Source organism: Mus musculus, chromosome 14 (genome assembly GCF_000001635.26).
Source record: "Mus musculus strain C57BL/6J chromosome 14, GRCm38.p6 C57BL/6J".
Taxonomy (NCBI): domain Eukaryota; kingdom Metazoa; phylum Chordata; class Mammalia; order Rodentia; family Muridae; genus Mus; species Mus musculus.
Genome location: NC_000080.6, coordinates 34173858 through 34243580, shown reverse-complemented (window position 1 = coordinate 34243580; position 69723 = coordinate 34173858). Strand labels below are relative to the sequence as shown.

Here is a 69723-nt window from a genome sequence, read left to right as displayed (position 1 = left end):
CAACCCCCACTGGGAGCACAGGTTTCAGACTTTCACATGGTCTCCCGTCTCAGCCCAGACATGGCCCTTGGCCTGGGCCAGGACCTCACCACAGCCTTCTCGTATCCTCCTGTTCCTCACTGCCAGGGCCATCGAGTCTCCAGTCCCACCTTTCTCCACAGAGTACAAACCCCTCAGCTTCTCCTCTCTTCTATCTCTTCACTGAGGACTTCCTCTTTCCCATCTCTCCATCACACATTCTCCCATCATAGTGGCGCCTGCTGCTGGCACATGGATGTCTTTCTTCTGGCTTCCCCATTTGAAACCTAGAATTAGACTTAAAAATAGAAATAAACAATCTCACAGAAGTCAACAAAATAGAACACAGGACCCCAGTGATCAATGGCAGCAAAGAGACAGTGTCACTAGCTTGGGGATGACACCAAGCACTGTGAATATGCTTGGAAATTTTAGGGATGTGCTTTCCATGTGGTACCAAAGCTGTACTGTTGTAGCCAGTCTGTGATAGGTTGCATTCAAAAAGCCCCTAAGCTTAGCTCTTTTCACTATCTTATGGTCAACTACAAGGATGGAACTCATAGTTTCTGTCATTGTTTGTTTTAAATAGGAAAATGGAAAGAGAACATGCAGGAACAAATAACTCTTCCTACTCTGTTGCTATTATGATTATTATTATTATTTAAGTTAAATAAGGGCAAGAGAAAGGGGCTATCACACTAGGGAGAGTTCCCAAAAGGGTCTGCTTGGTGACAAAAGCTGGAGAAGGGTGGCTCTTGTAAAGAGCTGAAGATGCTCAGTCTCTCCTATAAGAAGCATAATTTGAGTGCCTAGAATTCTAGATTGCCCCTGAAACCAAAGTCCATTTTAGAATGGCCTCTTTTGAAAGAAGTATCCAAATATCTAAAATGACAGAATTATATGGACAGTCTTCTGAAATAATTGCACTTCTCATTAATTTTGTGTGTTATTGAACGTATCTGTGGAAAAGGGCAGTGTTGTGTCTGCTATAGCTTATGAAATATGTGACCACTTATTAAATACCCATTCCCACTAAGCCATGTAGAAATGTGTGCCTGAGTAGAAGAAATGATGAAAGCATCCTAGTCAAGACTAAGGCAAATGGAAGACATCAAGGAGAGTCGCCACTGTTGAACTCCTAAAGAGATGGTCAGAAAATAGAACCCGGGCTAACAGGATGCAGCCTTGCCTATCCTTTGTAAGAGGACCATGACGGCTACTCTTGGTTGCTGACTTGTTTGGATTAAAAAGGAAATTAGTGAAGTGCAACTCTTCATGAGTCTGCGGGGTATTTCCAAAGACAATAAACTAAGGGGGAGGCCTGTTCCGAGTGTGGTGGCAGCTTTGCATAGATTGGGGTCCCAGAGGGTAGAAAAGGGAAGGGAAAACTCCAGCTAGCCCCAGCCCCCTCTCTGCCTCCTGGCTGCTGTGATGAAAACTGCCTTGCTGTGCTGTCCCTTCTACCATGGCTACCCTGACACCTCTGAAACCAGGAGCCCAAATATATCGCTCTGCTTTTATTATGTTATGCCAAAATCTTTGTTTTAGTGACAAAAAGCTGGTTAACAAAAGAGCAAAGAATAAATCTGAAGGCTTAAAGAAACCTTAAATGAGTATGGAGAGGAGAGTCATATTCAGATAGATTCGTAGGCTTTGTTAGTATGCAGAAAGGCAAAAGTAAGGTAGGATCAAAGATCATAGTAGATGTTGTAGATACTCAATATATGTTTAGTAGATGAATACATTGTTAGTTAACATGCTTGAGGTTACAGTTAATGACAAAAGAAACCACATCCGCCACCTTGCTCTTAATTCCTTTTTGAATGGGAACCCAGAACTCACTCAGCTGCAGGCAAGTCCTCCATTATATTCTTTATGGAAGCTGTAAGTAAGTTGAGATCCTGTAGGCAGGGATGAATTCCAAGAGCAAGACCTTGGTGCAGCTTATCGTGTGACTGTAAATGAACCATATTGCTAGCTGTGTTTGTCAGTTAAAGTTATTGTTGAATCAAATAATTATATTATCTCTCTCTTTTTTTTAATGTAGGAGTGGTTCTGATTAAAGCCAAGGTTTCAGAGCTGGTGTTTTCTGCTGCAGCAGCTCAGAAGATAGCTTTGAATGCTCGCAGCACTCTGCAGAGCATCTTCTCCTCTCTTCCCAGTATTGTGTATGCTGGCTGTGCACACTGTGGGTCAGAACTAGAGACAGATGAGAACAGGATCTACAGACAGTGTCTGAGCTGCCTGCCATTTGTTGGGAAAAAAATATTCTATAGGTAAGATGTAAAGAATGATATTTCGTTGGTCTGATAGAAACTACCTATTGCATAAAACAGGACATGACTAAGAACATAGATACCAACCCTTTATAATATAACTAACCAAGAACTTAAGAGGAGAATAAAATTTCCCTAAGTGACAAATAACTATTTATGAAACCAAGAATTGCCAGTAATGAGTCAGACTATTTTAAAGAATTAACTAGATCTTAATTTCTTTGAACAACCATCCTGAGGACTGTTTACTTGTAACCAACATCTGACAGTTTATCCAGAACTCATTTCCCCATCTTGGTATATAACGACAATGTAAAGGTTAAAGTGTTGTGTGATCTCTCCCGGGTTGTTTGCGGAGGCTGGGAAATGTTTGTTTAGCCTTCAGTGCTTCCGTTTCCACCTTTACTTTAGAAGTGAATGATAAGCTGGTCAGTGTATGTTCTCTGGTGAAAGTGTTAACCAGCTCACTCCGTGAAGAGCACGCTGCTTTCAGATCAGTGTTCAGAGTCTTGAATAATTGGTTTTTAGAATCATAAAATTGCAGTCCTTTACAAAGGACTGGAAGTGACTCATGTTTTATGTCCTTTCCTATTATTTATAAATATTTAAATGTCTCAAGAGGAAGCACATGTGTATTCAGTATTTTTGTTTTATCTATTTATTTTTGTGTTGTTTTAGACGAGGTCTTGTTAGGCAGCCCAGGCCGGTCTCAAACTAATAGTCCTATGTCAGCCTGATGTTCACGCACCTCCACGTCCGTCTGCATTCAGCAGTTCATTTGTTGTGGCACACATACAGACGATGCAGAGAGGCAAGGACAGGAAACCTGTATGTGGTGCAGATACTGCGTTTGTTAGAGATAAGGGAGTGAAGCTGGGCCTGGTGCTGCTTGTGGGCCGCCCCAGTACCAGGAGGCTAAAGTAAGACCTCAAGCTCGGGGCCAGCCAGGAGACGTAGCAAGACCTTGTAACTACAACAGAATGAGTAAAGTAAACAAATAAAAACAAGGGAGTAAAGCTTACCTTTTTTCTTAGTTTTCAATCCAGATGATTGAATGTAAGGCCTTATTCTAGGCAAATGCTCTATGTAATTCTTGTTTTTACCTTTTGTGTTGAGACAAGGTCTCACTAAATTACCCAGGTTGGCCTCCTTGAACTTACTTTGTAGCTCAAGCTGGCCTTAAAGTTTGATCTTCCTGTGTCAGCCTCTCAATGAACCAAAGGCCTGCGCCACCAGGCCTGATCAGAAGTTCACTATTGCTTTGTGGATTGCTGAAGATTGAATTAAGGTTCATGGTATACAACAAACATAATGAAATGGACTTGTTAGTAGTTAAAGACCTTCAAAATGAAGTATTGATTCATTTTATGTAACATATTTAGGGGTGATGGGACAAGGTCTTGCTATGTAGCCCAGGCAGGCCTCAGATACATGCCTTGCAATTTGTAGTTAATTGTACACTATCTTTTAAAAACATTATTGAGCAATAAGTCCTGTGCCATCATATTAACTCACACATAGTATGTGCACACATGTCCTCCATACACACACACAATAAAATATTTAAGAATTTTAACTATAGGGCTGGTGAGATGGCTCAGTGGTTAAGAGCACCGACTGCTCTTCCGAAGGTTCTGAGTTCAAATCCCAGCAACCACATGGTGGCTCACAACCATCCGTAACAAGATCTGACACCCTCTTCTGGAGTGTCTGAAGACAGCTACAGTGTACTCACATATAATAAAATAAAAAAAAAGAATTTTAACTATATAATTCAATGATTATATGTATATATATATTCTAATCTTGGAGTTAGATGTAAAGATCAGTGGTGCAGCATTTGACCAACACACATGAGCTCTTGAATTGGATCCCTAGCACCAAACCAAAAAAAAAAATCCCAACCAGCCAGCCAACTAGCCAACCAACCAACCAACCAGCTAGAACAGTAGCAACAACAAAATAAAACAAAACATGCACACACACACACACACACACACGCGCGCAAACAAACCAACAGACAAAACCCCCTTTCCTATCAGGTTCCCAAGTTCCATGGATGGAAGAACCAGATTTTTCTTGTCATGAGTGTACAACAGCATTAGCATATAATAGAGACTCAGTTTGTATTTGTTCAAATAAAGAGTGGAAGAGAGCAAGAGAGAGAATAAGAGCAGATGAGAGACAGACACAGAGGCAGAGGTGGACAGAAAGAGACTGGGGTCTAGGGTAAGAGAGCCTGGAGTTATGTGGGTGAAGGTGTGATGTCTGTAGTCACATTTTGTCTTTACTACTTATGAGTCTGATTCTAAGTTTTGTTGTTTATTTTGTAGGCCGGCTTTAATGACCATAGTTGATGGAAGATATAATACTTGTGTCCATGTTGGGTCAAAGATGATGGAGCAGATTCTTCTCAACATTTCTCCAGATTGCCTCAACAGAGTAATAGGTAAAACAGCAACACCATCCATTGGTGTTCTATGAAACCATTCGCAGGAGCAGTCGGAGCACCAAGAGTACAGTGCTGTACATAAAGCTGTTCCCCGTCAGTATAAAAGTGGGAAGTTGAGTTTGAGTGAGACATACAAGCTTACATAAGTTAGAAGGTGAGAGCTCACTACATCTGTCTCATACATGAATAAAGTAAGCACCTGATCTCTTTAGCCTAAATTCCTAATTGGTCAGCAAAGATACAGGATTCTAGTCTCATCATAGTTAAAAAGAAACAAAGAAGTGTGTAGCTCCATGCATTGAAATGAATTTATGACTGGATTTTTTAAGATCTTCAACTGTGATGCCAGGGCCAGTCAGGGCCAGAAGAAGGCAGACGGATCCCACCTCTCAGATGGTCATGCTGCATGTGTGTCCTCGTTAGCCCCAGACTCCTTACGTGGACAAGCTAATCTCGGTCTTTTGTTTGCTTAGCTTCATAATAGTGGGTAGCTTTTTGTGTTAATTAAAAGTTGAGCATCTAATCCAGAAATAGGAAACAATGATGTTTATATTTGAGTCTTATCCCTAAGATACCTTATTTTGTATATACAAATGTTTGGGGTATTTGTTTTTTGTTTATTTTTAAATCTAACATCCCAAAACATTCCATTTGCAAGACCCTCAGCTCAGACATACTCAGTTTATATATGCACCACTATGATTAAAACTGTAAAGCAGTAAGTATGAGGCCCTCTTTAATATGGACATGCAATTTTTAAAATTTATTTTTATATTTATTTTATGTGTTTGAGTGTTGAATTGAGTGTAAACAGTCAAACACCAGAAGAGGTTCAAAGAGGGCATTAGATTCCCTAGAACTGGAGTTAGGAATGGCTGTGAGCTGCCATGTGGGTGCAGAAAATTAAATCCAGGTCCTGCAAGAACACGTGTTCCTGATTGCTCCCAAGACACGGCCGCCTTACTTCAGGCGGGAGCAGACCTCAGTTCCTCAGGTATTTGGGAGCTGATGGCTGGGGCTGCTGTCAGTCTGGGTGTCGCTTGTGCTTGCTTTCGTGCTCAGTGGGAAACACACCATCTTCCTAGACTCCCTTCAACAATTGGACGCTGGAAAGAGAGGGGTAGAACAAGAACTGAAAGATGTAAGTCTGTGAAGCTTGAGGAACCAAGAGAGACAGGAAACCTTCAGAATGTGTTTCTGTGCAGCTAGTGGGGTCCTGAGTGTCGTGTGTGCTTTGTTCTTCCTCAGTGCCTTCCTCAGAGGTCACCTACGGCATGGTCGCCTCAGACCTGCTCCATTCCTTGTTGGCTGTCAGTGCTGAGCCTTGTGTGCTGAAGATCCAGAGCCTTTTCGAGTTGGATGAGAACAGCTACCCACTGCAACAGGATTTCTCCCTACTCGATTTCTGCCCTGACTCACGTAAGCTGTGGAGCCCAGGACTTTCTCTAAGGGCAGAGGGCACAGGAGGCATTCCTGGGAAGGAGTGATGAAACAATCTGTCTTTTGAAGATGCATTTATTTTTATTATATGTATGTAAATGTTTTGCCTGTGTATGTCTGTGTACCATGTATGTACCTGGCACCCACAGAGGCCAGGAGAGGGTGTTAGATCCCGAGACTAGAGTAATAGATGGTTGTGAGCCGCCGTGTAGATTTTGAGAAAATGCTCTTAACTGCTGAGCCATCCAACCCTATGATCTATCTTTTGAAATGAAATGACAGGGATTTTGCTTAGAGTTTTTAAAATAGGTAATTTATTAGCATAATATAATTGTGCTAAATACATAATTTTTTAAAGAAAATTCTGTGAAGCTTTTATTATTTGTTTTTCTGTTGGTATTCTCCCCAGCACTGACTTTCTGCTATAAACTGAATTGCTTTCCTTCATTATAACTGTGTCTACTGGGCTAGGGATGCAGTGCTGTTGCTATGGCCTCAGGCGTGGTCGTATCCATCCTTGCCTGCCACTGACACTTTACTGTGGGGCTCTTGGCCCCTGGTCTGTCCTGTAAGTTGTCAGCACTGTGTGGAGTTTCCTTCTGGGAGACAAGCTTCCTCTTAGACTAGGGTACCACCTTTTCATCTTTAGCAGGAGACTTCAGGAGAGATTCCAATTCCTTGGCACCGATTGTCTCAGTATAGCCAAAGGGAGGGGCACAAATGCTTCTATTTAGAGTACTGGGACTCCTGCCATGATATTTAAGTTAATTGACTGAATTAGTATCATGAAAATGGCTGTAGCCCTGAAAGCAAGCTACAATATTCAATGTAGTTCTTAGCACAATCCCAGTGAGTTTCTTCTCAGAAATAGAAAAAACAATCCTCAAATTCCTGTGGAACAAAAGCACCCTTGAGCAGAGCCTCCCCTGAGGACAGAGAGCACAGCGTCTGATTTCAGACACTTTCACAGAGCCACAATGACAATAACAGACAGACGTGTGGATGAAGGGAATGAAATAGAGGGTGCAGAACTCACCCCTGGCAGGTATGATGGAGCAGTGCCAGGCCATACACCAGTGTGTGTGGCATTCGTGTCAACAAGTGGTCCTGGGAAAACCACGTGAGAATTCTCTCATCCACTACAGAAGGCATTCAAAATGGATCAATACTTCTAAGATCTGAAACTTTGACACTACTACCAGAAAACACAAGGAAAATACTTCTAAGATAGAGACACAAGCAAGGACTTCCTGGCACCTTCGGACTGGTGTGGCTGTAGAAGGCAGAGCCTCATGGAAAGGACTCCAGTAGCTCAGGAAATAAGATCAAGAACTGGCAAATGGAACTGCAGATAACTTTAAAACTTCTGCGAAGCACAGAGAAAAGAGACAGCATACAGGTCAGGAGAGAAACCGTCAGCTGTGTTTTACTATCTAGAACAGAGAACAACAAACAAAATCAACAAATGACAAGCAGTTCTCAAAAGGAGTACAAGTGAGCTGGGGGTGGGGGTGGCCCTTGCCTTTAATCTCAGTACTCAGAAGGCAGAGGCAGGAGGATCTCTGTGAGTTCGAGGCCAGCCTGGTCTAGAGTTCCAGGACATCCAAGTAGTTTCTAAGTCTATGAAGAAAATATCCAACATCTCTAGCCCTCAGGGACAGGCAAATAAAAACTATACTCAAAGTCCTCCATCCCAACCAAAGGAGACAAACTGCAAATATTGGTGAGAATGTAGGGAAAGAGGAATCCTTACACACCAGGTAACAGCTCCAAACTACAGAGTCCACAAGCAGTAAATGGATAACAGACAGCACCATGCCATTCACAGGAGGGTGTGTAGCCCTGACACACAAGAAGAGTCATGCTCAAAGGACAGTATGAAGAGGGCAAACAAACTAGCATACACCTTTTCTCATTCCTTAGCTAATGTGTAATGCTGTACATTGTACATCACAGATATTTAGATGGTATGCGCCTATAGATTATATAGTGCTTGATCAGGTGTAGCAATCAGAGAGGAAGAGGTGGTGCTTGGGAAGGGCCACCCCGGATATTGGCTTTTGTGGCCTGCTGGCTCTAGATCTAACCTTCCCCACTTGCTCTGAGGTAACAGCCATTCTAGTGAGTGGCCATAGCGTGGCCACCATGATGCTAAACACTAGAGGGCAGTGGAGACATACCACAGAAGGCCGGGCTGCTATCCTAGGTTGAGCTGGAAGCCACACCTCTGAGTCACGTGTCTACTCCCTCCTGCCCTGGACACAGTGCGCTAGGCTGGGTCCCTTGGCAGACCACCTTTGCTCGCTCACTCCTGCCTGAAAGATTGTCAGTCAGCAAACTAATGCAAGCTCAAACCGAGAGAGCCAAGGTGGTTATTTGCCTGATTTCACTCCTCCTCATTACTGACAAATGGTTAATTTACACAGAAACATGGGAGGGATGGAGAAGTTTAAGGAGGAAGAAGGGAAGATTTTATTTTCCACGCACCCTGACTGCAAAGTACCACAGTTCTGCGCTCTGATGAGAGGGAATACCGACAGCATCTCGGACCCCTGGAGTCTGATTCCAGCTCCAGAGCTGCTCTCTTGCTGCGGGGGACTGGGAGGCAGCGTGTCCTCCTTCCTGCTCTGCTAATGGGAGGGATCTCTCCTGGGCTCGGGTGCTGCCTTATCCCGCTGATGTACAAAACCTTATTCAATTCCCAAGAGATTGTTCCTTCCTCCTTTCCGCAGTGAAGCACAATTCCTTAAAGCAAACAGTGATTCAGGCAAACCATTCCTTCCATAGAAAGTATTAGTGGAGTATAATGGTCAAGTATTACAGTCTGGTTTTAAAATTGCATGCTAAACTCAATTAAGAGATTTGTCAATTATGTTGAAGGAGCTGAGCTTATGGAATCTAATCAGTGAATTATTTCATTATATTTTTCTAATTAACTCTTCAGACTCTCTTATCAGGTTGCTAGCTTCTCCCTGCTCCTTGGATTAAAAACTTAGAACAAGTGCCATGACTTCTTTCCCTCCCCTCCCCTCCCCTCCCCTTCCCTCCCCTCCCCTTCCCTCCCCTCCCCTTCCCTCCCCTCCCCTTCCCTCCCCTCCCCTCCTCTCCTCTCCCCTTCCCTTTCCTCTTTTCTCAGTATTGTGACTGCTTTGATCACCATGAGCAGTAAGTAAATTAAGTAGAATTCCTCTAGTAGTGTCTGGTTCCACAGGTAGACTGTCCACACTTCCAGCATTCAGCTATAGCTAACTCACTGCCTGGGTCCTATTGCTCCGTCTTGTGCTTCTGTCCATCCTTCCCCTCCCCCACCTCCCCCCACCACACCCCTTTCTCAGGTGCTTGGTCACCCCAGCCGGAGCCTGAATGTGGCAAGGAGGAAGATCTCCTGAGGGGCAGGAACCTCGAGCTGCAGAACTTCCAGGACCTCCCTTTAGTGAGGTCTCCCCACCACTCCATGACCGACCTTGGTTTGCTACAGTGTTTGTTGCAGCAACACCATTCAAATCCCTTACAGCAGGGGATTGCCTTTGTCTGGAAAAGGAAGTCAGTTTTGAAAATTTATTCCTCCAACTCTTTTTAAAATTAATTTATTATTATAATTAAGTACACTGTAGCTGTCTTCAGACACACCAGAAGAGGGTGTCAGATCTCATTATGGGTGGTTGTGAGCCACCATATAGTTGCCAGGAATTGAACTCAGGACGTTCGGAAGAGCAGTCAGGGCTCTTACCCGCTGAGCCATTTTGCCAACCCAGTTTTTCCAACTCTTATGAACAGAATTCTGGGTAAATTCCAATTGTGAAGTGCTCAAGGGAGACCAGAAAGTAGCAAGAAAGTGAAAAATAATCTCCCTTCCTCTGCTAATTATCCTCTGACAGTGATGAGCACAGGCTGCTCATGGCTCTTGAAGTAATTTGGGCAGACATTCCACACAGAAAAGTAAGAAAAGCATAATTGACAAATGACTGCACAAATTACAACACATCATTATGGGATGCCAAATTGGCAGCCATGACACCAAGGCCAGTAGGCAGCTTCAGGAAGTGCTCTCCCCCAGAGATGCTCCTTCAGGAGAGCACAGGCCCCTGGGGCTGCCTCACATCGCCCCTCAAATTCTTCACCCCTCCCTGGAGCTGTGCCCACTGTTGTGTAGCTTTGCCAAAAAGGCACGTCTACTTCTCTGACCCTGGATTTTCAGCTTGGCCATATGGCTTGCTTTGGCCCAGGGATATCTAGGGGCACCATACAAGCAGAAGACAAAAAACATGCTCTCCTATGCTTCTGCCTCCATCTCGACAGGCGCTGTCCCTGGGTAGCTGGTGGTCAGTGTGAACAGTCATGGCACTGCTCTGGTAAGGATCCCCCAGCCCATCCAGACCCACGGCGTGAGAACAAGTTACCTCACCTGGGGTAACTCCTGCTCGGCCAACCCACAGATGCAGAGGATAAAAATGTTGATGCTGCATCCACTGAGAACCCGTGGTCATTTGCTATGCACAGAGTCAAGTGAAGACAGCAGCTCACCCACTGTCTTTGACTGGCTGTCCTTGAATCCTGGTTCTCCTGGCTCTACCTACCAAGTTGCTGCCATTCTGCCACCTCCCCACCCTCCACCAAGCTGGGCCTTCTTTTTCTGGGAAAGGACTTCTTTTTCCGCTAGAGGCAGATAGATGTTCACATTAACAACAAGGGGGAAAGCTGGATGAAGCACAGACCTTTTTAAAAAGAGCCCCTGAGTCAGAAGCAAAGCACAGGGATGAAAGAGTTTCTGAGAACCACTTTGCTCTCCGGGAACTTTCTGGGTTTGACCGAGAGGCTAAGCAGGTGGGCAGAGTCTCGGTTCAGGGCAGCAAAGGCTGCAGCTGCAGCTGCAGCTGCAGCGTCTCTGCAGCTTGGGAACTGAGAAGCTGGAGACTAACGCTACCAAGGCAGCCGGGCAAAGACAGCCCCAGGGGCCTTCCCCCCTGGAAACATTTGTTGAATTGTCGAACTTTCATTGCTAACTATGAAAGCAGTTTGAGGAAAATGTCTTAATTCTTTTAGAAATTGGAGTCAGGACCCACAGAGGAAGAGCTCTTGGTTGGATTCTCTGAAGAAGGACATTCAGGACTCTTCAAAACCTGACCATTGGCTTGCCATGCTTAGTTTAAATAATGACCATATCCATTCATGCTTCCTCATACGGTATTTCCACGCGTGCCATAGTCATGGGACACTCCCTTTCCTGCTGTCTTGTAGATTAGAATTTTTTTCTTTGTTTTCTTGACTTTGGGGAAAGCAGAATACTGATGTTATATTCTTATGATGACCAGTAGTTGCTCACCCTTAAAGAATTCTGCCCTCTAAACTCCTTTATGAAAGTTAATTACATCAGTTGATAATTAAGTTTAATACTGCCCCAGTATAACCCGATTGTTATTTTTTTTGCAAGCTGTCAGGAACAGCAGTTTGGAGTATTGGGCTTCACTGTAGGGCTCAAGGTGGGTGGTGAAGGCTGCCAGTGGTGGACACTGCTCCATGGGCCATGTTCTTAGAAACCAGGGTTTTACTGGCTTCGCAATCCCTATTGCACTGTCTGCTTAAAAGCAGCTTTATGAACATACAGAAAACCTGCTTCTTTTTGTTTAAGATGACTACTAATGGCTTCTCTACCAAAAATGTATGAATCTAAATTTCAAGGGCTTGAAGGGAAAATGTTTTTATGATAAGGATTCGAACCCCTCCCTCATCTTCTTTTTAATAGGGACTCATTATGTAGTCTGGCTTTAAAGCTGAAACTCTTCTGCCTCAGCCTTCTGCATGATGGGATTATAAGGGGTGTGTCACTATGCCAGCATGGGAATTTGGATTTTGATAATCTCTTTAAAATCCATACTGATGGAGCTGAAGCGATGGCTCATAGCAGTTAGGAACACTTGCTGCTCTTCGGGAGGATCTGGGTTCAGTTCCCAGCACCCACATTAGGTAACTCCATTCCTAGGAGCTCTGGTGCCCTCTTTTGGCCTTCTTGGGCACCTGCATACATATGGTGTACACACAAGACAAGCAGCCACCCACACATACACAGAAGTTTAAGGTTTTTAACTTAAAAATTATTATAATAGCTGTTTTTTATTATTTCATGATTTTTAAAAAAGATTTATTTATTTGAAAGAGTTATTGTATATACAGTGTTCTGCCTGAATGTAGGCCTGCAGGCCAGAAGAGGACACCAGATCTCATTACAGATGACTGTGAGCCACCATGTGGTTGCTGGGAATTGAACTCAGGACCTCTGGAAAAACCTTTGAGCCATCTCTCTAGCCCTATTTCATTTTAAAAAGTATCTTCTTCAGAAAATAAAAGCCTATCTAAGAAGAATATATGGTTTTTAATTCTTTTTTTATAGTTAATTGCCCTCACAGCTAACATTTCTTATAGTTTGTGTTTTATATGTTTGATTACTATCTGTAAGATGCTTTATCAAGTTTATAGCAGGATGTTCTTTCAGAGATTTGTATAGTAATTATAAAGCTTATTTCCACATGGGTTCACACATGGGTTGTCTTTGTACTATGCTGATGTGCACAGAGCTATATTCTGAAGCCCCACAGTGGAGCTATGATGCGGGTCAAAAGAAACAGACAAGATCCTTGTGTTTCACAGAGCTTCAATTATTTTTTACAATTAAGATCGCACATACAGTAAACATCAAAGATGTTTAGAAAAATATTTTTCCTGTGCATTATGAAAATTCAAAATTTAAAACTAGAATGTAAATAAACTCTTAACCAGGACATGGTGGTGCATGCCTTTAATTTCAACTTGGGAAGCAGATGTAGGTGGATCTTTTATGAGGTTGGGGCCAGCCTGGTCTACATAGTGAGCCCCAGGCCAGCCAAAGATTTAAATAGAAGGCACTGCCTCAAACAGCCAAGCAAACAAATAACAGCAGCAACAACAAAAAACCTCAAACCTCTCTCTTTTTTTTATTAATTAATTTATTTACTTTATATCTGACAGTTTTCTCCTTTCCTCTCTTCCCAGTCCCCTCCCCGACTCCCTTCCCACTCACTCCTCCTCAGTTTCTCTTCAGAAAAGGGGAGGTTTCCCACGGAAGCCTGGCATATCAAGTTGTAGCAGGTCTGCGTGCATCCTCTCCTGTTGAGGCCAGACAAGACAGCCCAGTGGGAGGAAAGGGACCAAAAGGCAGGCAACAGAGTCAGAGACAGCACCTGCCCCTGCTGTCCACTTAAGGACCCAGTTACACAGCTATACCATATCATATGTGCAGAGGCCTTAGGCTAGACCCATGTAGGCTTTCTGGTTGGTAGTTCACCCTCTGTGAGCCCTTATGGGCCCAACTTAGTTGATTCTGTAAGTTTTCTTGTCGTGCCCTTGACCCCTCTGTCTCCTACAAATCCCCAAACCCTCTTATTAAAAGTAAAACAAGTGGCCGGGCGGTGGTGACGCACGTCTTTAATCCCAGCACTTGGGAGGCAGAGGCAGGCAGATTTCTGAGTTCAAGGCCAGCCTGGTCTACAAAGTGAGTTTCAGGACAGCCAGGGCTATACAGAGAAACCCTGTCTCAAAAAACAAACAAACAAAAAACCAAAAAAGTAAAACAAGTGGATAAACATATCATGCTAACGGATTGAAAGTTGAATAACCTACATTTGTCAGAGGGTTCTCATATTAGTATGTGTTAAATAAAATTGGATCAAATTGTATACTTTTCTGAGAAACTGATCACCTTATTTTAAGATATTCTGTGGGACTGTAAAACTTTCTTCTAGAGTCACAGGATCTGAGACAGCCCCTGCGAGCTCACACTGGCCCACGAAAACCTGCATGCCTCTTTGCCATTCTAAGTCTACACATGTCCCTACAATATGGCTGCTCCTCCTGTCACTCCTCAGAGCACACTGCCTGCTGATTTCTTGCCATTACAGTTTCTCAGAGGCCTGTCAGATGTACCAGTCCGCCAACTTTCCCTGGTCATCCAGGGAAAAACCACTGCAAATCACGAGTCTCACGCTGGACTATGAGTGTGGTGGCATCCATGGCCTCCAGGTTCCAGATGAAACACTGTAGTTCTATTTCAAGAATCTCCGTGTGTGTGTGTGTGTGTGTGTGTGTGTGTGTGTGTGTGTGTGTGTAGCTATTGGAAGCCACTGCAGTGTGAGTCACTCTGAAAGTATGTACATGAAGTAAGAGAGAAAGAAACAAATAAGATGGTGTGTTCTTTTGGACCAGTCAGGCAGAACTGATATTTGCGTACTGATAGCCATTAGAAGTGGACCTAAAGAGGCACAGATAACGCTCCCGTCACTTCACTGCAGACGACAAGAGAGATACAGGCAGGGAGTTCAGCTTTAAGTATAGTGCATGGTCTTGTCTGCCTGTCTGCAGCTTAGGGTACAGACACACAGAGAAATAACAGGCACAGTGGCTGCTCACTAGATCAACTAATGGGCATTTGGTGACAGCGACTTTGATTCTGGGGACCACTGACCTAATGAAGTTTATACCTCTTGTCACAGTCATCGATCTTGTGCACAATACCATGGTCCCATGGATTCACCTGTCCAAAGTAAGAGTTAGGAAATGAATGCCCAAATTCTGATAACCAGGTAACCATGAAACCCAGCAAGAGATCACCTGGAGTGGGGCTTGAGGTGTGGCATCCTGAAGAGGATGGCTGTGCTCAAGATGTCATGCAAATTTGGCTGCATTGGGTTATATGGCTCCAGGGAGTAGATATGTGGCAAGCTGTGCCGACCACCTCGTTGACCTCCTGGTATGTGGTTGGGCTGCTCAGTAGGGCTCTCCCTGTAGTGGCCCACAGTTCACTCTACTGGGTGGAAGACAGAATGCCCAGCTTGAAAAACAGTGCAGCAGTGGACTCAACCCACCACCAGCTTTCCAAGGTGGCGAGACTTAGCTGGTGCTGTGCTCCCATTCATGTGCAGCTGTGCTCCACCAAACATATCAGTTCTCAATCTCTGAGATCCTGTTTGAGGTCATGACCTTGATGATCAGGAGCCCTGCAGATCCGGAGGGGTTAGGTGGGTTGGGAGAGGCTCCTGGTCAGATACTGGCTGAAACTGGGTTGTATCCCTTTTCCTTCCTGCACATGAACACCCATGAGCTCAGGCTAGCCCCACAGTGCACCACTGAATGTTAGAGATGTCCACGGTGTGGTGTCGCACATCCTGATGGGGACACAATGGCTCAGGGCTCCGTGGGGCGGCAGAGTGCGTGCCAGCGCTTCACCAGCTCCTTCGGCTTGCGAAGCATCTCCCCCCAGTGTTCCAGCTCTTTGCCACGGGTGTACATGTAGGGGCCCACTACCACGCGGCCCAGGGGGGAGCTCTCTGCAGGGGAGGGAAAGCTTTGTCACATCCTTAAATACAGAAGCTGTACTCTCATCCTAAGGTCTGCACAGACTTTTGTTTCCTATCCCCTGCTCTCTGGGAGGAAGTAGCAAGCCCCTCCTCCCTGAGCCTGAGCCTGAGCCACCCAGCACTGTTCCCTCCCCCAGGGACCTTAGAGAAGAAGATGAGGTGAGAGCTTGCATTGCAGCCCTGTCCCCCACTGCCCCGACCCCTGCCCCGGGTCACATGAAACCCAGACATGTTGAATTGCTATGGGAGAAAGCATTTTTTTTTTTGTAGGAGGAAGGTCTCTTCCATTGCTTCCTTGCACACCGGGCAAGAGCATGAGGCAGTAATGTCCACCCATCATCTACCACTGGGGAGAAAGGTCCCAAATCGGGCACAAGAACAGCCATGGCCCAGTGGCTTTGCTTCGTAGTTAGTGACGGTGAATTCTAGTGGATGGGTTGTGCAGGACCACTGGCAAGGATAACCCATCCAGGACCTTGAACAGCCATCTCGGAAGGCACGAGGAAAGGCAGAGAACACAATACTCACGACAGGAAACCAACTGCCTGACATCTCTGACAATTCACCCAGAACGAGGAAGAAGCAACTACCCTTGAACCTCTTTCTAGGGTACTACAGACAAAGTCCAACTGGACTAAGGCTGGCCACGAGCCCCAGGCTACCTAACGGCAAGCTCCGTGGCCGTGGGCAAGTGTCCCAGCCTCTCTGAGAGCTAGTTTCTTTAATCAGAGGCAGGAACAACTCCACTTGAGGGTAGCCATTGAGTCCTGCCTACAATTGAGTGGCCCCAACACCATGTCCCCTGCTTCCCATTCCCCAGGCCTTACTGTTCCCTTCTGTGGTCTGCAGCACCACCAGGCTAAGGCTGGCGGTGTCCAGCTCATTGGTGTCAACCTTGAAGCTGAAGGTTTCATTGTACACAGGGTTGACGGAGCCCAGTACAGCCGAAGTCCTCTTGCACTTGACGAATTTGTTGTGATTCATCAGAGACACCTTGACAAACACACCTGTGGAGCAGTGCACATACACTAGTGGGCAGGAGAAGTGGGCACAAGCCCAGTTCCTAAAGTGGGCTCTCTGGCTAGGAGGCACGCGCCCCCTCTGAATCACCAGATCCCCATCACTTTCTGGTCCCTGCTGCCCAGGCTGGCGGATGTGGCTGGAGCAAACAATGTGATGTTTTATGACCCAGGGAAACCTGGCTTCCTTTTCCTTCCTCTGGCACTGGAGGCTCTCACGCTCAGCTGGCCCAGTTTACTGGAACCTGGCACCATAGCCCAGCCTCCCTGCTGGGAAGGCATTGCCTGTTGGGAACTCAGGCTTTGGGCCTTCTCAAACCCCTGCTTATTCAGAAGCTGGGGTCTTCAGGGTGGGGTACAGATGAGCTCAGATGCTCTGAACTCCAGCAGCTAGCAGGCTGGGCATCATCAAGTGAGCAGGATTAGTGCCTGGTTCCAGTTTTCTGGAAGGCCAGGAAGCATAGCACTATTAGGGTACCAGTCCCCCCCAAGGAGTAGGAGCCTTTCCTTAGGCATGGGGAAGCGTGGGGCTGAACCTGCAGACACTGGAACCATTCAGCAAAGGGACAGGCCAGGTAGGCAAGGCAGTTTGAAGAACCAAGACACTGCACTGAGGAACAAGAGGGGCAGGGCAAGGTCTCCGGTCAAGGCAGAGCCCTTGGCACCTACTGTTGCCTTAGAAAAGGCTTTTGATACCAAAGGTATCCGCAGAGGGAGGACAGAGCAGAGGAAGTGCTGGGTGCTTGCTCTTAGGCACGGGAAGCACAATTTGGATGCCTGGTAGGGAGGTCAGACTCTGCCTAGCCCTGGCTAGGCTCACTAGGAGGAACCTTCTTCAGGATCGGGGGTGACTCACTGACAACACTTCTGTCCTCCTGGAGCTGGAGACCCTTGGCTCGGAGCACGACCACAGTCAGGCGGCTCAGGTAGTCGTTGTAGCTGAGGCAGAACTGGATATCACCAAACTCCGAGGGGGGCTAGGAAGGCAGAGACAGAAGTGGCCAGAAGAGGACTTTGGGCACTTTCCTCTATCACTCTCTGCCTCTGTCACTTATTGCTTGAGACATGGTCTCTTATGGAACCGGAAGTCCTCTGTGTTAGACTGACTGGCCAGCAAGCTCCCAGACTCCATCCATGCCCAGTGACAGGGTTATAAGACTGCATGCCAGACTTTCATATGGTGCTAGAGATGTGAATTCAGGTTCTCTCTCTTTTTTTTTCCAGTGAGTACTCTTACCCACTGTGCCATTTCTCTACCTCTGCTGAAAGTTAGTTAAAATACTGTGTAAAGTTATATCTGCACATTGCAATTAATGTGCATATAATGTACATTGAATTGGACTTTAGTCCCCTCCCCAAGATAGCTCATTAAGTATATGTAAATATTGCAAAAATCTTTAAAAAAAATCTAAAACCTTCCCAGTCCTAAGCATTTTGGATAAGAGATCCTAACCTGTAGTAATGGACCAGAGCCTAATCTCTGGATTTTAAAGCCTGGTTGGGCTCACATGGGTCCTCCCTGAGGAATTGGAAATGAGAGATAAACATTTCCCTGGACCTAGGCATTCCCATTTGGTGTGTCCCCTTTCACAGCCTTCTGACCTGTGTGGGAATCAAATGTGCATGTCTTTGTGAGATAGAGGCTCACTTCCATAGCCCAAGCTGGCTTCCAATTTGTGGTACAGGCTAGAGGCTCAGCAGGTTAAGCCTGACTAAGCTCAGTCTCCAAGGGCTGTGTGGTGGAAGGAGAATTAGTCCTGCAAGCTGTCCTCTAATCCTTCCTTACAAGTCTGATACGGCATCCCCCCCCCCCCCACCTCCCGAAGGGAAGGTGCTGGCCAGGTGGTGCCAGGGGGCCCTGTGCATATCTTGGTTACCCACAGTATGCCGATACCAAGTGTACCATCTCACCTCCAGGTTCTTAGCTTCCAGGTCTCTCCAGATGATACGGTGGTGGTCCCCTGCCAGAGTCTCATTCTTCAATGGGAATAGCACCTGTCCCAGGAGCTGGTGCTTCCTCTTCTTGTTTACATGGTACACGGAGAACTTCAGCACTCTCTGGGTGACACTTTTGCTGGATACCTAAGGAAGGAGAGGACCCAGGCCAGGGTCAGGTCTGGGAGTAGGGACCAGGTGGAAAATATAACATGTTGGAGACAGGATATACATCCAAACCCAGGCTTCCTTGGGGAACCTCTCAGCAGCAAGGCCCCATCCTGGGGCAGTGCATATATAGGCTTGGGCCTCATCATACAGTGTTTTGAGAGGACTTGTACCCATTGCTGCCTGGGGCTCCTTGGTACCCTAGTAACCAGAATCTGCCCTTGCAACGTGTTTACTTGTAGAAAAGGTGTGCCAGAAATCATGACCCGGTTTTGTGGAGATGGGCTCTCTTTTCTCAGAGCTGTGGCTTCACAACTGTGAGATGGGGTCATGATTCTTCTTGTCTTGATGGTAAAGCCCCAATCTCTGTTTCTGGCCTACAGCAGATGGCCAAACAGTACTGATTTGTATCTTCAGATCCGTCTTCCCAGAGCACGGAGGCCAGGCTCACGTTGGGGCGCGCTAACTGGTCAAACTTCAGATAATAAGAGACAGAGTGCTTATCCCTGAATGAAACATCCTTTTCAGCCCTCACCCCATCCGAGGCGCAGGAGACATCTCAGAGAAATGGAGGACTGTAAGAACCTGGTGTAGGTGACTGCCTTGGATTCCAGGACTTGGGAGGCAGAAGCAGTAGGATCTCTGTGAGTTCAAGAGAGACACAAACATGGACTGTGCTGTGGGTATTTGGATGGAGGTACTTGGAGCAGCAACGGGGAGAATCTGATCAGGTTTTATTGGAAGCACATATATGAAATTCTCAAGAATAAAGAAAAAATTAATACTAAAAAGTTAATATTAAAATACCCTATGGCAAGGGCCTAGCATCAAGCTGTAATGAAAAAGGAGAAGGAGGGGGAGGGGGAGGAGGAGGGAGAGGAGGAGAAGGAGGAAGAGGAGAAGGGAAGGAAGAAAGAAAAAAAAGAAAGAAGGAAAGAAAGAAAAAAAATCAATTTTGAATAAATAATTAAGATAATCCCTTAAAACAAAACAGAAAAAGAAACAAACAAACAAACAAACAAGAAAGCCTTTGGGTGTGAGAGCCTGAGGAAATGATAAGAGCAGGGCAGGCACCCTCTGTAGGCTTCCCAGCGCTCGCTCCTGCAGGAGGGCCTCCTCTGGCTGGGCCACACCTCTTCCCAGCTCTCAGCCTCCTGCAGAAGGCCTGAACCATACTCTAGCCCCCTGTGATCACATACTTCTGGAAGTGGACTGGCCTCTCCTCCCCTCGGGCCATTGTGTTGCACAGCTCTTGAGAATGTTTGTCCAAGACCTCTTGGCAGGTCCTTCTAAGAGGCCGGACACCTGCTGTGGTTCCCAGACTGCTGTAAGCACGGGGCACAGGCTTCCTACCCAACCTTAGACTCAGGGTAAGGCAAAGGCACCAAAGGGTGCAGCCATGACTCCTGTCCCTGACACTTCCACCAGGACAAGCAGTTTCTGCCCCAACTCAAATAGGCCTGAGGGTCTTCCTTGGATGACCTTGCCTATAAGGCCCAGGTCATTGGGTCACTTGCAACAGCTCCTGAGACCAGAGCCTAGCATTGAGTAGACATTTCAAAATGTGCTTTCACTTTCTTCTTTCTCCAAGACAGCCAGGACAGGAGGAACCCAGTGTCTGACCACCTATCTCTAAGCCTCATCAATAAACAAGACAAACCAAACCCCTTACTGGAAAGCCCTTACTGTAGGAAGCCAGCTTATCCTGCACAATGCTCCCTCCCAGGGAGCTGTGCTCCAGAAGTACCTGGAAGATGAAGTTCTCATCAAACTGTGGGTTACAAATTTTGTGTTTGGTCTTGGACTGGAGGAAGCGCCGTTCATCAGGCAGCAGGTGGAGCTTCACCAAGGTGCTGCAGGTCTCAGAGGGGACTTGCAGTTGCTGGGCCTTGATCAGGCCCACCAGCAGCCTCTCAGACTCCTGTTGGTACTCCACCGAGAACCACAGCCGGCCCAGGCAGCCATCAGGGAAGCCTGTCTCACTCGTGTCCTCCGGGGACTTGTACAGCTCTGGGTTGATGCTCCCCATCTCACATGCATCTCCTACAACAGAAAGGGAGGGAGGTCTGGCAGGCCAGAGAAAGACAGGGACACTGGGGACAGTGGCCAGGTCTTGGTGCACCCACAGCATGGCCAGGCAGCTCATTATATGCCAGAGCCATTCTACCTGTCCCTGATTGTCCCCACAATCCTGGAGAGCAGGGCGTGTTTCCTGATGCATCATCCCCTGCACCTGGCCGGACTCCTCTCTACAGTGTCTAGGGGAGGATACAGAGTGAGGAAATGTTGCCTTTCTTCTTACTCTTCAACTTCAAATGGATACTGGAATGCACCCCGGAGATCTTCAGAGGAAAGAGGTGACTGCTAAGCTCTGCGATCACTCCCTATCCTTCTGCCCTCTCAGTTGGCCAATCAATCCATCAGCCTGGGGCAGGACCTAGTCCAGTTCTGTTCCAGGGCATGCACGGTTCCAATTCTATACTGAACCCTTTACATTTTTTGTTTTTTTTTCTTTTTTCTTTTTCTTTTTTGTGAGTATGTTTATATGTATGTATGCATGCACGCATACACACACACACATATAATGTGTGTGTGTATATGGGCATGCACATGACATCATGGTTGTGTGTGTGTGTTTGTGTGTCAGAGGATAACCCTGTGGAGCCCATTCTTGAACTTCACTTTACATGGGATTCTGGGGATCACATGTAAGCAGTCAAGTTTATGTGGCATGTGCTTTTTACCCGCAAAGCCTTCTCATGGGCTCCTATGTCAAATTCCTGCTGCCTCTGTATCCTTGGGCAAAGCACTGATGATGCCCAGCTTCAGTTACAAATGAGGTCGTGGTTCCCTCCCCTTCAGAGGGAGGAACACAGTGAGGTCTAACTCCACAACAGCATATGAGTATGGAGTGAAGCAGGCACTTGGTGAACAAAGTACCAGAGACACGTGGTAACTCTGGTACCCTTGGGCTGGCCACAGGAGTGGAAGCAGATGGTCAGATCTAGCCAGATCAGCCCCTGCCTGAGTCCTGGGACGACTTACCAGGTTTGGCACTGGAGGTGCAGGCCATGTGCTCTGGGACAGGGCAGGGGTCCTGTGGGGCCACAGCCCAATCACCACCATGTAGGGGCACCCAGTCTCGACCTTGGTGAGAAGGGGGTACCACAAATGGTACACTTGGTAGCCTGTCCAAAAGAAGGGAAACCACATGTAGATGGCAAATGAGTTATGTGACCCCAATGCTCAGCCAAGAGGCTGAGTGCCAGAGGCTGGAGAAAGAAAAGCCAGGGAGAGCCAAGAGCATCTCTTCTGGGGCTATATTAGGACGGGGACACACACACACACACACACACACACACACACACACACACACACACACAGTCTGTCTACCCATAATAGTGTGATGTGGGAATTAGAGCATAGCCTGACAGCAGTCTGTCTGGCTTATAATTCCTAGTTGTGGTATCTGGGCTTGTTTTTTATATCCTCGGAATCAGTTTTGCCAGCAGGAAAATGGGGTTACAGCGCCTGCCTCCAGCTTGTTGTGAGGTTTCTGGGGTTTCTTGGCATAGTTTCCAGCATGCTGACAGCCTGAGAGAGGCACCCCACAACAAAACTTTGCTTTGCCACCTTGTCCTGTCCCACTAGCAAAAATCTGAGCAAAGCCTTAGAGAAAGAAAGGCCCAGAACATTACCTGCCAGGTGGGGTCCCAGAATACTGGTAGAGCCTGTCCTCTTTTCTGCTGAAGTAAGAGATGGTGGCCGGGTCTGACGTCTCTGGCAGTTCCTCATAGGTGAAGGTGGCGCAAAACCTCCTCCACAGACAGCAGCTCACTCCGATCAGCAGAAGCAGCCCTCCAATGATGCCTCCTATCAGGAAGGCCAGCTGCTCTGAGGCAGAGACCACCAGTGCAGGCTGTGAGCCGGGTGAGGAAAGCCACCCACCAACTCACACAACTCTGTCCTTGGGAGTGAGCAGAGTTAGACAGTGCCCCAACCCAGGAACGGCACATAAGTAAAATGTTTGCTGGTCTCAGCCCAAAAGATTTCCCCTGGGAACAGTTGGCCCTGCACTTGGTGGCGGCTGTGCTCCAGAGTAGAAAGCAAACCTTCCCAGGGTTCCTGCTAGGGTTTGGATGTGAACTTGGGTGTGGGTGCCATGCACTTAAGTCCAGGAAGGAATTGCTATCCCGTGGCTTGGCAGAGCTCAGTTTTGGGGGTTGGTGGTGGTGGGGAGACCTGGAATCAGATGGGAGTCCCCACACACTCCAAGATCTGTAGTCAGTGTCCAGTCAGTCTCTTCCCCGACCCTGCCCTCTATCAAGGGAACCCATGCTTTCGGTGGGAGGTGGCAGGCAGTGAAGCCTATTGTAACCCGTTAGGCTGATTTAAAAAAAAATGGAGATCCTTGGACTCCCACATTTTCAGGGACTTTGGAGGCTATGCCTGGAGCTATCAACAAAGCTTAGAGGCTTGGTCTCACTTGCAGAGACCGGCGGGTGTGGGTTTTCCCAGGTTCAGGGTTCTAGATAGATGCTTGAGAAGGCGGGACCCATACACATCATAACGGTAACTGTCTGAGAAGAGCTAGCTACACCTTTTACTCCATTTCCGAGGTTGGCAGGGTCGAGACAAGTATTTGAACTGTTGGCAGAGAGTAGACTCCACGCCCTAAGACAGGGATAGGAGGTGAGGTCACTTACCTGCCATCCGGTAGCTCCTGGGCGGCGCGGCTCCCGTGCTCTAAGACTTAGGCTGCTGCCTGGACAGCGCGGCGCGGGGCCCGGGCAGGCGGGCGCCGAGAGTCTCCGCACTGCAGCCTCCAGAAAGTGAAGACTGATGCGGGGTGGCCGGGAGGCAGGGCTCCAGCGCCCCAGGTCACAGCGACGCCCCGCCCTGGTGCTGGCCCTGGCCCGGGAGGGGCTCGGAGGCGCTGCTGCAAGTCCGGAAAGCGGGAGGGGTAGGTCCTAGGGGCCCTTGCCAGAGGCACGAGCAGCTTCCTGCGGCCCCTGCCAGGTACGGAGTCACTCCCATCACTGAGGGTAGAGCAGAGCCTTCTTCACCAGCGTCTGGCAGTGGACAAGGTGGCTCTGGCATGCGCGGAGCCTGCGGTCAGGGTCTTCCACTGATGTCCTTCGAGAGCTGAGTTGCACCTCCTTCTAGACCCCAACCCGGTTTGGCTCCTGTGCACAGACCTACCGGTCTAGTTGTCCCAGCAGCTGTGTGGAACTCAGGTTCCACAAGGCCAGATGTCCAGGTTTCCAACCCGATCTGTCACTCCCAATTTCTTGCCCAAGCCGTTCTCACTTAGGTTAGCACTAACACCTCAAGAGCATTCAAGTGAACATCAGAGGCTCTCACCACCTTGACAGTCTTAGCGGTGACTTAAAAAGTGTGTAAGGGATGGCCGCTACCAAGGTGACAATCTGACCCAGGTGATCATTAACTGGATCTTCTCTATATAGGGTTGTCATGGTGATTTTTATCTGGCTGTTTTGATGATGAGAGGCTTCCCCTAGGGGCTCTGCAGGGATCTCCAAGGATTCCTACCTGTGAGTTCACACCCTCAGCGAGCACCCTTTCTCCACTCCTGTAGAACTTCCCTGGGAAGGTGTGTAAAGTTCAAGTCTTAGGCCCAGTGGCATCTGTAAGAGGGGAGCCTAAGGAAATGGGGAAGGGATGGTCCGTCTTGTGATTTACAATCATAGACGTAACACCCAAAGATGAAACTTTACTGCTGGGTGTCCAGAGGTGCTGGTGTGGTGTCTGCCGAAGGGTGGAAGGCCGCATAGGTAGGTGGGTTGGTGGGAAGGCTCTACTGAGGCAAGGCAGGGTGAGTTGTGAACCTTTACCTCCTGGGGACAGAGGTCCCAGAGCTGCAGTCTGCTGTCCCTAATTAGTGACATTCTGGAACCTCTCCTAGTATACTGGACCTCCAGGTCGGGACTACCACGAAGGCACACCTCAGCCTCTGACCTTGGCACTGCTGTCATTGCAGCAGTAGGAACTAACACATACGGATGTCTAACGCACAGCTGGGAGGAAAGGTGAGGGGCTTGGAGAAGCCTCAGCATCTCCTTGATCATTCTGAGCCCTGGACTCTCCAATCTCACTGTGTTGCCAGGACAGTTGCTGAGAGGAAGGGGAGTAGAAAGGCCAGGGTGGAATTAAGTTTAACAGTTCCAGTTCACTCAGCTTTGCTCTACCATCCTAGATGACTGCTATGTTCAACATAGAGCCTTCTTTGAGCGACGCCAATGTTCACTTAAGAGATCAGGCATAAAAGCACAAGGCTGGATGGATTACAAAAACTGTTAAACTGAGAAGTTTTTTTTAAAAATCTTTTTGACCAAGAGTCAGTGATCAAAATCAATTACATTCCCCATCCACCACTCATACTAGACATGCTAGACATCCCTCCCATGCCATTCACGCCCATAGATGCTCGGCTTCCATTATTACTGTAGTAGCTGCTGCTCACTGCTCCCTGGCTACCTATGCAATGTTTGATTGGAAATCACTGGAGTTTTCCTGTAAAACTTGATCATATCTGCTCATGCTGCTCTGGCCACCATCGCCACTTCCATAACCACCACTCAGCTGCTGTCTGGCTGGGTCACCGTAACTGGACTGGTTTGACAAGCCCATGCCTTCCATCATTTGGCTACCATAAGCACCACCGCTTGCTCCTGCTGTAGAATTGAAGAAGAGTTCTACATACCCGTGTTGCATATTTGCTTTATCTTTTGACATAGCTGCAACAGCATCTTCATGGGTTGCAAACGCAACATCTGCTGCACCAGTTACTCTGGTGCTGGCTAATTTTTATATCAGCTTGACACAGGCTAGAGAAATCAGAGAGGAGGGAACCTCAACTGAGAAGATGCCCCCAGAAGACTGGGCTGTAGGCAAGCCTGTGGAACATTTTCTTAATTAGTGCTTGATGAAGACCATGTGAATCAGTCCGTCCTGGGATGGTGGTCCTGGGTTCTAGAAGAAAGCAGGCTGAGCGAGCCACGAGGAGTCAGCTAGTTGGCAGCGCTCCTCCATGGCCTCTACATCGGCTCCTGCCTCTTGGCTCCTTCCCTGTGTGAACTCTTGTCTTCACTGCTTCGGATGATGACCTATTCTATGGAACTGTGTGTGGAATAAACCCTTTCCTCCCCAAGTTGCTTTTGGTCATGGCATTTCATCACAACAACAGTAATCCTGACTAAGACAGGTGTGGACAACTTTGGGACAGTCATTGGGTTGATCATAGATAGCATCTATGCATCCCTTGGACTTGGGACAGGGGTGGTTCACATTCTTCTTCCTGCTACCTGGATCTTTCGGTGTGTCCCAGGGCTGCTTCAGGCATCCAGAAAGGCCCTTCCTTCCTTCCTTCCTTCCTTCCTTCCTTCCTTCCTTCCTTCCTTCCTTCCTTCCTTCCTTCCTCCCTCCCTTCCTTCCTTCCTTCCTTCCTTCCAAGCAGGATTTGTCTGTTTAGCTTTGGCTGTGCCCTTCCTGGTGACCCTGTCCATAACGAGGCATGATACTCTATTTGTACTTGCCGCCTTCACTACTGGGTCTGAATTGTACTGGGTTTAAATCTGGGTATTGAGTAGAGACTGGTATGGCCCTAGCCCCATGTTCTGCCTTCCCAGTGCAAGCCTCTTCCTCTTTGGCCTCCTCTTCGGCCACCAACATCCAAGCTAGTGTTTTCCTCTGTTTATTTTCATCATCTCCAGAACCCTGTTCCAGGCCTCGATCACTAACAGTACTGCAGGGGCTTTCTCTGGGCGTCTCCCATTTGATCAAGTATCTCTCCTACCTCATCCCTTTCAAGCTCTTTCCATCCCTTTGCCTCTTAGTGTCTGGCCTGATGCAGATACTCTCAAGGATCTGCCAACACACCGGCTTCTTTTCAGTATACCCAAAATACTCAACCCCCTCCCACCTGCCTCCAACAGGCTCCTCCTGCTGGATGAACCTCTGGCACCTTCTTCACGAAGCGGTCATCATTGGCTCCTTGTTCTCTCGTAGTTCTTGCAGCTGCCATGATGACTAAGGGATTCCACCTCTGTGGCTGTCATCTGCCCTACCCTCTCCAGCAGATTAGCTCCTTCGTGGAGGCCGAGCTCTGTCTTATTCAGCTCCATGCCTCTCAGGCCAAGGCTGTGATGACCGTGGCCTGTGTCAACACTGGCCACATATCACACGCACTTGAAGCTCCTCAGGAGCCCCTCATCCCGGGCACCAGCTGCTGGGACTCATGCTCACGCTTTGAGCTCTTCTGTAAGCATCTTCCACATCTGGCCAGCTCACATAGCTTGGGACTTTTCTCACTAGAAGAGAGGCAGGAGGCAGAGGGGAGCTCATTCCTTTTTGTGGCTCGAAGTGCTCTGGGCATTGTGATTCTGGCCCACTTTATAACATCCCACTGAACTTCATATCAGCCTTGAGGGTCAGAGCCAGCCTTTCAGATGAGGAAACTAAAGAGGCATCATGGGGGCTGGAGAGATGGCGCAATGGTTAAGAGCATTGGCTGCTCTTCCAGAGGTCCTGAGTTCAATTCCCAGCAACCACATGGTGGCTCACAGCCATCTGTAATGGGATCTGATGCCCTCTTCTGGTGTGTCTGAAGACAATGACACTGTAATCACATAAAGTAAATAAATCTTAAAAAAAAAAAAAAAAGAAAAAAGAAAAGAAAAGAAAAGAAAAGGAAAGAAAAAAAAAAGAAAAGAAAAGAAAAAGAGGCTTCGTGGCTCTTCCAGAAGGCAGTGGAACTAGATCCTTTACTTGGATGGGTCCGTGGGTCCACATAAGTCCCCAGGAGACGTGTTGCTTGGTGTTGCCCATGAACTAGGCCAGAGTCAAGGGTACTATGGAGTTTCCCCTCTGTACTGTGAGTGCTCCGAGACCAGGCTGGCTTAGGGCCAACTTTACATAATGGAAGTGCCTCCCAGGGCTGGGAGCAGCCATGGCCCCATTTCCTGTTTTCAGATCTGGCTGATAGCTGGGTCTCTGGTGTTGGAAAACCTGGAAACAGCAGCAGACATAGTTTTTTCCTTCCATAGTCAAAAGGAAATTGGCAAGTGCATTTCCAAGGAGATTTGCTCGAAGTCCAAGAGTTTCAAGGTCTTCAGATGCCTGCTGGTGATAAATAATTCAGTGTGGGAGATGATTCATGAGAAAGGCCACTTTCAATTAACCTTAAGAATCAGCCCCCATCTAAGGAAGTGTCGCCTCTCATCACATAGGAACAGAGAAGCCAGGGCAGGATAAAGGCCACACTGAGAGACATGGACAAGACTGTGCCTCACATCTTTGTGAACATCTCCCTGGTTAGCTAAGGTCCTTATTAATGAGAGTCCCTCCGCCCAAGTATTATTCTGTTTTCACCTTCAGCTACAATTCTAGTTTCCTTCCTTCCTTCCTTCCTTCCTTCCTTCCTTCCTTCCTTCCTTCCTCCCTTCCTTCCAAGCAGGATTTGTCTGTTTAGCTTTGGCTGTCCTGGAACTTGCTCTGTAGACCAGGCTGGCCTTGAACTCACAGAGATCCACCTACCTCTGCCTCCTGAGTGCTAGGATTAAAGACATGTGTGCTGCTGTCTAGCTAGACTTAGTTTCTTACAGTCCTATTATAGTTCGGCTCATATACTTATCTCAAAGGCATACATGTTGAGAGTTGGTTCCCAGCCTGTGGTACCACTACTATAAGGTGGTGGACTCTTCAGCATGTGGGGCCTAGTGGAAGGACAATAGCCACTGGGGGTGTGCCTTTAAAGGGGACCCTGAAAATCATGAGAGAAATGACCAGTTCCACAGTTTTAGAGCTGACTTTGAAGCAAGTTTTAAACCAGGACGATGGGGTCTGGCCAGGTCTACATCCCTGGGTTCCCAGAAAATGGCTACCAGTCGCGTTTTGCAGAGGCTTAAAATTGCAAAATCACAGGGCCACTGTATTTCTCATCAGGTCAATCAGGGGCAAGCATATATCCTGATGTATTTCCTGCAAATCAGGTGCCATTCTGCCCCACCCCCATATCCTCACCATAGTTTTGGGGCTTTGCACGTGACCTAGTCATGGCTGATCTATGTGTTTCATTGGCCACAAAGCTAGTGACACAGTCTAGGGTCTTAACTGGGTTCATTTCTCTGCCAAAGAATTAAGAGGCAGGAGAAGTCTGGAGTGCAACAGGTGGCATGGAGAGCTCTCCCACACTGCAGACAGCGGCGGGCAGAACCAGCATCTGAGAAAGGCATTTTTATCTGGGGGAGGAAGAATACACGCATGAGCAGACACACAGCGATAAAGACACTCTGCAAAGCAAAGCAGGGACTCAGAAAGCCCCCAAATCCAGCGTCTTCTCAGGCTGGGGTTCTTAAAGTTTCTGAAGAATTTTCTTCCCCTAATTTGGGGTTGGTCAGTTTGAAAAAAGACAGTGTGGTTGACAGGCCCACAACTGTTGTGTAACATGTCTTGGTCCAGTCCATCAGCAGGGGTCTGCTGGTGGGAGGAAAATCCCACAAGGCCCTTGTCTTAAGCTTTTGTCTTGAGTCAGGAGGGTGAGCAAGAAGACAGCCATCTTAGAAATTTGCCCCTTTTATTACCCAGCCCCTCTCCCTGTCTGTTTGTTCACTGAAGAGTCAGCCTAACTCCCAGAGTCTCAGTATGTTTAGAGATGGGTCCGTGACCTCTAATGGGATAATGACAACCCTGGAAATTTCTGTGGCTTCTGCTGAAGAAGAGACGCCTCTTTTTGAATTAGGGTTGTTGAGCTGAAGGAGATGTCTGGGCTAATGGAAACCCGCCATGGAGGACTAGGTAAGGCAGAGTTGGTACAGGAGCGTGAGGCAGAAGTGCGGGTCCAAGGGGTCTGCAGCCCTATAGGTGGAACAACAATATGAACTAATCAGTACCCCAGAGCTCGTGTCTCTAGCTGCATATGTATCAGAAGATGGCCTAGTCGGCCATCACTGGGAAGAGAGGCCCCTTGGTCTAGCAAACTTTATATGCCCCAGTACAGGGGAATGCCAGGGCCAAGAAGTGGGAGTGGGTGGGTAGGGGAGCAGGGCGGAGGGAGGGTATAGGGAACTTTCAGGATAGCATTTGAAATGTAAATAAAGAAAATATCTAATAGAAAAATGGAGGCAGGGAAAAAAAAGAAAAAAAAGAAAAAAAAAAAAAAGAAGAAGTGCAGGTCAAGAGAGAAAGAGATCCAGGATGCTGTTGGAATCCTGCCTGTGTTGTGCTGCAGCTGCCTCTCTCTGGATGTCTGTTTCTGTTCCAGTTCCAGAAATCATCCTTTCTTGTGCTGTAACAGTCACGGGGTACAGCAATCTTCTCCCCACTGATCTGTGGTTACATTTTCTGAGATTTTAGGCATAAGGTTAACTATGTTTTGAAAATATTTTTTTAAAGATTTATTTATTTTATGTATATGAGTATACTATAGCTGTCTTCAGACACACCAGAAGAGGGCATCTGGTCCCATTACAGGTGGTTGGGAGTCACCCTGTGGTTGCTGGGACTTGAACTCAGGACCTCTGGAAGAGCATTCAGTGCTCTTAACTGCTAAGCCATCTCTCCATCCCTAAAAATACTATATAGTGTATTATTCTTCTGTTGCTGTGATAAAATGTTATGACCAAGACAATATATGGAAGAAAGAGTTGATTTAGGCTTACAGTGCCAGAGGGATAGGAGTCCAACGTGGCAGGGCAGAGGCGGGGCAGCAAGCAGCAGGGAGGGCAGCAGGCACAGGAAGCAGAGAGTAAACCTGAATTAGGGAGAGAACATATACTCTCAAAGCCCACCCACAGTGGCATAATTTCTCCAGCAAAACTGCATCCCCTAAACCTCTCCAAATAGCACCCCCAATTGGTTGTTCAAATGTCAGAGCCTGTGGAGGTCAGTTCTTATCCAAACCACCACAAATAGACAACCCAGAAACAAGCTGCTCATAACATTTTCAGTTATGGGAATGTTGTGAACATCAGTCCATTCCTTCCTACCTGAGACTTAAATCAACTCCATGTTTCAATGTATCCATCTCTATGCTGTCCCCCAACTAGTCACAGTAGCACTCTTGTTTATCAGGTCAACTGTTGCAGTCTCGCTCTGCCTGTGTTCACAAGTAGCATTTACATTGCAGCGTAGCACTATTAAATCATGTCTGTATCATTTGCGTCATTTTATCGCATCACATGGGCATTGTAAATTCTCATAGCATCACAAAAGAAGGGTAATTATAGTATAATAAGATTGATAGAGAGACCACATTCACAAAATTTTTATCATGTGTTCTACTATATTGTTCGTTACTGCTGTTAATCTCTAATTGTGCCAAACATAAACTTAGACTACTCCAGGTAGGGATGGATAAGAAACAGCATAGCACATGTAGAGCAGATGCACAGCACATGAAGGGTTTGACACGACTGTGCTTTCAGGCACCCACAGGGAATGTTGCAACGTGTCCTTATGGATGAAAAGATTTTGCTGTAGTGTTTAGTTAGCAAAACTGAGGGTGAGTGGGGTTTGCAGGTAACTTTTATTTTACAGTGGGGAAGCAAGTGGCTGAGGTGAGAGGCAGCTGGGAAGGACCTAGTCTCCGTCTGCCAGCAGCTAGCTGTTCCAGGTGCTCTCTTGACCACTGTGCTGGGTTGAGTAAAAAAATCCCTCATAGGCTCAACTATTTGAGCACTTGGTCCTCAATTGGTGGCACTGTTTGGCAAATTTTGGGATCTTTAGGGGTGTGGCCCTAGTGGAGGAAGCACACTTTATTTAAAAAGAGACTTTACATAATATTATCAATGATTATTGGGAATTTTACATCATTTACCCCGATCACACTCACTTCTCAGTTCTCCCAGGTCTACGCTCCAACCCTTGTGATCTCCTTCTGAAGAAGAAGAAGAGGAAGAGGAGGAGGGAGAGGAGGAGGAGAAGGATGAAGAGAAGGAGGAAGAAGGAGGAGAAGAAGAAAGAAAGAAAGAAAGAGAGAGAGAGAGAGAGAGGGAGGAAGGAAGGAAGGAAGGAAGGAAGGAAGGAAGAAAGAAAGAAAGAAAGAAAGAAAGAAAGAAAGAAAGAAAGAAAGACAGAAAGAAAGTCATCCAATTTGTGTTACCCCTATACTCACCAAAGCATGATTAAACTCCTGGTGGCCAGCCCCTTAAAAAAAAACTGAGTCCTTCCCCATCACACCCCTGCCAGAAGCCATCAGTTGTGGAGAGCTACACTTCAGCATCCATATCACAATTTTACAGAGTTCTCATTGATAGCTTTTTGTCTAGGCTGTTACGTTGGGGGCGGTAAGGGTAGGAGTTGTCACAGAAGCCCTCTATCCCTCTGTCAGCTGTGAATCTGCAGTCATTGACACCATGCGAAAGTAGCTTCCTTGCTCTTTACAGTCAGTTGCAGCACAGATCATGGACTTACACATGGTTTCTGGTGACAGCAAGAGACCATGGACATCCGCATGGTCCCTGGCATCAGCATGTGCCACAGACCGCAGCATGGTCCCCAGTGGCAGCACAGACCATGGACATTAACACAACCCTCTTTCTCAGCACAGGCAAGAGATACGACCACAGCCCTAGGTCAACACAGCCTCTGGGCAACATGGGCCATAGACACCAATATAGTCTCTAGTGGCAGCCTGGCTCATGGACACCAACATGGGCTCATGCAACAGCGTAGACTACAAACATCCACATGGCCTTTGGCACCAGTGTGGGCCACCGATATCAACATGACTCCTGTCTGCAGCAGGACCACAGACCCCAACGTGGCCTTTGATGGCAGCAGAGACCATGGACATCCATCCACATGGCCTCAGGTGGCTACAGAGGCCACCCAGGAAACATATCTTGAGTTTTATCCCTCATTGTTTTTGGCCAGACCACTCACAACTCTGCTAGATTTAGGGGAGACCAGGAAAATGAGCGACTGATCTTTTTTGTCTTAAAGTCAGGAACTGGTCAAGGGAAAAAGGACTCTGGAAATGGCTATGTGCTATTGCTGGTTTTTAAATTTTCCATATTAAAAAAATATCATAAGAAAATCAAGACTTCAAAAGTTTAGGTGCTCCCACACTCCCCAAAAAGCCCTAGGAATTTCTAAGCCCAGATTTATAGCAGGTGTGGTGAGGCCTAGAGGTCTTTCTATTGCACCATGAATCATCTGTACATTAAAGACTAAACACGAACAAATTTCAAGCATAGCAAAAATTAACAATAAGGAATGAGTTTGGATGGAACAAAAAACTATCAAATAGATATGGGTGCATTGTTCTTCCCAACGAGCAAGCCGATTAGACTGTTAGTCCAGAGCACTACAGCCGTTTAAGTGTTTTATCAAAGCCGCAGGCTCCCTCATCTCTTTCCCTCAGGTTTTAGCTTCTGATTTTGCTGCTAGTTTTATGTCAGTTTGACAGAAGCTACAGTCGTCTGGGAGGAGGTGTCTTAGATAGGGATTCCACTTCGATAAAGAGACATCACGACCAAGGCAACATCTTTTAAAGGACAACATTTAATTGGGGCTGGCTTACAGGTTCTGAGGTTCAGTCCATTACCATCATGGTGAGAAGCATGGCAGCATGCAGGCAGACACGGTGCTGGAGGAGCTGAGAGTTCTACATTGTTCCAAAGGCAAACAGGAGAAGTCTGGCTCCCAGGCAGCTTAGAGAAGGGTCTCAAAGTCCACCCTCACAGTGACATACTTCCTTCAACAAGGCCACACCTACTCTAACAAGGCCATACCTATTCTAACAAGGCCACGCCTACTCAAACAAGACCACACCTCCTAATAGTGCTATTCCCTGGGCCAAGCATATTCAAACCACCACAGGAGGGAACAAACAGACAGGCTTGTGGGGCATTTCTCCGCCCTTTGTGGATGGTGACATGCTGGACAAGACTATCAGGAATAAGGAAGGGGAATCGCAGATGGAATAGTGGTCAGTGTTAGTTGGCAAAAATCCCCCTTTAGAATCAGGAATGGACATGTGATTTATTTGTGCCAATGAGAGTAGAAGCAATGTTTGCCACTTCCCAATGGAAGCTTCTAGAGCAGATGTGTAATTTATCATGGTCCGTTGTTTGTTTTTTTGCATAGAGGTTATAAAAACAGGTGTCAAGAAGCCACCACGAGGCTTTCCTACCTGTGATGGGACTAAGATCACTAAATAAGCTTTTGTTTTGTTAGTCTGCTGATAATTTCATACAGTATATGTTACTGACTCTTGTCCTTGTCTATATCGATACAGGCCGACTGTTAGCAGAATGCACATGCGCACGGTCATCAGCAAGATAACAATCAGACTAGAAAGACTCTAAAATCTAGAACCCAACAGGCACACACAGTGTCCATTTCTCCCAAGTGAAGATTGTGTTCATGTTCACTTTTCCAAGAACTGCCTACAGGGCCAAGGATTGGGGCAAGCTTCCTAACTAGAGCTGCCATTGGCGTGAACCCTGGGATCCACCTGCTCACATCCCATCTGCCTCTTCAGTGCTGTCCTCGTCTCTATCACAGAATAAGCAGGCACAGCATCCTTGTCTCCTTCTTAGTGCAACAGAAGCCATGTAAGGCACAGCTTGAGACTCAACAGCTGTGACAGGTGTGGGAGAAGGCTACAGCCGACAGAGGGACAGGCTGTTTCCCAGAGGGGTTGGCAGATGGTGTTTCTGTTGTCCTTAATTTTTATTTTCACTTTTATTTTCGATTGTGATGCATGATGGGAAATTCCCAAAGAATCAATAGAAATATTATGTTGGAAAGAAAAGAAAAAAAAGAAAGGAAAAAGGGAGGAAGGAAGGAGAGAAGAAAGGAAGGAAGAGAGGGAGGGAGAGAGAGAGAAGGGAGGGAGGGAGGAAGGAAGGAAGGAAGGAAGGAAGGAAGGAAGGAAGGAAGAAAGAAAGAAAGAAAGAAAGAAAGAAAGAAAGAAAGAAAGAAAGAAAGAAAGAAGCCATTGGCTTGACATCTAAAGTGCAAAGCAATAGACATTCTGTCAGTAGAGGGCGCACTCTGGTTGAGAGAACAGCATGGGGCAAAGGCAGGAGAAAGCCAGACTAGGAAGCCCCTAGAAGGAAGGGCTGGAACTATTTTTGGCTCTGTGTATTCAATCCTGAGGACTTTCTAGTTCTATTTCAAGTCCATGTTCTTCCTTAGAACAACTGATTTTTGCTCCTGAGCAAGCTTTTTGTGGTCTCCGACTTACAGTTCAAGTCTGAAGTTATGTCTGGTTCAGGATGCCTGTGCAATCCTCCCAAGGCTGCTGATTAGCGTGCCTTTAATGCCCTTTGGAAACAAGGGATAAAAATCTACCCCAAAAGGTTTAAATAAAAAGGCAATGCAACTTGTTTCCATAATTGAGGTATGGAGGGAAGAGTTAGGTCTTGGTCCTCCCTGAACGGAAAGCTCCAGTGTAGACTGGGGCGTTCCCCGAGCCTCTCCTCTGTTGGCCTTGTATAAAATGGTTGTAGCATGATCAGTGCTTGTACACCCTTAGGGAAAAGAGTATCTTCCCAAGGATCCGCCAAAGAATTCATATTACTGATTCTAAACGGGATATATGTTTGTCTTGGAATAGTCTCTATAGCCAGGCTAAGGTGGCATAGGGATTGGCTTTTGTCTAGTCACACCCCTTTCCTCTGAGGCCCTCCTACAGCACCTGGGTGGAGAGGAGTGGAAAGGGTGACTAATCTTTGAAATATAGGTCGAACAGCTGGAAGAGAGGCTTCGTCTCAGACAAGCTTAAGCAAGAGAGAAGTTTCTCCATCCCCTGTGGGCACGTAAGCAGCCTGGAAACTCAGGTGTTTTTCTGGTTGTGCTTCACTATTCTGGGTAGTGTTTATCTCGGTGGGTTAAGACATTTCCCCAACATCTCTACTGCCCCCTCAGTAGCAATAGGAAGAAAGGGCTGTTGGGACAATTGCTCCTCTGGTTAAAGGATTGGCTCTCTTCACTTCAGACCTGCTGTTCAGTGACTTGCCCAAACATAGCTTCTGGAAGATGTGCAAATATATTTTGCTATTATTCTCAGAGATAAAACTTCTCTTTAAATATAGAAAGAGATGAAGGCAATTGGGGAGTAATTAACAGTTTCAGCCCGGGTGTCCCTCAAGCCAGCCAAATGTCTGTGTGCTCTGTCCTTCTCAATATGAAGTGTGTCCTGCCCCTGGGAGAGAGAACCCTGAACTTCCATTCAGGCTCACATCTAGCTCCAAGCCTGGTTGCTGGGCAGAGCTAGCCTGCACCATTAGGTTTGCATGTGCTCCTGTATGATACAGTTATGGCTCCATTCATTTAGTGACGTTTCCAACCATCTCTCTTAGAGCCAAAGGTGACTTTTTAAGCACTGTAGAGAATGGCAAGTCAGGTACTGTGGAATGGTGCAACAGCAGCTTCCAGATGTCTAGCCTGCCTCACACATATATCTAGAAACTGCTTTGTCTTAGTATTTCTATTGATGTGATGAAACACATGAGCAAAATCAACTTGGGTAAGAAAGGCTTTATTCAGCCTATAGTTCCACATCAAAGTCCATCACTGAGGGAAGTCAGGACGGGAACTCAAACAGGACAGAAAACTGGAGGCAGGAACTGATGCAGAGGCCAGGGAGGAGTGCTTCTTACTGGCCTGTCTTGGTCAATCAAATAATGGCTGATATGGGGTAAAGGTCATATAGCATTTTTATAGAAGCCAGGACTTGTCAGGGGTGGTTCTGTTGCTCTGATTGGGAATCTGCGTGGAAATGCTGAAGGTCCTGTTCCCCAACTGGTTCTTCATCAATCAATAAAGATGCTAGTGGCCAATAGCTGGAAGGAAGAGGCGGAACTTCTAGGTTCCCGAAGGAAGGCTAGCAGACACAAGAGGAGGAAAGAGGATTGTCCATGTTTTGAGGAGAGAGAGCTACCAGCCATGTGAGATTGCGGGTGGAGTGGCCATTGGCCACTTCCCTGACTGGGCCCCAGGTAGCAGGCGAGAGATTAGAAAAGTAACTAAGTTGAGGGCAGATTTAGAGGTGCAGAGCTGGGAGTGAAAGGAAGGGCACATTAGCCGAGGAAGGCTTAAAAGAGTCCAACCATTGAGCTAAAAGCACATTAAAAATAAGCTAATGTGTATGTCTTTCATCCATGGATCCAAGGGAACTTGGGTGGGGCTGGTAGCACGGTCCACCTGGAGCTTAAAGTGAGCTAGTAGAAACTACACACTACACAGGACCACCTGTCCACAGGTGACACTTCTGACAACGGCCTGGGACTTCCTACATTAATCATCAGTCAAACAAATGCTCGACAGGCTTGCCCACAGGCCAGTCTGGTTGGGATATTTTCTCATTTGGGGTTCTTTCTTCCCAATGACTCCGTGTCAAAATGACATAAAAGTAGCCAGCACAAGGTTTGTGCCTCTTCCAGGTATACATTCTGCATTTATTAGTATACAGGCTTTCCTTCTGGAAGACAGTCCCCATTCCAAATAACGGCTGATATGGGGCAAAGGTCAACTTCTCTTTCATGTAAAATCTGGTCACGAGTAGTCTAGAACTGATAAGCCACCCCTTTGTTGGGGCATAGGCTCTGACATCTCTAGGGTCTTGCTTTCATTGGAATGGAGTAAACAACCTTCATATCACGTTTCCATTGTGCTTGTGGGAGAGGGGAGGTATAAGCCTATTGCTTCTGAAGAGCATAAGCAAGGAGCTGCTATATAGGTTTTGCTCACCTCTCGTGGGGCAGAACACATGCCTGTAGTTTGTTTCATGGTACTTGGGATGTAGTTAGTGTTCTGGACAGTGCTCTTGACTAGAGGATTTCCCACAGGTGGGAAGAGAGTAGACTAGGGTTGATCTGCAGTGTCTGTCCTGGGGAGCCGGAGAGCATGCCATTAGAGGCCATCCTCTGTGTGCCCTGGACCTCTGTTTCCTTCCATTACTGTGACCCAGTTGTTCTTTTGTGCATCTGCCATCAGTCTCCCTGAACACCTACCTCATAATGCTGGCCTTGGGGCGAAGACATCTAGAAATCAGTCTAGTCTGTATTTCAGGCTCACAATCTGGGACTTCTAACTATTTGGAATTCAGGAAAATGTAGAGTTGAACTAAGGTGGAATTCTTGGATAAACTATCATCCACCCATCCACACATCCACCTACCCACCCATCTATACACCTGTCCATCCATCCATCCATCTATCCATCCATCCATCCATCCATCCACCCACCCACCCACCCATCCATCTGTCTGCTCATCACCTATTGCATACCTGGGGAGTCACTGTCTTTTTATTCATAGAGTTAACGGCTATAGGAGTCTCTTGCATTGTGGGGATATTTTTGTTAGAAAAACAGATACAATTTGACATAGCTGAAGCTTTCTCCTCCTCAGCCATCAGCACATTGCTACATTCCAACTCAGCATCTCTTCTAAAACTACAGAGGATGCCATGCGCTGCTCCACCCTGCAGATGAAGAACTCCTTCATCTGCCCCAGGCTTGTCAAACAGGCTCAGGAAGATATTAGTATCTGAGCGTTTTAGATACCAAGATTTTTAGGTCAGGGTTACCAGGAGGAAAGAGATTGAAGCCCTTGCTATTGTCATAATATTTCTTCTTGCTGCTGTTACATTAAAAACGATACATGCCCCTTCTCCTCTTTAGCTCACCTTGGATCTCAGCTCTTTGAAGACTTCACACAGCAGTTCTATCTTCTGCTTTCCTGTACTCTTTCTCTCTATGTGGGTCTACTCCCTTGAAGTTGAGCATGCTCAATTCAGCACATGCATACTACCCTGTCTGTTTTTGGCCACCCTGTCTCCATTCCTCCTTTGAGGTAAAGAATGGTGTGTGTGTGTGTGTGTGTGTGTGTTCTCAATGGGTCAATGGGGATCCCGGAGAGGCATTCTTACAGAGGAGCAATGATAGTTAGTGTTAATTGTTAATGTGACAGAATCTAGAACCACCTGGGTTGATATGAGTCTCTGGAAATACCTATGAGAGATTATCTTGATCAAGTTCATTGATGTGAGAAGATCAGTCTTAATTATGGATGGGACAATTCCCTGGGCAGAGGAGCCCTGTCTGAATGAACTGGAGAAAGTGAGCTGAGTATTAGCACAAGCCTGTTGCTCTCTGCTTCCAGGCTGGGAACACACTGCCTCAAGCTCCCAGGGCCTTGACTTCACTGCCCCAGTGGACTATGTCCTAGAACTGTGAGCTAGAATAAACCACTTCTCTTCCAAGTTGCTTTCATCAGAGTATTTTATCACGGAAACAGGAAAAGAAACGAAGACAGGCGCCATGTGCTTCCTACCAAGGCAGTAGCAGTGTGTGACATCAAGGAGTGTTGTGTCGCCTGGCTCCTGCCTTGCAGAGGCAAGCCAGTTTTTCAGTGTCAGCTTCCATTGGTGCTCCATGCAGTCTCCTGCACACTGACCTTTTGCTTAGCTTAAGCAGAATTAACGAGGCAAGATATGGCATATTAAAAAACCAATCAAAGGGAACAAAACCAACTAAAATAAAAACAGCTTTCTTGACCCCCATCTTTCTTTCCAGTGATATCTATCTTCTCCCCTTTGTGGCCATGCTTCAGTTGACTAGGTACATACCTTGTCAGTGTCTCCTCTCCAAACCATTCCTCTGCCCACCCCGGAGTGTCTGTCTCCAGCACTTCTCTGAAGAATATACTCTAGCTGCCCCCGGTCACTTTTCTTCTATGCTGTCTAGTTTCCAGTCCTTGCCACTTGGTTTCTTGTAGCTGGGCCCCTAAGCCCTCCTCTCACTCATCTCTTCTCTGAAGATCAGACCCCTGAGTCCCCTGTGTGTCTGTGATGCTCACACCTCCCAAGAAACTCCTGCTACTCTTCTGAGTGATGCCAATGTGCTTACCATGCCCACTATGAGCTTCTGACAACATCCCATGACTGCTCCTCTCAGCAAATAGCACGTGGGCCATATGATATCAAGCCAGATATACCTCTCCTTACCATAGTGCTCTGCAAAGTCCAATTTGTTCCTTACTCCTAACAGCCATAGCTTGTACCTTTAGAGTCTAGCACGGGGGAGAGTGGTGGGGGATGGTGGGATGGTGGTGGTTGGCAAACAAGTGATCATGTGATCACCAGAGTGACAGTGGCAAGAATACTGCACAGAACCCTTTCACAACTGTGACCTCCCCACAGCCCAGAAGATAGGGAGGTAATTACCATTGATTATCAGATGAAGAAACCGATTCCCAGAGAGATGAAAAGTCCTGCCTGGGTGTGGGATCACAGGGTAAATGAGTATGTTGGAAGTTAGATAGGAATTGTTATCTAAGTTCCTCCTATCCCAGGCTCTCCCTGAGTCACTACTATAGCCAGGAGAGCCTCTTGCCAAGTCATAGGACCAGTTTGCCAAGAGGTCATAGCCAAGTGCTGTTCAGAGGTCCTGGTGCCATGGTCCCGTCAGATCACGCCTGTGTGTATCCAGTAGGGCAGACATCCATTGACATCTAATCCTGAGTAGGCTTCCTTGGCACATACATGGCAAAGTTCTGTTCAGGATGCCCTGGAAGCTAGGAGCTATGGGCTTGGGCTCTGAGTCTCCTCTCAGTGTAGTCACATTTACCTCATCCCTTCTTGGGATGTAAGTGACTTCTGTGGGAAGGGACTATGAGGATGAGAAGAGTGGCAATTTCTGGGAGGGACAGGAGTTGGTTAGTGTCCCTGGTGCAGAAATCTTCTATAGACTCTTTGGACAGGATCCTTCAGGCCGGCTGTGAGTAGCAAGGAAGCAAGAACCCTCGGCCCCTACTTGTATACCCAGTAAGCGCTGCAGCGAGCTGCACCGTGGCTGGTTAGACCCAACTAGTGTAGCTCGGGCTCCATCTTAAAGCCTGGACACCTGTGGCTGTAGAAGCAGAGCTTCCACAGGCCTGTGCAGCCCTGTCAGGGTGCTTAGCTCTTCCAGGATGGCTGTTTTCCCAAACTGGAGAGAATGCTTTGAGGACCTGCTGGGAAGGGGTGACTGGAGGAAATCTAGGACTTTCTGAGAAGATAGTGAAGCCATCCATAACTAGGAGAGAGACAAAGATGGTGTTGGTTCCCCATAACTGCATGGGAAGAGTGTAAACAACCCTAGGCAAGTTGGGGCTCCAGGGCTGCTGTCAACAAAGGAGTGTGACACTGGGACTTAGTTCTCTGAGATGGGGACTCAGAAGAAGCCCAGTCTCCTCTTACCCTGTGGCCCTGGGTACCTGGGGACTCCTTGATGGTGGACTGGGTCTGGTCAGATCTAGGTGGGGTAGCTTCCTGTCCTGTGTGTCTGGGGATGCTGGAGCAAAGCTAATAGGGATCCTAGACTTTCCATGGGATCAGGCAACCCAGAATCGGTAGAGCTTTTAGGAAGGGACACAGTGGGATCTAGGGAGGAAATATCAGAACTGCAGGGAATTACAGGAAAATAGTTGAGGCTCCAGTGAGGTCTCTCCCCACTGGGAGTCACTGTGCATGTCAGCTCTTTGCATCCCTGAGGTAGGCTGCGAAACCATCCTAGCGTGGGATTGGGTCAGAGGGCAAGGGTGGAAATGGTCCTGGAAGTGGATAGACTGACAGGTTATCAAGAATGTAGACCTTGAAGGACATGGCTGAGGGTGTGACTTTGGGACTATGAAGCTGGGCAGGTACTCCTTAAGGACCACACTGCAATTGTAAACCTCAAGAACTGGATCAAGCTTGGATTTCTCCCTGAGGTGAGTCTAGAGCTGAGAGCATGCTGTTGGATCCAGCAGGCCTGAAGACTCCCTAACAGGCAAGGCCTCTAGAGAGCAAGACCTGGGGAAAGGTCTCAAGAGGTGGGTGGGAGGCCCAAGAATTGTGAGAGGTGGGGCAGGAAGATAAAGGACATGGGGGGGGGGCGGGGCCACAGGGAATGTCAATGGATTCTGGTGTCAGAGCAAGGGATTGAAAATCTCTAAGGATGTGAATTTGGGACCTGGAGGATTTGCCGGAGCTAGCCACGCAAGGCAAGGTGGGGCACGGAGGGACTGGGGCAGGACGATGGCGCCCTTTAGGGGTGGGAGATTGGAACACAGCGGCCGGCTCTGTCGGGAAGGTTGCACAAAATGGATGAGCCCAGTGAGAAAACAGCCTTGCTGGGGGGGGGGGGGGCGGGGGGGAAGGGTCAGGAAGGGGGGATGGGCAGTCTTGGGGGCGGAGCCTAAGGGAATGACATGGGCGGAGCCGAGGCAGGGGGCGGGGCCGGGACGCTGAGCCGTGAAGAGGCGGGGCGCGCCTAGGTGAGTGAGTCGCCCCCCTCAAACCCCCAGCACCCCTGCTCCGGGTACCGGTGACAGCTTCCCCTTCTGGCCCTTGGCAGCGCAGGCTCCGCGGCCGGCTGCACCACGGCGGGGCTAGACCCAGTGCGGCTCCATCTTGGCGACGGGCACCTGTGGCGGCCGCAGGAGCAGCGCTTCCGCCGGCCTTTGCGGCCCTGGAGGCGACAGGGTGAGAGGCTGGCTCAACACGAGCCGTGGTGGGTGCTGGGGTGGTGTGGGCGGCGCCCCCCTTCCTGAACCCCCGAACCCCTTCCTCACCGCTGTCTGCGCCGCATTCCTCCGCACGGTTGCCTCCCCCTTGCCCTCTCCGGTTCTCTTTTCCACGTTCCCTTTGCCCAGTCTCCGGGTTTTGTTTTTGTTTTTCCTCTGCCCCGGACCGGAGCCCATCGGCCTCCACCCCGCCTTCCTTTGCTTCTTCCCTCCCGGGTTCTCCTCTCTTCCATCCGCATCCCCCACCCTGTCCTCTGTTGCCAGCGCCCCGCCCTCTTCTGCTCAGGAGCATCCCTACCAGCGAGCTCACTGCCCCATATCCTTTGAGTCTTTGTCCTGGAAAGGTCTGTAGCCTAGATCCGAGACTTGGGTTGTGTACTTCTCCCTAAGACCACTGTGGGCTTTGCTCTGGAGATTCGGGGAAGGGAGCCCTGGCCAGGGAGGCTGCGTGGTGTGTGGTGCGTTCAGGCCTTTGACCGCAGCAGGGGCGGCCTGTGTTTGGCATGCGGAGTGCTGCTGTGAATGAACGTTCTTTCCTGCAGGTTCACACTGTAAACCCGCCTGTGCCATGGCCACAGTGAGGCGTGTGTCCATGCTGGGGCACTGTGCTGGGGAGTGCAGGTACAATCTTAGTGGCCTCCTGCAGTTGCAGTTGACCCTGAGACACATTCAGCCCACTGTTAGCACCTGAGTGAGCAAACCCTCACAGGTTTCAGGCCCTGGGACTCTTAGGCGTTCTGGGACTCTTAGGGGTTTCTCTATGGTGAGCAGGGTGGCGTCTTGGAGCTTGTTTTCTCATGCATACCCCTTTCCTGGCATTTCTCTGCCTTTAGGTTCTATGCCATCTCGATAAGGTTAGAGGCTACGAGGGACTGATTTTATTCTTGGAGCTGCCCCACCCACCTTAAGGGATGTCTCTTGCTGCGTTCTCCATTCGGCTTGTGTTCCTGTTAGGCCGTTTATTTGCACGCTGGCATGATCAAACCACTAGTTGTAGGTGGCCACACCCCTCTCTACAAGGGATTTGAGGTATCTGTAGGGGCTATCCCTACCTGGGCCTTTCAACTTCCTTATGTTAACTCTGTGAGCAGTCCTGATTCTCCTCTCACACCCTGCTCCCTCCTTTGTCGACTTGCTTGCCTTTTTGTGGCTTTCTGGACACAGAGGTTGTCATCTAAGCGCCTGCTGCTTGCATGAATGACTTAGTGTGGTCTGAGATAGGCCCTTTAGAAGCCTTCCCCAGTCCACCCCTAAGGTATAGGCTTCTCAGCTGGGGAGAGAATCAGAATTTCTAACCAAGTGGAGCCCACGGACTCAGGCTTGGGCTAGTCTGGAAGTTTCTGAAAAACTGGGGGGAGGGGGGTGTTTCTTCAAAATGGCATTGATAGTTGCTGCATGTGAGGGTGGTTGACTCTAGTTGTTGACAGTAGAACCCGAGGACAGTGACCACACGATGTCATCCACAGCTGTCACAGCGTTTGCATTAGACGCGGTGGGAGAAAGGACATTAAGGTATTACTCAACACTAGTGCTCTTGGATACCTCTGTGTGTCTGCCTTTTGTGTGGGGCTAAAACGCCTTCCCAGGAGAGAGTGTGTGGGTATGTGCATGTGAGTAGGAGTGTTTGATCCTTTGCAACTGAAGCTGCAGAGAGCTGAGAGCCGACCAATGTGAGTGTGTGTGCGTGAGCCGTATGTGTCCCTAACCACTGAGCTCTCTCTCTCTCTAGCCCCATCCCAGGATCTCTTTTGGGTAAAACTGGAACCTGCCCATGACTGCAACATGGCTTTCTAGGCATGTGTCATCCACACCACAGCCTTGTGTGTGCACATAGTCTACCAGATGAAGGGCTTCAAATGGGCCCTGGGAAACTTAAGGGTGATGATGGATGGGGTTGCCGGGAAACTGGTGACATCACAGGCTAGGATGAAGGGGACAAGACTTGGATGATGAAGCTTCCCTGTGGGGCGTCTTGGTGGCTTCCTAAAAGGTCATCTTTGCTTCTAGCACTTTCCCAGTGCTAGTTCCTACAACACTGTGGTCTCAAGTCACAGCCATGACGGAGGGGAATGATGACGTCATGCCATTAAGTTCAGCCCTTACAGCCACCCAGTGGGGTAGGGCTTACTTCAGATTTGTAGAATGGGTACAGTGAGGCTCACAGAAACCCAAGAGCAGTTGTGCAATGTGCAGCAGAAAGAAGAGCCAGTATTGGGAGCAGAGCCTCCCTTTCCTCCCCACCCTGGGGCTCCATCTCCTCAGCCTAGCCCACGTGTTGGTGACAAGGAGCTGGAACCCCCCACCCCACCCCCATATACCAGGGGTTATCTAGAACTGCTTCCCTTGGAGCCCTCCCTCCCCCGGGGCTGGTAAGTCCCTTCAGATGCATGGTGCTAAAAATTTGGGGGTACTTCTTCCAAATGACATTGGTCCTTGCTGCCTGTGAGCCAAAGGCTCAAACACACACACACACATTACAAGAGGTAATGTACATACACGTCACAGTGTGGTCTGAGCTGGCACTTTGCTCATCCTACTGGGCATGTCCTGAGGCCTAGATTACTGGGCTGGGGCAATATTGCAGCCTCTGACTAAGGGGATCTCTCTGACTGAACTGGTTTGGGAGTTTCCACAGAGCTGGGGTTTTCATTTCAGATTGTCACTGGTCGTTTGCTGTGTGCGGTGGCTGGTGAGGCTTTGAATCAGCCGTTTGCAGCCGTGGGCTCGTTGGTGTTTTAGGATTGCCCTAGGGCTGAGTGTTGTCACTTGCTGCTTGTACATCGGCGGAGTAGATAAGGTAACCAGATCAATGCATAGCTTCCCACCAGGGTCTCTGGTCACTGGTCACTCTGGGAGATGGCTAGCTCTGGGCACTGGGCAGTGTCTAGGGAGGCAGGGACAAAAATATCCTCCTGCTAATGGCTTCTCATTAGGTCTTGTTGTGGGTTCGGGTACCCTTAGACTTGTACCACCTATTTCCTCTGGGAGCCAGGGGACTGGCCTGTTCTTTATGTTCTTTCTGTTCCCTAGGAGGGTCTGTAGAGGGTCTCACCCTAGGGCTGTGTAGATTTTTTGATGGGGTTTCCTCAGGGTTCTTAGACACCACTGGGTGATTGTCTCCCTGCCAAGGTTAGCTTGGTGCCCACAGGACTTCCAGACTGAGATGTCTCCCTGTCCTCCTTTTTCCATGTGGCCTACGAATTGGGTGAGGTGGGTGGTTGGGGGTCTAAGCTTTGCTTCTGTTCATTTGTCCCATTGGCAAGCCATGAACATCATCGGGAGCTAGAGAGGTAGGGATGGGTCCTGGAACTCTGGGTGATTGCAGTAGTCAGGTCAGAGATCTGCTTGCTTCTCGAGGGTCCAAGGGCCTCATATACTCATGGGTCTGATTCTTGACGGAGCCGTTGGCTAACTCTGTGCCCTTGGTCAGACCACTAAGCTGCTGAGCTGTGACCTCATTTGTAGAATGGGGATGATGAATTACATCACCAGGTCACCGTGACAGTGGAATGAGACAGTGTTTGCAAAGGATATGGCCCAAGCCTGCAGCATCCAAAGCTCTTATTATCAGCATTGTGACTGCCATTAGTTTCAGGCTTTCACCTGATGGGTGGTGTTCAAGCTCTCCGAAGGGCAGCTAGAGTCCTTTCTTTGCCACTTGTCTGGTCTGACTCTGGATGTGAGGAACATCTGGGTAAGGACACTCCTTACCCAATTGGCTGTGTCCAGGGTGGCATGGCCCAATACAGTGACCATTAGCCATATGTGGCCAGTTATTTAAATTGTTCATCAGAAATTCAGTTTCTTGGTCACAGTATTCACCAGACAGATAATACTAGTACTAACACAGGTAATACTGACTAGTGCCCAGCACACTGGATAGGACAAGGTTCAGGATTTCCATCAAAGCAGGCAGTTGTGCTGGACCAGACTCTGTCATTAGTCTTTAAAACTCTCCCCACTTTCCTGACAGAGTCAGGAAGATACTTCTCATAACAGCAATGGAGTCCACCAGCCCTCACCACATTTTCCATTTTGGGTGGCCTTGTTCCTGGCCTGGGTGGTTTGGTTTCCTGTCAGTCTTTATCAGCCAAAGGTAGGTGGGGAGGATGAGGATTGCCTAAACCAAAACTGTTGTCTTCTGTATCTGCCTCTCCAGCCCATCCCGCCAGTCTGACAGGGAGTCCCTAGGTGATCTTCCCCACGATCCAGGGCTGGGCTGGGCTGGCCTGACCCTCTGGCCCTGCCCATGTCCCAGTCTGCCTGTCACTTTCTTGTGTCACCTGACCACTTGTTCCTTCTCGGCACCTCCTCCCTCTCTCCAGCCTTGGCTTCCACGAGAATTCTCCAGAAAGTTTTTCCTTACCATCCTTGTGAGTCCTTTGCCTTGGCAGGGCCTTTCCTTGCCCTGAGCTCTGGGCACTTGGCCCACTCTTCCATGGCCTTGTTCTTAAGTTCATTCTCTCTGTCAGCCATGCAGCAGCTGTCCTCTGAATGCCAGCTGCATGTCAGGGCAAAATGCTGACCTCACAAGAAGGGACAGGCTGTAGTCCCGACTCTGCTAATTTCAGGGAAAGGGGCTGAGGGTTGGCCAGACTGTTCTGTCCCAGCCCGGTGATGCTGAGCCCAGAATGGAGGCAGCCTGGGTGGGCCAACTGGGAAAGGTTCTCAGGAGGAGGTGGTGAGGTGGAAAGGGGGTGGTGGGTTTGGTGCTGGAGGAGGCATGCTGGGGAGAGAGAGTCGACATTTTGCAGAGGATATGTCTGATTTTTGCCATTGGGCTTCTCCCCAACCCCCCACTGCTGGATGGTCACCCCAGGCACAGCCAGAACTAAATGATTCCATATTTCCAGCCGCTGCGGCCAGCAGGGCCTCAGGAAATGGCTGTGGATGAACGAAGAAATGCCGAGTGAGGCTTGCCATTAAGGACTGATAGCAACGTCCTCCCTTGGCGTAGGGTGAGAGTCAGGAACCGTAAAAGACAATCTGAGACGTGTCACAGTTCACTAGGTCAGGCTGGAGAAGACCGGACAAGGGCATAAGAGAAACGGGGACACTTCTCAGCATACCCAGTATTCATTGCTTTCTTACCTTACAAACTTTCTCAGAGCCCCAAGTCTGTACCCAGGAGGCCCCACTCCCTGTTAAAGTGGATGCTGACAGTCCCAGGAATACTTGCTGTGCTGGCTGATAAAGTTGGCCATCTTTCTGTGTTGATTGACGGACAGCTGCTTTCCCTCCTGATGCCACATGCACCTGGCCTCTCCCCTAGGCTCCCCCCAGCACCCATACCTATCTCATAAGTACAGCAAACAGCTGGCATAATGGTGGTCTCCAGGGCCTATTTCTGGGGTAGTGATTATTAGATATTTTCAGGGTTATCTATGCATCACATGGGATATATAAATTTGAGGTGTCTGATATGTTTCTTGTTCCTGCCAACCTTAGGGCTCTGATCAGTCAGGCAGGCTGCGACCGAGGCTGGAAGAATGCAGCCACGGAAGTGTTAACCCTCGGCTTGGCTTCACTCACTTCTTTTTCTCTCTTGTAGGCAGCCATGAGTTCTAGCCACCCTGAACCAGGTGCCCGGGAACCACAGAGTCCCCGTCCACAGGCCCTGTCTCAGAGTTCTTCCAGCTTGCTGTGTGAAGGCCGGGAGCAGAAGCCAGAGCTTCGCAAGAGTGCCAGCAGCACTGTATGGCGGGCCCAGCAGGGTGAGGCCGGTTCTAGTCCCCGGATCCTGCAGGAGGAGGCGTGCCAGACTGAGATCCCAGAGCACGCGCAGACTGCAAGCACTGCATCACAGGCTGGGGCTGGAGGCCACTGGAGGAGCAGCACTGTTGGTAATGTGTCTACCATGGGCATCGGTGATCTGTGTCGCCTACGGGCCCCCAGCGTGGCAGCTGTGCAGAGGAGCCACTCAGACTTGGTACATAGTACCCAGACCCGGGGTCATGGCGGCGTTCAGAAGCCCAGTCTGAGCTGTTCTGCCCTTGGCAGCTCACCTGTCCACAGGGCTCAGTTGCAGCCTGGCAGTGTTGCTGGCCAAGGAGGCCAGACCCCTGCACCCCTGCAGAGTGACTCAGCTCCAGAGGATGGGACTTCTAAATCAGCCTGCACGTTGGGGGAGAGTCAGGTGTGGGTGCCAACCGTAGAACTAGAAGATGCAACTGGTCTCCTCCGAGGTCCCCAGGGTGAGCCCAAAGCGACTGGACAGCCACCTACCACTTCCTGCCACGCTCTGCCTCCGGCAGCTCTGCTTTGCACCCTGGGGGAGGCTGTAGCTGGTAGCTGCTGCCATGCCCTGCCTGCCAGAGGCATCCTGGCCTTTCCCAAGCTGGTGGCGTCAGTCAGTGAGTCTGGGTTGCAGGCCCAGTGTGGGATGAAATTCCACTGTAAGTTGTCTGGGGGGATTTCTGGGCACCCTCACTGTTGTGTCCACCCTTGGGGGCCTACAGGGCTAGCCACAGAGTCTGGCTCCAGGACCAAAGATGTGTGGACCATGACCTCAGCCACCGATTTGGCTCTGGGTGTGGCATCGGCTCAGGATGCCGGGGTTCAGGCAGCTCCCGCGGCAGCCTGCAAGGCTGTGGCTACCAGCCCATCCCTGGAAGCGCCTGAGACTCTGAACCTATTTCCAGAGGTAATGCTAGAGTCCGGCCTACGACAGGCATCGTCACCTGTGAGGGATGTACGATGGGATGCCGAGGGCATGACATGGGAGGTGTATGGAGCCTCTGTGGACCCTGAGGTGCTCGGCATTGCCATCCAGAAGCACCTGGAGATGCAGTTTGAGCAGCTGCAGCAGGCACCAGCCAGTGAGGACAGCCTGTCTGCGGAGGGCCGGAGGGGCCCTCTGCGGGCGGTCATGCAGTCACTGCGGAGACCCAGCTGCTGTGGCTGCTCTGGAGCGGCTCCAGAATGAGGAATTGTGACCCCGGAACTGGCCACGACTCTAGACTTGGTTCTAGGCCAGTGACAGGCACAGTGGAGACTCCATGCCACCGGGACTCACCTTTTAACTTGAATACCAGCCTTGCTCGGGCTTGTGGTTCCATGCAGCTGGGCTGTCTTTTAAGGGCTTGAATCCCAAGAGCCACTTCTCTATCCATTCTGGGCTCTGAAATGTGGACAGGGATTTTGCACTGCACAGAAGTGAAATCCCGATTTCTTTCCTGTGAAAGTACTTAACCTTTTGTTTTGTCTGTCCCACAGACCTTTGCTGTCACTCCCCTGGGACTCTTGGTGGTTTTATTTTTACTAGAATTGCTAGGAACTAATGACTTTTGACATTACACAGGAGGTCCCAGGTGGTGGGATTGCCCCAGTTTGTACTCGTCACCTGACCTTGTCGAGGTTCCTCCTCTTTACCCCACTTTCCGGATGTCACAGCAGATGTCTTGCAGAGATCTAGCTGATGAGCTCTGAGGTGTAGTTCAATATGGAATGAAAGGCTTAGAGCCTGGGCTAGACCAGCCCTGGTGTTAGCCTGCGACACACACCTGGGCCAGCTCAGTGTAGCTGGGGACAGGGAGAACTAACTGAGTCTGCGGCTCTGTGAGAAACATCCTCTGCCCATGAAGTGTGGGCACCTGACCATTACAGAAGGGCTGCTTGTATCCTTGGAGGGGGTTTCCAAAAGCCTGCCCTGCAGGTCACTGTGCCAGGCTCCCTGCCTCAGGAAGTAGAGAATAAGTGCCCACCTGTCCCCAAATGTATTACAGTGCTTGAAAGAGTGCCATTACTGCCCCACTCCATGGGATTTTATCTACCTGGTGCAGTTCTGGGAGGGAGCCTGGCTTTGGGGGTGGAGGTACTGGGTTTGGGGCTCCTACCAGGTAGGAAATGGCTAGAGCTGAGAGACTCTGAATGTCAGGGTTAGAAATGGCCTGTGTGTTAGGAATGCCCTAGCATGGCCTGGGCTGTGGGGACCAGTAGATTTGGGTGGGGAGAGGGACCCAGAGTCTTTCCGTCTGGTTTTATTACCCAAGGGCTTCTTAAGGCCCAGGAGGATGGAGCAGTCTGCTGAAGACCCCAGACTCCTGGCCTACGGCTCCTTCAGTCATCGTATTAGAGCTCCAGGGTTAGGTAGACTAAGGGCTTCAGGCCTGAGTTCCTGTAGGATTGAAGCTCTAATAGGCTGTGTAAGGGGAGCGCTTCCGGGACCACAGGGACTGAAAGGTGGCTTATCTGCCCTGTCAGCAAGGTCCTGCTGCTGCAGAGGAGGTAGGGAAACTGTAACAGAGGCCTTTGGCTTGGAGCAGAAATGGCATGTCAGTGGATCAAAGAAAGAAGGCAAGATAGGCTGGCTCCAGGCAAGAAGCCTCATAGTAGGGTAGTCTTACTGGTACTATGCCTTTCCCAGGCGTCAAGCACACTCCTTACAGACATGGCATGTCTGAATAGTTGTGTGACCCAAGGCAAGTGCCTGTGCTCTGGCCAGGGGTTGAACAAGGTCATTGACTGTCTTATAGATTTCTGATCTAGATCTCTGGCTGGACATTTGGGGATCCCGTTTGGAGGTGATGGATCTCACTGTATATGTTTGTCTTATTTTGAATAAAAATTAAATACAAGTTGAGAGATTAGAGCTTTGACAGGCCATGGCAGAAAGGGGGCATTGGGCATGGCTAGTCTTGCTTCCTTTGATCTGGTAAATTCTGTCCTCTGAGGCATGAACCCTAGAGTCCAAGGGCTCCGTGTCCTGGCAGGTTTTTCCCTCTGTCTTCTGGGACCACCCCCTTCTGTCTACTCGTTCTCCTTTCGAGCATCTTGGGTTTAGGACAGATGAAGCCTGGCTTCCTGAAGCTTAGCACCCCCGAGACTGCCTTTCTGTAGGCAACACACAGGAGTATATCCCTTGTGTATATTCTAGGCTGCCATCACCGTCTTAGGGAACTACTTCAAATGCAGGCTCTTTACCTACTGGCAGTCACAGTGCTGAAGAGGGAAGAGTCCTCTACCCCCTTAGATGTCACCTGGTTTTATCTCTGACCCCTGGACGTGTTAGATAATTGACAGTAGCTGAACTGGACCCTCCCCATGCTTTGGGCTTGGGGAGGGCCACCATAGCCTATGTGTCTAGAGCTGGGAATTGAATTCTGAATTCACATTGGTGTTCATAAAGTCTTGGGCTAGACACCAGCCCTGAAGACCTGCAACTTCTTCAGCTCTGAAATGGGATTGAAGCCATATTTTAGCTTTGGCTTGTGAGAATGAAGTTTCATAACCCACGTAAAACTTAGTGCTGGCCGTGTTGCCCAGTGTTTCATGGCCAGGGGGTGGGGGTGGGGGATGTGGCTGCCACCACAGTCCACATGGCATTCCCTTAAAGTTCCTTCTTCAGAGCCTCATCCAGGCCCAGTTTTGTGCCCTGAATAGGACACGTGCCTTCTGGCTGGGAACCTCTGAAACCATTGCTCCTAGAGCCAAGCAGAGGAGGAGATCCCCTCCCTACCAGTCCTCTGAGGTGAGGAGAATGAGGTAGGGAAGGACAGAAACCAATCAAGGATGTGACTTGGGGCCAGTCGAGGCTCTACAGCAGAGTTCGGGCTTTCCCGGGGTGGACAGCAGGCCCCAGGCTCTCATGCTCTTGAGTGTGCAGGCTTGGAAGCTCCAGGTCCTTGGGGGTAGGCTTCTGTAGTGAGCCCTAGGATCTGTCCCAAAGGGAGTGCTGTGTACCCACAGGCAGATGCATTTGTGCCTGCATCTGCCCATCACCTAGTCCATATGGCCTGTGGTCCACACACTGCCCAGGCCTTTTCCTCTGGATACTGTTTAGAAGCAATTCTGCCACACTAGTGATCTTGATTAAAGGTGAAGCTTGGCCTCTGTCCATGCTGAACTCCTTCTCGTTTGTCATTTGGCCTGGCCCAGTTTTGTCATCTGAAGCTATGGCTAGTCCTTCATGAGTTCTCATCCAACTTGTCAGGCAGGGCAGGGCCCCTGTGGAATCTGAAGTGGGACTCTGGATTATTCTAGTGTCATCATGAGCCCCCAGCTCCTCCCCCACAGTGCACACCACATCACTGGGGGGAGTCATTTGTGGCAAATTTGTTAAAATCAGCATCACCTAAACCAAGTCCCAGGACCCTCTTCTTCAGAATAGATGGAGGCTGGTATGGTCTAACAGGATTCACTCCACTGCCCAGTGTCCCTTCCCCATCTTAGCTGCTTCTGATTGACACACTGTTCTAGATGCTTGAGATCAGTAAGCTAAGCGGTACCCAAGGGGGCATCCCCCTCTCTGCGGAGAAGGGGAGGGGGCAATGGGAGAGGGATTTGTAAGGGTGGGACTGATAGGAGAGAGGGGACTGTGAGTGGGATGTAAAGTGAATTAAAAACAAAAAGATTTGCTTATTCTGTCTTCTCATCCTAGGGGGAACAGAGACCAGCTCTACCTTTGGCCTGGGCATAGCACCTGCTTAGCCTCGATCCCCTAAGGCTGCTGTTCTAGCACAGTCCCTAACCTGCTAGTTTCCTGGAAGGTGATCTTGAGGGTCAGAAAGGAACCTCTTTAATGTCTGTCCTTTAGAAAGGACCTCCTCAGAAACATCCTACACTTTACCCACTTGTTTTGGAGGGAATTCCTAGAAAGCCCTGGGGACCCTGCTGACCTGTAGGCTTGGGGGAGCATGGGGTTGGTGTGGGTGCTGTGGTCACACACAAAGAGCTAAGAGCGCCAGGGAAAGGTGAAGATGCTAAAAACCGAGGCCGATGGGCGTCAGACTCTTACTGCAAGAGCTGGGTACATGTCGTGTCACCTTTTCTGTCCTTGAGCGGTGACTCTGCAGAATTCGTGCTGAGTCATGGGCCACCCTCTCCTTTGCAGATAGCCAGAGTCAGTGCAGCAAGGAGGGAGGTCTGGGCCCTGTAACATGAGCTCTTCAAACATATCCTGCAGCCCATCTTTCCTGGGCTCCCTTTATTAAGAAGGGAGATGAATTGAGGAACTGAAGTTTGGGCTGTGGGGAGTGTTCAGTTTTAAGGTGCCCACAGACTTGCCCAGTCTGTCCTGGCTGGGGACTTTTCACTTCACAGCATCTTTCTGGAAAAAGACCTACAGTGCCTTTTTTTCCCCCATCATGTCTGTGCACCCAAGAGCAAACTGGCCTTCTACACTCTCCCATAGATGTTCTTTCTCCAGCATCTTTATGTTTTCTGTCTCAATTTCTCTTGTCCCTAGAATATGTTGTCTCGCCACTGTCCCAATATCCTTGTCCCTGGAGCCTCCTTCAGTTTATGTCAGGGGCCTGTCTGGCCTTGGTCCTATCACTCCAAACCGGAGGCTTTCTCTTCCCACGGCCTGGGGGTATTTCCCTTAGGCCATGGCTTAGTCTGGGTCTCCGAGTCCTTGATTTTTGAGTGCCTAGACCCTGTCCCACCTATTTTGTTTTTCTTTGGACACACACTAAAAGGCCAAGTTTGCAAAACAGCTTCTGGGCAGATCCTTAGACAGGTAGATCTCACTGGGGTCGCTCTGCTGGATTTCTGAAGAATCAGAAGTTGTCCGTGGTCCTGCTGGGTGGCCTCAAAGACTGAGGTCAGAAAGAAGGGCATCCCAGAGTCCTAGGTTTGGGGGGCACACTTTCTGGCTTATAATGCATCTTATCTTCTTTCATATGTTCAGAATCTTGCTTGGCTTGTCATTAGGTTTGGGTGTGGTTTGAGCCTCCTTGTAGGGTGAGTACAAGCACACCATCCTACCTTTGTGCCTTTCCTGTGCGGAACTGGGCTCCTATCCAGTTAGTCAGGACTAGAGACTGGGTCAGGAGATTTCTGATTTTGATACCAGCTGCCCACATCTGCCTCCTAGTTCTGAAGCAAGGAGCCTCTGTAGGGCTTGAAGTTTCCATATGTGTCTTCTCACTCCGTACCTCTTGTCCTGCCTCCTTGGCAGCCCTCCCCCACAGTGGCTGTGCAGTCCTGTCCCCTCTTTTCTTTGCTCAGTTTTAAACAAGGGTCTGGGAGGACAGTGGCCATGGATGACATTTTGTATGTAAGCGTCCTGGATGTGTTACTTTGGGAGAGTTTCTGGTTTTCTTACTGTAGAGTTGGCGATACTGGAGGAGGGGATAGGTCTCTTGTGTGAGTTTCCATTCCTAAACTCACAGTGCATGGGGAGGTGGACTCTCCTCTGGGCAGGGCAGGAATAGGAATGTGGTCGCAAGTCACTGGCCTAGGAATAGTGCTGAGCATTGCTGAGGCAGGCACAAGTCAGCAAGGACATCCTGCTTTATTGGAGATGTTTTACTGTTCATATTTCCATGAATTCTGGTTCTAAGATGTTACATTAAAACAGTGCTTGTCTTAATTACAAAGTCTTTTGGCATGCTTGCACAGTTGTTTCTTAGCCACTGCCTGATTACCAGGTCCAGGGTCTTGAGTCCCCTTAGTTCTCTCCTGCTCTGGAACTAGGACTTAAGAGTAGAGGTGGCCTTTTGGCTAAGATCAAGTGAAGGGTAGAGGTTGACTTTCCAGCCAAAGCTGCAGCTGCTCCAAACCACCAGAAGGGTGGCCAGACGCCCTCTACTGGGAAGGTGGGGCACAGCATTAGACCCACTTAGTGGGTGGAGCCTCTAGTGGGAGTAGGGAAGTATTCACCCTGGGGAGTGAAGCTCCCATGGCTGGTGGAAGGCCCATCTGGGTAGACAGTCATTTCACTGCGACATCCGTTTCGAACACTTACTCCCTTCCTGGGGGACTCCGGTCCAATCTGGAGCATGGGTAGAGGATCCAGAGACGACAAAGCTAGAGAAGGCAGAGCCAGTGCAGTAGCCCACGGCCTGCTGGGGGAGATCGGACAACACGCATTCTCCAGATGGACTGTGTGAGAGTCGGAATGGGAACCTTGCCCCTCCCACCTAGCCCATGTGGCTATGTAGGCCTTTGGCTCAACCTTCAACATTTCACGCCTCAAATGTGCTTGCCTATCTTACGGAAGAAAGTCTTCCCAGGCCTGAGGAAAAGGTGTGGATCGTCAGGACTGTCCCCATTCCAGGCATGTTTGACAGAAGAGACCAGAGAATACTGGTAGGCTAGACGTGAAGGTGAGCCCCCTTTGGTGGTGACTAGAAGAGACAGACCGGGTGGGCATGAAGCTCCTTGTGGGGAGGCAGCATCTCTACGTGGAGGACGAGGCTGGCTGGGGATCAGCGCATACTGGGAGCCTGGAGAGGGACTGGAGAGAACCTGTTTCTTACAGAGGGGTTTTAGAGGGAGGGGCTGAGGGTGTGCATGGGAACGAATGGGAAGTGAATGTGAGCTGGCACCCTGGCTTCTCTGCCTACATGAGGGGCAGGGTGACTGTCCAGACAAGCATTCCCCTTGTCACTCCAGGTCACACGGCATCTCAGGTGCTGTCTTAGGATCTCTTGACTTCGAGTAACTGAATCGTGAACTGAAAGCTACCTGGACGGTTAGAATGTTCCCTTCCCGCTAAAGAATTCAGGAGGTCTCTGGTTCCAGGGTTGATTCTATGGCTCAACAAGGAGATCAAAGAGTCAAGTTCTTTCCAGATATCTGCTCTGCCATCTTTAGGGGCTTAGTGAGGGCTGACCTCATGGTCACATGATAGCTGCTGCACTTCGAGGCATCATGAGTGTATCCAGAGCTGCCACAGGAAGATCTTCACATATGCATCTGAACGACTGAAAATTGGGTTCTTAGGCTGGTTCATAAAATAATTAAAAAAAAAATGGTACAAAGCCAGTTTTACTAGGCTTTTCGAGAAGGGGAAAATGGCAGGCAAACTATAAGTCTTGAGAGGTTGCCAGGTGGAGGGAGATGGAGAAGAGGAGGAGAGATGCTCACAGTGGTTGACTTAGGCCAGCATGTTGAGGGTCAGTAAGCAGTCACCTGGCAGAGTAACAGTGGATGCAGGAGGAACAGCTTCGGAGAAAGAGGGAGAAAGCCCAGAGTGTCTGGGAACTCACACCTAGGCCTTGTCTAGCATCTGAAAGCAAAAGAAATAGGAGAAAAAGAACAAGTTATGTTCTTATGATTAACTCAGAAATGTAAGCAGGTTCTACAGTTGCCGTGTAATAAACATTCGGCAGGCATCTGCACTGAGGGAGGGGCTTCTGGGAGAGACAAGTACATCATCTCATTAAAAGGATGACTTTAGTCTTCCCCTCCCCGTAGCATGTCTTCAGGTAAACCAAAGCTGGAAAGGGAAGTTAGCAGGGTGGGGGTGGGCCCTGGCCAGGTGATTGACAGGTCCAGTTGTGTTAACTCTTAAAAGGAGGAGATAATAGAATATAATGTTGATCTCGTGTCTTCTGGCCTGGCCAAACTAGTGGACTCTTTATGACATCTGTGGTTTTGACCTTTTCAGAGGGTCATCTCTTGGGGCTCATGTGATATTGATCCTTTTCAGACTGGCTTCTCTCACCTAGTGAGGTGGAGTTGAGCTTCCCCTGGGCTCAGCAGCTTGGAGACCACCTTGTGACAGCTCCTCCCTCTCACAAGTATTGATTGTCTCCCTACTGAGATGTTACCTGTGAGTAAAGGACTTCCTAGTGTCAGGCTCTCTCACCTGGGAACTGAGCTCACACACAGGGGTACCGGATGGCCACACTTCCTGCTCCTCACCGTGGCCCACAGCTTGTGCTGTGCATCGAGTCGGCTGTGGCTTGTGCTGTGACACCTTCCTGTCCTCAGAAGCAAACTCTCTTTTGCCATGTGGGCTCTGATTCCTTGTTTCAGAGTCCGGGCCATGCTGCCTGTCCCTTGTGTTGGGACTGAGCTCCTCTTGGAGCCTCCACCATGGCTGTTGCCTCTCTGTCTGTCTGTCTGTCCATGTCATCTATAACCTTTATCATAAACTCTGTACTCCCTAAAAGCTGTATCCCATTATATGGATGTGCCAGAGAGTATCAGTCCTGCCGAAGGCCGTCTTGTTTGCTGTGTGTTTGAACTGTAGAAATCAAACGTCTACAGACATCATCAAAGAGATGCAATAAAAGTCCAGCTTGGTTGGAGGAAATGCCAAACTCAAACCTCTCTCTCACAGCAGCTGCCCAGATTTGTATTCTCGCTAGCAGAGTACGAGAGGTTTACTCATCTTTTTATTCCTGGTTATTATACAGCTGGGAGCATTAACAAGTGAGTCTCAGTGTGTACAGAATTTTATGGGTATGTGTGAGACTGTCTGTAGAGTAACGTTTCAAAAAGATTTTTATCTGCAATGCTTGAAAATGTTCATTTCCACACCTGCATCGACTGCGTGCTACTAAGCTTTAATATTTTGGCAATTTGACAAGTGAAAAAAAAAAAAAGGATGACTCCTGAAGGCTTCTACTGTGAGAGAGTGAGGTGGTGCTCTGGCTGTCTGGGCGAGGTCTTTTCTCTGGTGACTCTCAAGCTGTGCAGTATTGGGTACGTGACTGACTGTCTCTGGGCTTTGGTCCCTCCACCTATAATGTGAAGATAGCCATGATTCTTGCCTTGTTAACTGGACTTGAGGACTCAAAGGTATGCATCATGTAAAATGCTAACATATCCTGTCTTTAAGTAAGTGGTGAGTTAATGAATATTATTGTGTAATATGTTTATGACAATTTGGGCTTCTTAGCGTATGATTGGGTGGTTCATAATAATTTCCCGTTTTCTCTGGATTCTTCTTTTGCATATTAACTGATTAGAGCTCTTTGTATTTTAATAAATTTCATATATACCTCATTTGTGTTGTTTATTTAAGTGCTTGATTTATCTCTGGCTCTGAACCAGAATGACATCTTTCTCTGGGACGCAGCACGTCAAAGCTCACACAGCCCTACTTCTCCCATCTAGGGCTTCCTTCTGAGGGCAGTCACACCAACCAAGCCAATGTAGTTTTCAGTAAGGGAGGGGACTGGCCAAGGCAGGGCAAGCAAACTGCCTAAGGGTAACAGGGAGTTGGGTCTGGTTCAGATCTTTTCCTTGATTTCTTAGGTTTGGCCTTTACTCTTAAATGAGGGGGAATTTAGAATTTACAGGTAGGAAGGAGAAGGTGCAAGGCACCAAGACAGACATACAGATAGACATACAGACAGACAGCTTCAACAAGTCTCCCTCCCAGAAGCCTGGGTCCCTTGTTCTGGAAAGTTTGGACTAAGTATGGAGGATTTGAATTCACGGCGAGTCTTTCTGCTTGGTTTCTGATTGAAGAACAGGTGTGTGTGTGTGTGTGTGTGTGTGTGTGTGCGGGCGCGCTTAGTATTTTGAGATAAGGTTTCACTGTGTAGCTCATAAGATTTCATCCTTAAGATCTTCCTGACTTCTGAGTGTTAAAACTAAAGCTATGAGGCCCAGGCCTGGCTCAGTGTGTGTATGACCTTAAGTTCCCCAGCATTAGAATGGAGAGCAAGACTTTGAGAGCTGGCCCTGAGCTTAGCGACGAGAACACTAGTCAGGTCTCAGTTGTTCACCTTTCTGTCTCACCAGCTTTGAGGACACAGTGCTACTCAACTTGTGGTGGGCTGTGCCCTGATCAACCTATCTACAGCCAAACCTGTCCTATGTAAGAAATGCATTTTATGTACACATCCTCCCCAGAGCCTGGCTAACAACAGCTTTCCTAGAGTATCCAGCCTTTTCCTGGACTTTGCAAATACTCTGCAGCTCCCAAGGGAGGGGGCCGATGAACAAACCTGTGGGTGTACCAGAGCTGGCTGGCAGTTTTTCTCCTGGGTCGCTCAGGATCAGCAGTGTCATGGATTCAGTGTTTGTGATCTGCCAACTACTGTTTGTTTGCTTGTTACTTTATTTGTTTATTTATATACAGATAGGGCTTTAATCTGAAGTCTAGGCTGGTCTAGAACTTATGCTTCAGTCTCCCAAGTACTAGTGTTACAGGCGTGAGCCACCGTACCTGGCTTCTCTCATCTTTATTCTTATTCTCTTTAATCCTCATAGTAACAGGAAGTGGCCTGTTAGTGTATTTCCTAAATACTGCAGGTCAAGTAATTTATAAAGAGCAAGGGTTATTCGATTTATGATGCTGAAGTCTGGGATGTTGGAGATCGGGTGGCCTTAGTGCTGGTGGGAACTTTGCAGTCTTGAGCACAGGGTAGCACCTAGGCATAGGCATAATGTCCTAGCTGAGTGTCCTTTCCTGCTTTTCTACAGCCACAGTCCTGTGGGGTCCAGGTCCCATCTTAACAGCTTCATTTAGCCTCCAGGTGAGCCCCTGTCATTTCCTCTGTTTATTGTGGAGATAAAGGACAGCAGGTCGTGATGTGCCTGAATAACAGGTAGGGCTTGCACCGGTTCCAGGACTGGCCCACCACCAGCAGGCTGTGTGTCACTGTAGCAAATGGCACAGAACCCATGGCTGACTAAGTAGGGCCTCTTCTTACAGGAGGACACTTAGCACAGCCTCAGGCCTATCCAAGGATGTCACACGATAGCTTTCCTTTCTGCTGTTCTCTGTACCCTGGCCATCCATCCTGTCCTCTCCTGATGGAAGGGGCCACTGCTGCACCCCTGTAACTCTCTGCTAGGTTAGCATTCTAAAATTATTTCTTCAATCACTCATTAAGTAACTACTGCCTGAGGTCTGCCAGGAACTCTGCCCTGTGCCAGCACACCGGGGAAACAGGCCCAAAGACCAAGTTGTGGTCTTCTGTACAGTATGGGAGCTGCCGAGCTCCTCTGGCTGAGTTTAGCCCAGTGCTGCTGGCACCTGCCACCTCCTGTAAGGCAGCTGGTGCAGTGGCTCAGGCAGAGGGATCTGAGAAGTCACCTGAGCAGAGAGAGTGGTGGGAGAGGGGGAGGCTTAGGGAAGAAGGAGATTGCTTCTGGGAGGTTTTGGAATGGTAGAGTGATCCAGAAGAGGTGTGAAAGAGTCCCAGGGTGCGTGAACTGTCAGGCAACAGATCTGGAGTTACCTGATTGGTGATGACAACCCTGGGCAGGTTTTAAAATGGAAAGGACAGGATGTTTAGGGCCAGGGCTCTTCTGCCTAGCTGAATTGTTGAACCTGAAAGCTTTAATCTCCCAATGAAAAGGGGGCCTGAGTATAGTGTCTTCTGTATCCCAGGACTATAGTCCACACTCCTAGCTTGACTTCTGATCCTCATCTCTAGACCTGGCTGGAAGCCTGGAAAGTCCATAGCTGGACAGAGGCCTTACGAGGAGGGAACAGAGCCTCCCTATCTGATGGTACCCTTTTGGGGGAGCCCAGGTCTAGGTATCCTATAACCACATGCCTTCCAGGCTTAGTGTTGAAAGGCTTGGTGTAGGCCTGGAGGAGCTTGCCTGAGCACCCCTCTGGGAGGATCCTTTTCATCTGAGGAATGAAAATTGGGCTTCAGCAGGCCTGGGTCGACCACAGTGTGGACAGTGATACATAACTGTTATCAAGCAAGAGGTGCAACCCAGAGCCCTTGCCATGGGCCTGAGTCCCTGGTTCGACATACTTATGGTACAACCTTTGTTTGTTCATTTTTTTTTTTTTTAGAAATTGCATTTACTTTTAGCTGTTACATGAAAATGAAAACATTATACATGTTGCCATGTGATATCGTGATGCATGCATATGCTTACATTATTTAAATCAGGCTACATATATTTAGCGACTTAAATATCCTTTCCTAAGCACAAAACTCACAAATCCCTTTCCTTTAACTGAGTAAAGAGTATGTTCTTTCTTGAGGGAATAATTGTAGAGGAATTTTCATCCAGCAATATGGCTGCTTTGGCAAGGGATCATATCCAAAGACCTTCTAGGTCAGTGTGAGCCAGCTGGAATGCAGACACACTTTAGATTACAGTATGACCAGGCTGGAATACAGACACATCCTTCACATCTTTAGTATACACCTTTAATCCCAAACAATGAAAGTCAGGTTAATTTGTAGAAGGAAGCAGCCGTGTTCAAAAGTGATGTCTTATTGAGTGGCAGACAAAGTGATGAATCAGAGAAAGATTTGATAGGATACACCCAACTCTCATGAGAACAGCACAGGAAAGAGAGGCTACTCAAGAAAATATTACAGGAATGAACAGCTGGCTTAAGAGAGCAGTAGTAATAGCAGCAGCAGCAGCAGGAGGGAGAGAGGGGAGGGGGAGGGGGAGATAGACAGAGAGACACAGAGAAAGCAGTTTTACAGAGATAGGTTGCAGGTGAAGAAAGAACAAACCAGAAAATGAGAAGGAGCCAGAAGATTAGAACAGATTGTTGGAGTGAGTTTGAGGCCAAGCAGAGCAATTCAGCGAGAAGCTGAGAGAAGACAGTTTGAATCAGTCAGCTTGGAGAGGAGTTTGAGCCAGGACAGCTGAGTTGAACCAGCCAGCCAGAGCTCAGAAAGAACTTAGAAAGGGTGAGGCTATTCAGCAGTAAGCCTTCTAGATGACAATTACATCTGGCAAATAAGTTACCTTTATAATAATTTAGAACTTTTCCTTCTTTACTCCATTGTGAACTTCTCAGAGATGGGGACATTGGCTCTTAGGTTTGTTCCCCAGCACACATTCTTGAGGATGGCCTCAAAGGAAGCACAGAGTTTTAAAACATCAAAATGCGGCCTACCTGAAGTAGCCTACCGGATCAAAGCTCCAGCGAGGGGGAAGCTGAACACTGAAAAGTAGCTCTGAGTACACTTTTGCTCTGCAGATTTGCAGGTCTCCACTCATATCAGGGAAGCCCCCTCATCTGGAAAAAAAAAAGCCATGGGGACCCAAAGCAACGCACATCAATATTTAAGATCTAAGAACCTGAAAATTCTTTCCAATTTGGAGCAGGAATTCAGAGTATACTCCTGGGGCCTGCATCCCCCTTCACCACACTTCTGGGTTCTGGTTCTGGTGCAGGAGGACCAAGAACTTTTAACCTGGAACTCCAGGTTCAGTCTGTCCCAGGGTTTTCTGTGGTCAGTCGAGTAAGTCCAACCCACCCACAGGCCCCCAAATTCCAGTGAATCAAGAACTTCAGGAATAGCCTGCGATTATTGAGGGGCAGGAAGTGGTAGGTACAATATCTCAGTTTCCTCTCTCCGGAATGGGACAATTCTGAGTAAAGCCTCATTTACAAATCATATAGGTCATTGCTAAGCAAAGGTACCTTCATTTTGGTTTGTTTTTCCTGTGTCACACGTGTATCATCTAGTAATGGACAACGAATCCAGATGTCATTACTAAACCTTCACCCTTGCACTGCCCAAGGTGACGGGGTCAGGGAGGGTAGCAGAGGCAGGCAGGAGCACTGCCTTCTCTATGTCCTCTGTGGTTTCCCTTCATGGTGGCACTGGTTTGCCTCTGGCTAGCCTTTTAAACTCAGGTATTCTTATACTGCCTCCAGATGGATTACCTAGTTAAGGCCCTCACAATCCAAACAACTCTTAACTACTTCTCTATTCAGGGGCAGAGGGGCACTTCTGGACATCATACCTCCACCCTGTTGTGTTTTTCACAGGTCCCTTCCACAGGCCAGCACAGCTATTTGTTCATGGCGCTTCACAAAGGCCTTTCCAGCAACCTTCCTTCCTTGAGCCAAGGGTGATTTTGTCTTCTGGAATGCTGTAGCAAGGTAAGGCTATGGATCCCTTGGCTCTGGGTCAGCTATGAGCACAGGGTTTGAAAACCCAGATCTCCTTAGCTGCAGCTGTGTAGCTGGGGATGCTGTCTGTGCTTGGCATCTTACTCAAATCATTGAAATAAATATATTTCACATATTTGCAAAATAATAGCAAGGAGACTTTATTTGAAGGGAAGCAGAAAGGAAGAAACACCCCGTCAAGAGTAACAGCAGACTGGTCTGGAGACACGGCTTAGTGGTTTAGAACATTTGCTGCTCTTCCAAACAACTGGAGTTCAGATTCCAGCACTCATGGGGCAGCTTGCAAAAGCCTGTAACTCAAGCTCCACGGCTTCCTCTGCCCTCCTCTGCCCTCTGCCTTCTCTATCTGCATATATGTGGCAGACACAAACAAAAAAAAAATCTTAAAAGGTCTTAACAGGTGACATCTAGGGGCAGTGGTGGCACACGCCTTTAATCCCAGCACTTGGGAGGCAGAGGCAGGTGGATTTCTGAGTTCGAGGCCAGCCTGGTCTACAGTGTGAGTTCCAGGACAGCCAAGGCTATACAGAGAAACCTTGTCTCAAACAATACAAAACAACAACAAAAAAGAATTCTTCTAATTTCTTGGGGCTGGTGAGATGGCTCAGTGGCTAAGAGCACTGACTGCTCTTCCAAAGGTCCTGAGTTCAAATTCCAGCAACCACATGGTGGCTCACAACCGCCTGTAATGATATCTGACATCCACTTCTGGTGTGTCTGAAGTCAGCTATAGTGTACTTATGTTTAATAATAAATAAATCCATTTTTAAAAAAGTGACATCCAGCCACATGAGTAGGAAAACACCCAAGAATCCTGACTGTTGTTTGGGACTTTGTTTTACTAGAGGTTTGTGTGTCTGTGTGTGTATACTAGTGTGTGTGTGTGCTAGTGTGTGTACGTGTGCCTGTATGTGTGTGTTCAAAGTGTGTTCTTTCCATTCCTATATCTACTGTCTACTGGCTATGGGCAGTCCATAGGAATCAGGTCCTGCTTGAGCAAGGCTAAAACCCTTTCATTGTAGTTGGTCTGTTTTTTAATCTAAGTGCTTCCTCTTCCGTCTTTCCCACAAAGAATGCCAGAGGGTTAAAGGAAGCTACTGGAACAATGAGCAAGAGCTGTGCTTTCTGTCTGGCTCAGCTGGCCATCACAGACTCCACACTTCTCTCTGCAGCTGAGAGTGGAAGACTAGAGCATCCGCCTACATGACAGGTGGAGGCACAGCTCTGACAGCAGTGCGTGGAAGGCGATGATGGTTTGTGTTTCCCAAACATCTACTCATAGAATCAACAGTTGGCCTTTTGTGAGGTGTTCACTTAGCATGTGTTTATATGTGCCTTCCATATGCCAGACACTCAGATGCTTTTGGCTGCTTGAGGATTCCACCCACAGGGAAGTCACAGCCAAGAGGAGATAAATTGTGTTGGGAAGAACATTCTAGGGTGTGATTAAAGCTCACTCCTGCCTACCTGTTGGGACAGTCCCCTCCAGGGTCTTCCTGACTTTCTTAAGTATTATTTGTCCAGCAAGGTGGCAAACACCTTTAATCCCAGCCTTGGGAGGCAGAGACAAGTGGAACTCTGTGAGTTCAAGGTCAGCCTGGTTTATGTAAGAGAGTACACAGTCAGCCAGGGCTACATATAGAGCAAGCACCTGTCTCAAAATGATGAAAACAACAAGGAAAATCTAGAGGAGGAGGAGGAGGAGGAGGAGGAGGAGGAGGAGGAGGAGGAGGAGGAGGAGGAAGTTTTTATACATATATTCTGAAGTTCAAACTAGGGCCCTCCTCAGTCTTTATCTGTGTGACTTTGCTTGCAGAGAAAATGCTCTGTGTAATGTCCACATGAGAGGAGTCAGAGACATAAAGTTATACACTGATGGGTCCCAGGCAGCTGGGAGAGAGAAGACTAAAACAGGAGCTAGGACGCCAAGTCCTCCTCTAGTCCTGTGACAGAGCAAGGCAGGACAAGACCCTGGTATGTTTTCCAGTGTTTACTGAAGGTGGACTGGGCTCTGCCCCTGCATTGACTCAGCCACACAGGTGAATCCTTTCCGTCTGCTTGCTTCCAAACCTTGTAGTATTACTGCACAGGTGCGAGTTAGCTGGCACTTGACTGCGCTTCCTATCCACCTGCCCAAAGAGGCTCTGTACACATACACTTTTCTGTGGAAATTAACCTCTGCCTTCTGGAGGCCCAGTGGTGGCTATGCCCCCTTGTTCCCACTGTGCTCCTGTATATGAATCCTGGGTGGTTTAGCACACTTGAGAGCCAACTGTTCACTCTCGGGCTGTTGATTTGAGATGGCGAGACTCTGAGGCGCCTTGTCATCTGAGTTCCCTGTGAGTGGCACTGGATTTGGGAGGAGAGACTCAGCTGTGGAAAGAGAGACTGAGGGCCACTGGGAGAAGGGATAAACATGGCACCTGGATGGGTGCATGAAGCTGAGACAAGAACACAGCTGGTGGCTTTCTGCCTCGGAGCACCTCTCTCTCTGGGATCCTGCTCCCATTCCTTCTCATGGCTCAATGAAAAGATGCTGGCCATGCCTCAAGAACTTTTCTCTGTCAGTGAGATGGAAGGACAATACAGCTGTGACATTGAAGGGCAGAGGAGCGCTCTGTTGCTGGAAGCATCTTGGGTAGCTTCAGCCTTTTGCCACTGGAGAGGTGACCTTCTGTTGGTTCCAAGGGCCCTTGCAGATGCCACAGCACCTCTGACAGCTTGCCATATCCCACCCCCCCAGTCCCCTGTTTCAGCTGTTCATGTCACACAGTGACTGTCCCCAGCAGTAGAACACCCAGCCTCTCTCAACCCATCTCAACCTCTCCTCTCTTCCCTCTGAATCCAACCAGCCCCTGACTTCCAGTACGCACTCCCTGCTTTACCTCATCTTTTATTACCCAAGTATGCTTATCTATGCTCTACAGTCTTGCCTGTTTTATAAGAAAACATGAACGTCTTCCAAAGGTCAAATAAATCATCATTGGGTGTTCCTTTTCCCCTTTAATTTATTTGTTAAAAAAGACTCAGGTCATTTTTAGTTTCCTGGAGTTTGGGCTTTGCCTATCACATTCTCAAGAGGTTCAACATGACCCCTGTCTGCTGTATTTCTGGTAAACTTTAGCAGGATCCAGAGGTTCATCTACACCACGGCACAGATCAGCATGAGTACTTGGTTCGAGTTTGCAGCTGAACATTATTCCATTATACATTGCATCTTGTTTATCTACTTGGTAAACCATAAGGAGGTGTTTCCAGCTTCTGGACATTATAACCAGCACCGCTGTGATGGTTTGAATATGCTTGGCCCCAGAAGTGGCACTATTAGGAGGTGTGGCCTTGTTAGAGTAGGTGTGTCACTGTGAGGATGGGCTTTGAGACCCTCTTCCTAGCTGCCTGAGAGATTCAGTTTTCTGTTTGCCTTCAGAACAAGATGTAGAACTCTCAGCTCCTCCAGCTCCATGTCTGCCTGGATGCTGCCATGTTTCCTGTCATGATGATAATGGACTGAACCTCAGAACCTGGAAGCCAGGCCTAATTAAATGTCCTTTATAAGAGTTGTCTTGGTAGTGGTGTCTCTTCACAGCAATAAAAACCCCAAGACAAATGCTATATAGACAGATGCGGACATATATTTGTTTGAAGTAATTGTTAATTCTTTTGGATGTAAATCCAGGATTGGAATTGTGGGGTCATGTGGTGATTTTATATTTGACTTTGTAAGGAATCACCAGCATGTTTTCCATAACTACCGTACTTTTTATGCTGCTATTCATAGTATGTGAAGGCTCTAGTGTTTCTACATGTTTCCCTACACTGTTAAGTCTCCATTGGTTGGCTATACTTGTCTTGGGGCATATGCCATGTGCCTCTCTGATTAGTCATGTTTCTTTAATCACCAATGACCTTGCCTATCTTTATATGTGTTTATTGGCATTTATAGATTTTTTTTTAATTTGGAGACTTGAATATAAAATTCCTTCATAGATACTTTAATTTGAGTGTTTGTGTTATTGAATTGTAAGAATTCTTTGTATTTTGGACATCAGGATGTTGGTTTGAAAATAGTTCCCCCATTATTAGGTAGTCTTTTTGCTTTATTGGTAATTCCTGCTTAATTGTTTGAATTCTGTGTTAGCACATAAGATCATGCCATCTTCATACAAAGTGCACTGGCCTCTCTTCTCATATGTTCCTATTGTCTATTGCCCTCCATTATTTTGAAAAAGATATGTACTTCACTGTCATCCTGAAAGTTTTCTGTGTGTGTACAAAAATTTATTATTTTTAGGAAGTCCACATTTTTGTTTACATTTTCTTTTGTGGTTTTCGTGTCCTATCTAAGCATCTGCTGCTAAACCCAAGGTCACAGAGATAGATATAGTTCCATGCTTCAGTCTATGAGTTTCATGATTTAGGTCTCATACTTATATTGTAGATGCATGTAAATTCATGTGTATCCTATGTGCCCCAGCACAAGAAATTCTCCACTGAATGCTTTTTGTAGCTTGGTGAAGACCATCTTGAGATGTTCTGATAAGAGAAAATACAGAGTAGAACTTTCTCCAGAGCAATTCTCTGTGGCATCAACAGAGGCAGAAACATTGGTCTAACTAACAGCTCACCCCATGAGAGTCACAGACTGGCATCATTCCTACCCTCTTATAACCTTGACTTCCCTTGTTGATGTTAATACACAAGTCATATGCCAGATGTTGGACCAGAGCTTTGTAGGATGTAGTTTTCCCTCTTTCATAGAAGACAGAAACGCCAGGGCCAGCCAGGTACATTGTAGACTTGTTTCCAGTCCATACAGACCCCAAAGAACTCACGACAGCATGGAGCAGGCATTCCTTGAACCAGGAGTAGAGCTGCAAATATTCTGGGGCAAGAAAACCAGAATACAGGTAGGAGGAATCCCAGCCTTATGGAGCTAGGCTTAGCAATTGGGATCCACAACGGCTCAGCGTTTATCGAGATGTCAGCAGCCACTGGGCCTCTCCTGCAGTGGTTGGAGGATAGACTGGGGAGGAAACAGCAGCATCGTCAGAAGCTGCAATAAGAAAGAAAGGGCTGTGGGAGAACATGCTTGCCTAGAGTAAAGCCGAAGAGACGGAAAGCCGGAGGCAGCTCCTAGCATGAAGCCTGGTAAAGCTGAATTCGTTTTGAAGTAGATAAAGACAGAGGTTCACATCCCCTAACTCCACGATGTATCACAAAGCTACAGTAATCAGGTGTGGTTCGGGCAGAAGGACAGACACGTAGATCAAGGAACAGAAAGCACAACCCAGAAATAGATCTGTAGCAATATGCCTGGCTGGTTTGGTTGAAGCATAAACGTAATTCAATGAACAGAGAACAATCTTTTCAGCGAGACACATGATTCCATTGAACCTCCGCAGGCCAACAAAAGGAGGGGAACTCAACCCAAATCCTACAAGTGTCTCAAAGGGTATCATGGATTTAAAGGTAAGATATAAAACCTTCAGCAAGAAAAGTCACATGAAAAAAATCTTTAGGAGATAGTACTTAAGACTATCTTGACCCTAAAGCATAATCCATAAGAAAAAAAAGATACCTTGGAACTTATTAAACTTTTTGTTTATTGTGTTAAAATATAAGAATAAGAAATTATTTGAAAACTATATAGTATCAGATCAAATCAGAAAACATAACATACCCCAAAATCAACAATAAAAAAAATCCAATTAGAAAAGAATAGACATGAATAGACTCCTAGTTTCACTCTGGTGCCGTGATAAAAATGCTCTGACCAAAAGCAACAGGAAGAAAGGGTTTAATTCATCTTTTACTTCCAGGTCCATCATTGAGGGAGGTCATGGCCAGAGCTCAGGCAGGAAACATCTCACTATTCCTTGCAGTATCACTCCAACCAGGAAACCCAACCAGGCACCATAGAGGATGCCAATGTGGGCTGGCTCCCTCCCAAGCTCATGCTTGAACAGCACAGGACATGTCTAGGAGTTATTCTCCTGGCAGTGGGCTGGGCCCTCCTTAGGGAACTGGGCTTCCATCTTGTTCGATCTTCCTGGGCTCTCAGTTGCCACTTTCTGATCTCGTGAATTCATGGCAAATTCATAAATAAGCAAGACATTAAGCACCCTTATGACACCCCCAAAGGGCCTTTACTTTCAAGGATCTGGTTGTCCCAGGGAGGGAAGAAAGTTGTAAGCATCCAAATGCAAATGCCACTTTAGGGGAATGCCTCCAAGAAGAGGCCACGGTGTCACAGGGATGCATAATGAGGAGCTGACTGGGTCTGAAGGGTTGGGAGGAGAGGATGCTCTCTAGTGAAGCACTGGCCAGGGTCTACCGCTCCACACACATGGATCCTGATGTGGTAGCAACATGAGACTCCCGGGCTCAGCCACTTTCCCAGAGCTCTTAGGTAAAATGAGCAAATTACAGATGGTCCTCAACTGACATGGTGACTAAAGATTATTTTTTATCTCGGCATGTTGCAAGAGCAATCGATGTGCATTTAGCAGAAATCACACTTCAAAAAATTAAGTAATTTATTTTTGCTGTGTCCCTTCGAACCCAGGGTGTTTGATAGGGTAGGCAAGTGCTCTACCACAGAGCTATGATCCCGTTCTAAATTTGGATCTTCTTGAGGCTAGTGAGATATGGTCCAATCTCCACTCACTGCAGGACAAGCAGCAAAGAGCTGCAGCTCCTAGCCATTCACAGTGTGCTGTGCTGCTAAGCTGGGATATTCTGTAGGTCAGGAAGAGTGAGTGCATTTTGTACTTAAGATAGTTTCAACCTGGGCTGGAGAGATGGCTCAGTGGTTAAGAGCACTGACTGCCTTTCCAGAGGTCCTAAGTTCAATTCCCAGCAACCACATGGTGGCTCACAACCATCTGTAATGGGGATCCGATGCCCTCTTCTGTTGTGTCTAAAGACAGTAACAGTGTACTCACATACATAAAATAAATAAATCTTAACAAA

General features: G+C 48.1%; 3 protein-coding genes and 1 pseudogene across 21 annotated transcripts in view, besides 1 other annotated feature; 3 read left to right on the top strand and 1 right to left on the bottom strand.

The window, feature by feature from the left end:
* Positions 1-6633, top strand: part of Shld2 (shieldin complex subunit 2) — a 73704-nt gene extending 67071 nt beyond the window's left edge. For 5 of the 13 annotated variants that reach the window (XM_006519652.4, XM_017316219.2, XM_011245218.3 and 2 more), the window contains 3 exons: positions 2066-2294; positions 4628-4743; positions 5995-6633. In XM_006519652.4, coding sequence (XP_006519715.1) covers positions 2066-2294; positions 4628-4743; positions 5995-6233 — 584 coding nt within the window. In that variant the 3' untranslated portion in view covers positions 6234-6633. Of the gene's footprint in view, positions 1-2065; positions 2295-4627; positions 4901-5994 lie in introns of all 13 variants that reach the window. The other 8 variants (XM_011245216.3, XM_006519648.4, XM_006519645.4 and 5 more) reach the window with 5 other exon arrangements.
* A 6526-nt stretch (positions 6634-13159) lies between these two features.
* Positions 13160-23625, bottom strand: Syt15 (synaptotagmin XV). Of its 3 annotated transcripts, none has more exons than NM_181529.4 (8): positions 23401-23535; positions 22393-22588; positions 21740-21882; positions 20442-20737; positions 18503-18673; positions 17448-17568; positions 16400-16579; positions 13160-15542 (listed from the first exon to the last, which is right to left on the bottom strand). In NM_181529.4, exons 1-8 carry the CDS (start codon positions 23405-23407, stop codon positions 15400-15402), a joined length of 1257 nt encoding a protein of 418 aa, NP_852682.1. In that variant the 5' UTR covers positions 23408-23535; the 3' UTR covers positions 13160-15399. The 3 variants fall into 3 exon arrangements, with proteins under 3 accessions (NP_852682.1, XP_017171545.1, NP_795905.2); XM_017316056.2 differs by having other exon boundaries at positions 14269-15542; positions 22393-22567; positions 23401-23625; NM_176931.2 differs by lacking the exon at positions 13160-15542 and having other exon boundaries at positions 15841-16579.
* Positions 23626-41888: 18263 nt separating this feature from the next.
* On the top strand, positions 41889-57893 carry Gprin2 (G protein regulated inducer of neurite outgrowth 2). Of its 5 annotated transcripts, none has more exons than XM_006519212.2 (2): positions 41889-41963; positions 47764-57893. In XM_006519212.2, the coding sequence occupies exon 2, from the start codon at positions 47770-47772 to the stop codon at positions 49135-49137; it is 1368 nt and encodes a 455-aa protein (XP_006519275.1). In that variant the 5' UTR covers positions 41889-41963; positions 47764-47769; the 3' UTR covers positions 49138-57893. The 5 variants fall into 5 exon arrangements, with proteins under 5 accessions (XP_006519275.1, NP_899032.2, XP_006519276.1 ...); NM_183209.2 differs by having other exon boundaries at positions 41948-42171; positions 47764-49140; XM_006519213.4 differs by lacking the exon at positions 41889-41963 and adding an exon at positions 42188-42556.
* Positions 47531-49460: an enhancer, noted in NCBI's record as "VISTA enhancer mm340". NCBI's record gives its function as "enhancer in: ear[5/7]" and the evidence as "EXISTENCE:transgenic organism evidence [ECO:0001131][PMID:17130149]".
* Gm18884 (predicted gene, 18884) lies at positions 67272-67822 on the top strand (annotated as a pseudogene).

Bases quoted from the DNA above. Each gene is read 5' to 3' on its own strand.
- Syt15 (NM_181529.4), bottom strand. The intron at 21,883-22,392 runs GTAATGTTCTGG...TCTTTTGGACAG, and splicing joins TCTGGGACCCCACCTGGCAG to GCTACCAAGTGTACCATTTG. The intron at 17,569-18,502 runs GTGAGATGGTAC...CTGCCTTCCTAG, and splicing joins TGGAAGCTAAGAACCTGGAG to CCCCCCTCGGAGTTTGGTGA.
- Gprin2 (XM_006519212.2), top strand. From the start codon at position 47,770: ATGAGTTCTAGCCACCCTGAACCAGGTGCCCGGGAACCACAGAGTCCC.